At 38.7% G+C, this 72,089-nt stretch overlaps 4 protein-coding genes across 5 annotated transcripts in view; 1 reads left to right on the forward strand and 3 right to left on the reverse strand.

The window, feature by feature from the left end:
* LOC306852673 (ceramide synthase-like) overlaps positions 1–3,708 on the reverse strand; it is a 9,621-nt gene extending 5,913 nt beyond the window's left edge. Inside the window, exons 1-4 of one of the 2 annotated variants that reach the window (XM_079389698.1) lie at positions 3,476–3,708; positions 1,946–2,127; positions 1,783–1,866; positions 4–226 (exon numbers count right to left, since the gene is read on the reverse strand). In XM_079389698.1, the coding sequence (XP_079245824.1) occupies positions 4–226; positions 1,783–1,866; positions 1,946–2,070 (432 nt within the window). In that variant the 5' untranslated portion in view covers positions 2,071–2,127; positions 3,476–3,708. Of the gene's footprint in view, positions 1–3; positions 227–1,782; positions 1,867–1,945; positions 2,128–3,119; positions 3,201–3,475 lie in introns of those variants that run through there. The other variant, XM_079389697.1, reaches the window with a different exon arrangement.
* Positions 3,709–5,947: 2,239 nt separating this feature from the next.
* LOC306852674 (myc-associated zinc finger protein-like) lies at positions 5,948–21,860 on the reverse strand. Its single transcript, XM_079389699.1, has 7 exons — positions 21,168–21,860; positions 20,897–21,035; positions 17,067–17,368; positions 15,232–15,479; positions 13,522–13,585; positions 10,097–10,268; positions 5,948–9,455 (listed from the first exon to the last, which is right to left on the reverse strand). Exons 1-7 carry the CDS (start codon positions 21,198–21,200, stop codon positions 9,136–9,138), a joined length of 1,278 nt encoding a protein of 425 aa, XP_079245825.1. The 5' UTR covers positions 21,201–21,860; the 3' UTR covers positions 5,948–9,135.
* Positions 21,861–24,992: 3,132 nt separating this feature from the next.
* Positions 24,993–55,550, reverse strand: LOC306852562 (serine/threonine-protein kinase TAO2-like; the record flags this gene model as incomplete). Its single annotated transcript, XM_079389487.1, has 19 exons — positions 55,165–55,550; positions 52,014–52,154; positions 51,862–51,933; positions 50,199–50,300; positions 49,956–50,001; positions 49,737–49,833; positions 48,636–48,749; positions 48,407–48,498; positions 47,311–47,404; positions 46,480–46,561; positions 46,213–46,380; positions 41,835–42,041; positions 39,289–39,648; positions 36,398–36,526; positions 36,125–36,328; positions 34,443–34,682; positions 29,471–29,683; positions 29,215–29,397; positions 24,993–25,718 (listed from the first exon to the last, which is right to left on the reverse strand). Exons 2-19 carry the CDS (start codon positions 52,143–52,145, stop codon positions 24,993–24,995), a joined length of 3,261 nt encoding a protein of 1,086 aa, XP_079245613.1. The 5' UTR covers positions 52,146–52,154; positions 55,165–55,550.
* A 2,358-nt stretch (positions 55,551–57,908) lies between these two features.
* On the forward strand, positions 57,909–61,243 carry LOC306852049 (calcium-binding protein 5-like). Its single transcript, XM_079388646.1, has 7 exons — positions 57,909–58,138; positions 58,300–58,377; positions 59,487–59,517; positions 60,302–60,445; positions 60,529–60,638; positions 60,738–60,885; positions 60,978–61,243. The coding sequence occupies exons 2-7, from the start codon at positions 58,342–58,344 to the stop codon at positions 61,004–61,006; spliced, it is 498 nt and encodes a 165-aa protein (XP_079244772.1). The 5' UTR covers positions 57,909–58,138; positions 58,300–58,341; the 3' UTR covers positions 61,007–61,243.
* The last annotated feature ends 10,846 nt before the right edge of the window (positions 61,244–72,089 follow it).

Below are 72,089 nucleotides of genomic sequence, written 5' to 3' on the forward strand. Positions count from 1 at the left end.
CACCACAGACACGGGGAAGCAGACGGTCACCATCACCACGTGATGCAGGATCATGAGGAACTCTCGCCGCAGATATCCGCTCACAGCCACAGCCCTGCATCTGGAGCCGTTGTCCACCTCGTGACCTTTGACCTGGAGCTTGTACCAGTGACACAGGAACATGGCGTAGATGTCGTACACAAAGTACGGCACAGCGAACAAGATGTAGGAGCTGGTCAGCCAATGCCTGAGACACACACACACACACACACACACACACACACACACACACACACACACACAGAGTCAGTGCGGGAAGCAGGTCTATCGTTACTTCTGAAAAATAACTGCACTTTGGCATCATCTGTGTCCCTGCAGCACACAGAAGCAGTCATGAGTAACACAGGTATATCTGTAGCAATAGCCAACAATACATTGTATGGATCACAATTATACATTTCTCTTTTATGACAAAAATCATTAGGATATTAAGATCATGTTCCATGAAGATATTTTGTAAATGTCCTACTGTAAATATATCAAAACTTCATTATTGATTAGTAATATGCATTGCTAAGAACTTCATTTGAACAACTTTAAAGGAGATTTTCTCAATATTTAGATTTTTTTGCTCCCTCAGATTCCAGATTTTCAAATAGTTGTATCTCAGACAAATATTGTCCGATCATAACAAACCATACATCAATGGAAAGATGATTTAAAAATAATTGACCCTAATGACCGGTTTTGTGCTCCAGGGTCACATTTTAAAAAGAGTACTTATGATGGAAATAATAGACTTTAAAAGAATGCACCTAAGTGTGAACTTAGACTCTTAAGGGCATGCTGTCTGCAATTAAATGAAAATGCATTATAGTTTAAATGCATTGTATTATCTGCAAGTGCATTTTTAAAAATATACTTAAGAGTTTTCTTTTTCACAAGGACTAGTAAAGGGTGTTTCCAAACTTTGATCTTGTTTTTTTAAATAAAGGAAGATGTACATGTTCATATGCTGTATAAAGACTGAGAATATGATCTGAAAATAGTAAGTGTGATATTAAAAAGAAATGTTGTCTAAATGAAATAACTGGCTTTTAAAGTCTTGTGATGCTGAAGTCAAAACACATTCTTAAAATATTTATTATTTGGAAAACATGAATTTATATTCTTAATTTCACGCTACCATTCAAAAGTTTGGGGTTGGCAAGTCTCTTCTGATCAGCAAGACTGCATTTATGTGATCAATAATACATCACAAATACTGAAATATTATTAGTTTAAAACAGCTGTTTTCTATGTGAATATGTGTTAAACTGTAATGTATTTCTGTGATCTGCAGCTGTATTTTCAGCATCATTACTCCAGTCTTCAGTGTCACATGATCTTCAGAAATCATAATAATATACTGATTTACTGCTCAACAAACATCTCTGATTATTATCAATGTTGAAAACTTCATGTTTGTGGAAACCGTGATACCATTTTTTTTCAGGATTCACAGAGGAGCAGAAAGTTCAAAAGAACAGCATTTAATTAAAATGCATTGCATCCTTGCAGAATAAAAGTATTAATTTCTTTTATTAAAAAAAATATTACTGTCCACACACTTTGTAATAATTGGTGGTGTAATTAAATCTGCTTATTGTTCTAAAGGCTTTTAGTTGTATTATTACTGAATTAAGCCTGGTTCATATCTGACTGCACATATAAATACAAACACATCAACCAAGAAGCGCCAACACCAAATCTGTTCTGATTAAGATTAATTTCATCTCATAAAGTGATGAGGGCTGCACCTACTGGTCCTCGATGATGTCCTGACAGGAAGAGGAAATGATGTAACCGGCCGTAGACGCCATGATCGCTTGGATGGATGACACCAACCTTCCAAATATAACAAAAGAGAAACGTTACTATCTTTTGGCCGAAAGCAGCGCAGCTGAAGCCAGTGTGAGTGAGTTACCGGGCAGAAACAACGACAGCGTCGCCCTCCCTCCAGCGCAGCCCCGGGATGCATCGGAGACACTGCTTGGACAAGAGGAACAGTCCTGGGAAGAACACCGAGCCTGCCGCTAGGATGGACAGCATGGTTCCTCGCGGGTGAAGTCTGATAACACTGCGCTCGATCCAGTCCAGATCCCGCTCCTGCAGACAAACACACCTCTGACAGACCAGCAGGCAGGGAATGCATCCTCCGGTCTCAACTGTGTTGCATTAACCCAGAAATTATGTACGGCTCAGATGCTAGCACATGTGGCCAGTCACAAGCAACACAAGTCTAACACATGCAAACAGAGTCACATGCCACAGCCAGGGTCAATAATACCCTGCATCTCTGCCCTGAACCTCACGGCCTTTATTAATACAAGCAGCCTACTGTAAGCGCTTCCTGATGGCTGCTGCTGAACACACTGAACAACTGCTTTACAGGAGATGCATACCAACTAAAATACACTACTGTGATAACTGCCATGTTTTATGAATCTGAGGCGTAGTAAGAATACACATATATATCATGCAGTGTATTTTTAAATATATAGCTATTTATGAAATTAGTAAGCAGATTTTTTTATATTACTTTTTTATTATTACACTTAAAATATATATTTTTAAAAACGAAGGATATTTTTAATAATTTAAGCTAAATTACTAATATGATTTAATATTAATATTATTAGTGTGTGTGTGTGTGTGTGTGAGACAGAGTGTGTGTGTGTGCGTGCACATGAGTGTGTGTGTAAATATATTACTTCTTACTATACTAGAATAAATATTAAGCATAAAATAATTATATTAAGCATAAAATAATTATATTACCATAAACAGCAATAAAATATTACAATAAAGTTCTATTTTTTATAAATAATAATTGTAATCATTATACACAAATTGTACAACAGTGACATAATGCAATATTTATAGAATATATTAAGCATATTATTACAAATATAGTAATAATATAGACATTTCTGAAATACTAAAAGTTATTAAAATAATACTAATATAGACAGATAGAGTATGTCATAAACACTTTTTAAAAGGGATAACTGTGGGAAACGCCATAAATGCCCCAGAAATGAGAGGTGTTTTGAGCAAAACAAAGGATGGAGCCTGTATCCCTTCATCATCTTCATCACCTTCATCATGCTGCTCCTCGGGGCTCGGCAGTAAAGCAGCTGTAAGGGGATGATCCAGAGCAGTCTGTGTTCAGAAATGCGCAATGCGTTCAGCAGCAGAGGAAAGCGACGGGTTTAGAACACATCTACACACAAAATGGTCGACCATTCTTAAAACACGAAGCGTTACGACGCGACAAACCTGTATATCGGCGTCTATATGCCCTTCTCCACACGACACGTTATCGGCGCGTGCACGACAACGCTCGTGTGTTTGCATGACATAACGATAATAATCATAATCATAATAACCCAGGCCGTGCTGCCAAACTAACAATCATGTGAATGACGGAATGAAGAAGAGAAGATGAACATACGCGACGCTCAGCGGCCTGTCGACGCTCGCGTCCCCGCAGAACCTCGCGGCGAGGCGCCGGTGCGTGTTTTCTCGACGGACATCATGGCGTTTACCGTTCCGTTCCGTCGCGTGGATCTCTCGGTCTGATGGAGCTTCAGTATCGATCAGTCGCTCACAGAAGCGCTCGAACCTCCGGCTTCCAGCCCTGCGCCGGTGCTGTGGCGCAGCGGAGAGCTCGTCCCTCGGGAGAATAACGCCAGCTGCTAATTGTTTGTGAGAGGATTCGGGAAATCAATAAACAGGTCAGGAGCAACCAATCCCTGGAGTCCAGAAGTGCATCTAATATGGCTTGTTATTCATTAAACGCTGTCTAAAGCCCACATCACGGCTTCTTCCTCTGTGTTCAAGCATTAAATGCGGAATAAAGGTCTGTTTGAGGCACGTGTGATGATCCTAATCACAGCCAGTGCTTTCCTGGAGAAGATGTTGGGAAGCTTTCCATTTGATAACAAGGCAAGAAATGACTGATTCTGAAATCAGATTCTCATATTGTTTAAATAGGCTACATTGCTTGATGGAAAGATTTCTATAAAATGTTTGATAATAATATCTGATATCAGTATTGGGGACAGCAATGCGTAATTAAGATTTATTATTAGCCTATCATTATTATATTTACACAAATGCCAAATGACTTTTAGACTTCAAACTTCAAAAATAATATTTGCCAAATGTAAAATTTCAAGTCTTTTTTTTTTTCAAAAACTTTGCTATAAATCTGAATGCATGTAATAAAAATAAATGGTTGATTCTGAATGAAAATTCTCAAATACTATAAACTACACTGTAAAAAGAAGTTGAGCCAACTTAAAAAAATTAAGGCGACCAGCTTCAGCAGATTTTTGAGTTTTACAACAAAAAGTTGAGAGAACTCAAAAATCTGCTGAAGCTGGTCGCCTTAAAATTAAGTTGGATGCACGATATTATCGGACTGATATCGGAATCGGCCGATAACGGCTTTAAATGTAAATATAGGCATTGGCCCGATTATGCGGATATGTCTTGCTGATAAGAGGAATACTTCACTCACATGTGCTCCGGGTGTGCTAGTGATTAGATCACAGCAGTGTGGCTCATTCCTGAAGCAATGTTGTGTCTGAATGATGATTAGATTGACTGTTTTAGCTCTTAATCTGTGAAAGCACTACAGAATTACAGGTTCAGTGTGTGATAGAGTCAACAGTAATAGCCTCCCCCGGGTCCTAATGCCACTCAGTCACCTGTTTTAATCCCGCTGTTGGCCTACCTCTAATAAACTGAAAGTAATATACACAAATAACATTTGTTTCTGATTAAATAAAGCAGTAATTGATGTCATAAAATCATGAGTATGTTTTGATTTAAAGGTCAGAAGCTATAGCTTACATGAATAAAAAAATTACAAATATGACACTTATAAATTAAATAATTTGATATATACTGATTTATTCGTTAATTTGTAATATGCCATATTTTTTTTAAAAAAATTATGATCTCTAAAAGATTTTCAGAATTTGTACAACTCTTTTGCTTTAAACCATCTACAAATGTTAAATCTTAAAATAAAATGTTAAGGTTACTACGGCATCTTTCTGAAAAAAGAAGTGTATTTAGTTAGTTTCAAAGCTTCAATGTACTGTCATTATAAAAGAACTTCATTATTGTTTTAATTCTAACACATATGTTCTTGTTAAAAACTGACCAAAATTAAAAAATAATTTGCTTGTAATTTCCACACAGGAGAGATTTGGTGTTGTTTCCAAACAAAAGGAAATATATCGGTATCGGCAAAAATGAGTTGAAAAATATCAGATATCGGCAAAATCCAATATCATGCATCCATAACCCAAACAGACTTTTTAAAATGTGTTGCAATGACTATTGAGAACAGCCATTATGTCTTACAAAATAATAAAATACAAATTCTACACTTAAATACCAAATTAATTTTAAGGATTTTTCCTATGAAGCTTTTAGAAAAACTAAAATATAGAAATTACAGCAAATTCAACATGGATAGCTAAAAATGAAAAGGCAATGAGAAACAGTGGCTATAAATGCAGGGAAACCACAGTTTAGTATGAAACCCATGCAACCAGTTGCAACTCAGTATGCATATAGTAAAAAATCTCTTTTAATGCTCAATATTCAACATGAGTGTAAGATTTGAACCCATAATACAGCAGATTGAACAGCACAAGGTTATGGTTATCAGAGTAAAGCCTTCTTCAGGATATCTGCAGGATATCAATGCTTCCTCGTAACAATGGCTGTGATTTATGTGTTGAATCGCTGCAGGGATGAATCATAACGCCTCTGAATCTGATAGCACAGATATTGAGATCCGGATAGACATGTGATCACATTATTGATGCGCTGGATTCATCTTCAGGAGGATCAGAAGTGCTCCAGTCTCTGGATTATTATATCTCAGATCAAACACACACTCATTACTCCATTTCCTTTTAATAGTCAAAATTACAAAATGATAACATGATCTACATCATCTACAAAATAATAACATAATATCCATGATCATGGTAAGCATCAACATCTGTTTATAGACATGCATACTGCTAAGAAATATAAAAATATAAATATAAATACATCCCATTATTATTTTACTTTTGTTACTGGTTCATGGACTATAATTTAAAATAGTTGTAGTGTTTGACGAATTAAATGCGGTAGATACAGTAAGGCATTGAGATGCATTGCCAGAGCTGTAAGAGATCGGAGGTATTATTATTTCAGCTTAATGCTAAATTAAAAGAAAGAACCTAAACAGGATCTGAAGCTTAAAACAACTAGGTTTCTACACAGGAAGAACAAATCTGATATTAAAATGAAGCTCGTGATTAAGCAGATATACAGTACCAACACTAAACCGATCAAAGCCATCGCTCCTGAACAAAAGCTTGAGCTAGTAGAGATCGATTTGCTTGTGATTCAGCCCTTCTTTAAACACACCGTTCACACATTCACAGAAAATACTAAAGAAAACACAATCTTCTACAAAAGAGTCTTAGTGGAAGCAGTAACAACAGCTCAGAAACGTTCTTGCAGCCCTGTCTGAGATTCATCGTGCTCCTCTGAATGAACACAGCCTGATATCAGTCTCATCTCCCACAAGCCAACTCTTTGGGACGTCCTGTAAAGAAGCAAGCACCTCACAACTCAGATCTAGGTATATCTGATTAGAGCTCAACGATCAGGCCAGCTTCCAGGTTCACTCGTGTAATGCTTGGATAATCAGACAGATTCAGTTAAACCACTCAGACTCCAGAGTTTGATTATTTGGCCAGTACCACAGAGACATGACTGAATCTAAGATGTTTTCTGTAGTTTTAATCAGCATAAACTAAAGCACTGTACACCACCTTTCAGGAGTTTAGGGTCAGTAAGATGAAATCAATACTTTGATTCAGAAACAACATTAAATTGATCAAAAGTGACAGTAAAGCCATTTATAATGTTACAAAAGATTTATATTTCAACTAAATACTGTTCTTTTAAACTTTCTATTCATCAGAGAATCCTGGAAAATAAAATTTATCAGTTTCCACAAAAGTATGGTTTTCAACATTGATAATAATAATAATGTTTGTTGATCAGTAAATCAGTATATTATTATGATTTCTGAAGATCATGTGACACTGAAGACTGGAGTAATGATGCTGAAAATACAGCTGCAGATCACAGAAATACATTACAGTTTAACACATATTCACATAGAAAACTGTTAATTTACATTAGAATAATATTTCAGTTTTTACTGTGAAACATCTTACTAACCCCAAACCTTTGAACAGTAGTGTATAAATATTTAAACAATACATCATTTTTTCACATTTTGTAACTAAGAGTTATTTTTTGAGCGTGTGATGAGAATCGAGGGGCATAAATGTAATAAAACTGCGTCACGATGACAGAAGTCTTCATGGAGCTAAAGACCGGAGCTGTCTGTCCCTTCTCTTGGTTTTAGGGTGAAATATGAGCCGGACACATCAGCTTCACACCGCATCGGTCACATACTGTGTGTGTCTGCAGGTCCTGTTACTAAAGAACATTAGTTAATAAATCAGCATCTCTCCGTTCAGCTCCCTTAACTTCTCTCTTTCATTTCCCTTCTGCTTTTGTCTTTCGTCACCAGAGCTATTATGACTTATGAATGGATCTTAACGAACTGGAAATCATATTACAGGCAGAGGAAATACAGTAGCAAAACACAATCACAGTATCATCATCAGAGTCCCGCAGCCATGACAACAGAGCAGAAGAAGAAGAGAAACGGTGGATATGTTGTCCTAAAAGCGTTAAAGCAATAGTTCACCCTTCATTTACTCACTCATGAGATTGTCTTTGTTCTGTTGGACAATTTAGCAGAATGTCTGAGCTGCTCTCTTTCATGCATTAAAATGAACGAGAAACCAAAGAAAGTCAAACTCCAAAAAGGAAAAGAGCTCCATTTGTGACGATGATCTGAATGAAAGGCAGTGAATGTTTCTTTGAGTGAACCGCGCATTGAAACTAAAAAACACTGCCCTCTAAGTGTCTTTTGCAGCTTTATGCCCTGATCCTTCTGCTCGAGCCGAGGCTGCTTCAGAAGACCAAGCCGCAGGAAGCTGCACACATGAACTATCAGAGGGTCGATGTAAAGCGGCTTCATGTGCATCTGAGAGCTGTTCTTCCACACATATCATGCTACAGTAGTTGTCATCATTTATATGCGTGTGTGTGCATCAGTGTTGGGCTCGTTACTCAAAAAATGCAATATATTACTCATTACTAGTTACTCCTTTCAAAAGTAACTCTTATTTTCTGGCAGCAGTAATTAGTTACATCACTTTCTTTCCCGTCCCACAGAAGTTGCATATCTTCTCTGTAAAATTCAATATATTTCTGCCTCATTATTTGACCAAATCCACATTGGATCGCAGTCAGAAGTTATTATAAACACTCAGTGGTGATTCATAGTAACGTTTAAGTGTTGTATTAATCTCATTAATTGTCATGTGCAGCTTGAAGCTAATTGTAGCTATAATTTTTCTGTTATACCCATATATGATTATATACCATGATATCCATAAAATAACCATGAAAACACATAAGCTCATAAGAAAATGTTTCTTTCTCAAACAGATGTTATAGAGTCTATATCAGGATCAGAGGGATGAGGGCAAGCCGTGTGACGCCGGAGTAAAGTAATGCCACGACTACACTTCAGTGTCCAGATCATCTTTCCTCCTGACAAAATCAATGTAATAATGGCAATATGTCCATCCGCTGAATGGAAGCTTTTTCATATTCCATGTGCCTGCTGCACTGGTGATTTCACGTGCCTGAGCGAGGGGAATTATTGGATTGTTGGAGGTTAAATCAGTAGGGGTTGAGGCATTGAAAGTAACTAAATAACGAGCTGTTTTAAGGATAGTAACTGTAATATTATTACTGAAATCGTATTAGTAATCAGTTACTAGTTTCTGCACAAAGTAATATTTATTACTGCCCAACACTGGTGTGCATGTCATCAACTGAAGGACTTCCAGTCAGAATGCCTGCTTTCACAGTTTGTCCGTGGCGTGTTTAGTGTTGTATGATGGCTGTTTGTGTCATGCGTGTGAGTGTAGGCCTGCTCTGCTAGCTCTGCGGGATGATGCTGGAGCAGTCGGTCACCAGCAGGTCCACCACCGTGTTCCCGCTCATGAACACCGCGGGGGCCGACACCATGCTGCAGAGCGTGACGGTGCTGCTCTCGCTGCTGCTGGGGCCGCCGGGGCCCGGATCGCTGGTGGGGGGGTTGTGGGTCCCCATGTGGCCCTGCAGCTGCGTGGGGGTCTTGCAGTGAACGCCGCACAGCTGGCAGATGAGCACGGCCCCGGGGCCCGAGCCGCTCTCCTTCCACTCCTGCCCGTGGTGCTTCTGTGCGTGAACCCGCAGGTACGTCAGCGTGGTGAAACCTGCGGAGCATTTCATTGGCCGATCACTGACACCACCGCAGAATGACTCATTAATGATAATTACAGCAGACAAGCTGACTGTGTAAGTCATTTACATGAGCCTGTTTATGCAATTAAAGAAGTTTGTTGAAATACTACATCACAGAGACCACAACGACCTCAATCATCAACAGACAAATAGATACAGACAGATAAACAAAGAGAGAGAGAGAGAGAGAGAGAGAGAGATAACAGATGATAGACAGATAGATATACACACTAGTCAACATTTGAAGTGGATCAAAACCTTTCAAAGTTGTCCAACTTTGATGAACTGTTTTGATCCACTTCAAATGTTAACTAATGTATAAACACATACACACACATACATATATTGCATTTTAAATCACTTAAATTAATCATTTTAAATCATCCAAGACAACAGAACCAAACTAAACTGAAAACCGTGGGTAATGTATTGAACTGTGGGCTGCTGTATTGTTGCATCCCTAACACACAGACACACAGACACACAGACAGACAGACAGAGAGACAGATAGACAGACAGACACACAGACAGACAGAGAGACAGATAGACAGACAGACAGACACACAGACACACAGACAGACAGACAGACAGATGTGTGTGTTCTCAGACTCACTGCGGTTGCAGAGGTGGCAGGAGTGATGCTGTGATTGGTTGTGCACCCTCATGTGATCCGTGATGTAGGCCGCAGACAGCAGTTTGCCACAGATGTGACAGGGAACCTTCTCTTCGTGTCTGATCATGTGAGCGCGCAGACGGTCCCGCGTGGCGAAGCTCGATTCACACGTCTGCACCAAACAACACATGCATGAGCACATATAACAACCGCCTCACTGAGGTATATAACGCCTTTAACCTGCCATACGTTTACATCGCATTAAAAACATTCTCCACAAAAATAAATAAAACAACATACAGTGCCCTCCATAAGTATAGGAACAGTAAAGACAAGATTGCTCTGTTGGCTGTGGAGTCAAGACATTTACAAATATGATTAAAAGATGAATATGAGACAAAACTTGTCGAAACTTGTAGAATGTCACATTTTATTATTGAGTGATTCAACACACAGATGTTTTAGCAGCTAAGAAGTTCAGCACTTTTATAGTTTCATCCCTCTATCTGATGAGAGCATAAGTACTGGAGCAGTGCACCCTGAAGAGGTGGTCTCGGCACGCTTTCAGACGAACCCTGGAGCGGTTCGTTTGTGGTGAGAACACGATCGGACCTCAAACAGACCCAACCACAAAAAGAACTGCGCATTTTTGGACTAAACCTGCTGCCGTAGTCAGCTGTGCTGTGCATTATGGGATGAGGAAGTGTTTGATGACAGTTTGCGGTTTAGCATGGCAGGTCGCGGACAAACTTGGGGTTGTGAGGAGGTGCGGAGCCTCACAGAAATGTGTAATAATAATGAAATAGCAGTGTGCTGTCTGCTGCATTTTACTCCCGTCTTTGTTTACTTCCGGGCGCACCGTTGGAATTTCCCCGCACGCTCTTTCTGACCAATCAAAAATCAGTTTAGGGAACATGTTAAAAGACACATCTAGCAACAAGTGAAGCAGATGTTGTCACGTGACTGCATTTTGGTTTGTTTCAGCTGGTTCGGACCAGAGCAAACCGTGTGCTGTGAAAAGGAACCAAAACGGCTAAAAATAGCTACAATGTATATTTTTTGCCTTTGGTCCGGACTAAATGAACCGAACTACAGACGTGAAAGCACCCTAAGTGATCAGCTGTGTCCTGTTGCATTAATTCTTCAGATATTAAAAGCAGGGAATGTGTCGTATCAGTTATATCCATTACTTCTGTATTCTGAGTCTTGTATTCGATGATGACACACACAAACCAGGATGAAGACGGGGGAGCTGACTTTGAGAGAAAAGCAAGTGAGTCGGATGCTAAAAGAAAAGAGGAAGTCAATTAGAGCTCTAGCAAAAACAAAGGGCATGGAGAAATCAAGAGTTTGGAAACCACCAGCGACCAACAACGACCTGATCGGCTGAGAAAACAACAGTAGTTGATGACAGACAAATCATAAAAGCTGTGAAAATGAATCCTAAAAGACGTGTCTGTAAAATCAGCAACAACTTCCAGAAAGCTGGGGTGATGCTCTGACAATCTACTGTCCTCAGGAGGCTTTGACACAGAATTACAGATGCTACACAGCAAGATGCAAACCTCTGACCAGCACCAAACATAGAAAGACAAGATTAGAGTTTGCAAAAAAGCACAAAGGTGAGCCAGAAGAGTTTTGGAACTGTGTTTATGGACCGATGAGACAAAGATGAACCTTTATCTAAGTGATGGGAAAGAAAAAATGTGGAAAAAACAAGGGAACTGCAATGATCCCAAGCATACAGCCTCATCTGTAAAGCATGGTGGAGGTGGTGTCATGGCATGGGCATGCATGCTGTCTCTGGAACAGACCCTCTCAACTTTACTGATGACTTAATGTATGATGACAGTAGCAGAATGAATTTGGAAGGGTACAAAACCATCTTGCCTACCAATATTCAAGAAAATGCCACCAGATTCATTGGGAAGTGCTTCATATTGCATCAGGACAATGACCCAAAACACCCTGCCAGTTCAGTCAAGGAGTTTATAAGAGCAAAGAAATGGAAAGTCTCAGATTGCCCAAGTCTATCTCCAGATTTAAATCTGATTGAAGATGAATTTCACCAGCTGAAGAGGAGAGTAAAGGCAGAAACTCACCTAAACAAGCAACAATTGGAACAGGCTGCATTAAAGGCTGGGAAAAGTCTGGATGAGAGCAAGAGTCTGGTGATGTCTATGGGTCACAGACTCACTGCTGTGATTGATGAACTCTAAAAGTGCTGATCTTTTTATTTGGTAAAACATGTATGTGTTGAAATGGCTAATAATAAAATGTGACATTCTGTAGTTTTGTCTCATATTCATCTTTTAATCATATTTGTAAATGTCTTGACTCCACAGCCAACAGAGCAATTTTGTCTTCACTGTTCAATACTTATGGAGGGGACTGTAACAGATGGTTTGTATATTGCAACATTAATAGAAAGATGCAACAACAAGAAAATCAGAATCATTATATATTTAGCTCCCAGAACTGAAGATATTGAGTTTGTTCAACTAATTGTGACCTGTGCTGGCAAAATGAGTCACAATGAGCTAATTTTCTCCATTAAAAGAGTTGTTTGAATCTGAGCTACACCTGTTTGAAGTCGACGGAGTCAGTTTAGAGAAAAACTAGCTTCCTGAAGGGTCCACAGAAAAATCACAGAGCAACATTACATCTTTCCCCCACTTCTTTTCTTAATAATCATTACTAGATTAATAATCACAATATAGCTATTTTTGATTTCATCTTTGTTATAAGAACAGATGCAAAAAAATTACAAATAAGAAACAAGCTTATAGTGTATTACTTTTTTCATTTTACATCTACACAAGCATTCAAGAAATCAAATAATAAAAATGTAAAAATCCCTTTAGTGCATTCACTACAAATAAATTGATTATTAAAATTTCAAAAGCAGTTCAATCAAGTGCAACGAGTGATTCTCTCTTTTCTTTTATTGTTAGATGAACATTAATGTGACAGACGGCCTATATAAAGGCTTACTGTACTGCACAGATCTAATATAGCGTCACACATCCGTGTTTTTCCCCAGCAGTTCCCCAAACGTTCACTTAAGATGTAACAGATTATGTTTGCGTGAACACTTGGCCTGCTGTAATTCTGTGTATATATCGGGATCACACGCCGTCGGTGTCGTCTCCATGCAGGTGCTTCGGAAAACCTCTACTAATACTTTTAGATGTTTAATTACTATTTGGAGCATTGGGATCACTAGACGAGGGACAGATTTATGTGAAAACCTCAAACTTTTTTTTTTGCCTGCAGCTCAAAATTAACCTGTGCGCATTCACACTCATATTCCCAGCACGGGTCACTTATAAACCAGTAGTGCTCTTACCTCAAAAACACACTAAAATCAAGAAAAGACTCTTCTTTCGGTGTAAACTATACAAATGCAACACAAACTTCCATACCGGACATTTGAAGGGTCGTTCTGAAGAATGGACCTGTCGGACGTGACTGTTGAGATGATCAGGCCTGTGAGATCGAGCGAGAGACGCGTCAGTCTAGTGTTTTAGCAGTGTGTGATCACATTAGGGCTGTCAAAATATTATCAATATTCAAATTATATTCGAATTTAAAAGACAATTTCAGTTATGGGGGAAAAGCTTTTGGCTTCTCTCCTGAGACAACGAGAGGGTGCATCGAGCTAAATATTACTAATGCTCGTTTAAAGCAATAAAATAACACGACTATCTGTGAAAGTGTATAATGTTTATAAACCAAATATAATTAAATAAGCTGCTTTAACAATTATTACAAAACGGCATCATGTATGCATAGTTTAATACAAAGAAACGAAAGCCAATCACACAGAATACTTTTTCATTTAAAAACATGAGATGCAGACGGATGAAAAAAAAAGCCATAAAGTTGAGACGTTTTTTAAAAGTTGAACTTACATTAATTTTACATGCTTTCTAAACATGCGGCGAGACGCGAGTGCAACGCTGATAGATGTCCCTCTAGAAAATGAGATAAATATGCGTTCTGTGTGAACAGCTTGGTTTCAGTTCTGACGTAAACAACATCTTCTCTGCATTAATGTTCTCTTGTTCTGCAATATTTTGAATGAACAACGTAGCAGCACCGCATCTAGTGGGTTCAACTGGATCGGCTAACAAAACCAATAAAGGGGTCATCGGATGCCCATTTTCCACAAGTTGCTATGATTCTTTAGGGTCTAAATTAAAAGTCTATAACATACTTTGGTTACATTTCTCAATGGTAGTGTAAAACAACACCCTTTTTACCCCGTCAAAATCAGCTGTTCAGTGTGCTGTTTCGGTGCATGTCCCTTTAAATGCTAATGAGCTCTGCTGACCCCGCCCCTCTCTTCCGTGGGGGTGACGAGCCGTTCTTATGAGACTGTAAACTTTAGCCACAGAACTTGCTAACTAGCACATTATTAGGAAAAGAGATTTGCAAAGATTCATAAAAGAACCTTATACTCGCTTCTGAAGGTGAAGCTGAATCACAAATGATTCGCAGGAACAAACACATTTAGGGAGATCGGGGTCGCCTTCCCTTCAAAAACAAACATAATCCACTATGTCTTTAAAAGACAATTTCAGTTAGGGGGGAAAAAGCTGTCAGGAGTAAATGACGACTGCTATATTCATCATTACATCCAACAGAACGCCTCAATCACTTAATCAGAGACGTTCTTATCTACACCTGCTCCGGAGCCGACACAATGGAGGACTGATGACAGCTCAATCAGGGCGGGGCTAAGGTAAAACACAAGTGTCAATCAACAATCGGCCTCTGTGACGTCACACAGCCAAGAATCTGAGAATGGCTTGATTTGAGAAAGGAGATATTATTTAATCAGGATAAAAAATAAACACTGGGTGGATTTTTATGATTACAGGATGAATGTGTGCACACTGCCAACACACATTTCAGTTCAAACAACATTTAAAAGTGAATTTTGCATCCGATGACCCCTTTAAAAAGCATCGTTATCGCATTTCACACACCACTGGTAAGGCTGCCTGATGCACACCTAAAATTCAAATGCATTCGAATATGGATTTTTAATTTAAATTCGCCGATTATTCTTATTTGACAGCCCTAGATCACACTCCAGGCAGTATGTGTAGCTGTGAGGTGTGGCCCACCGTGAGAAGGCTTTAGCGCAGTGTGGACAGACGTAGGGCTTCTCCACGCCGCCCTGGTGCGAGCGCACGTGATGGCTCATGCGGTCCTTGCGCTTGAAGCGCTGCTGGCAGATGGGGCAGGAGAAGGGCTTCTCGTCCGAGTGCGAGAGCCGGTGGCGGTTTAGATGGTACACGTCCCTGAAGGCTTTGCCGCAGGTCTCGCAGGCGTGGTTCTTGCGCACAGGGTTGGGGTTCTGGTTTACTGGCCTCTGAGGGAAGCAAAGAAACCAGGAGACGGTCAACAGTCAAAATATAAGCACTGTATCTGTAAACCTGTGCCTACCTGCAGTTCAGAACCAGAGACACACAGTCAGTTTAAACACTGGTTTGTTTAGTGTTGTCCTGTATACAACCAGTAAACATGAACTAGTGATATTATACCCGACTGTGTCAGAAATCAGTCAGCATCTCCTGGATCTGATTTTCAGGGCCATTTGTACTGTTATACAGGGATGATTTTAGGTTTTACCTCTTGTACAAACGACAGCATGCTGCTCTTTTATGCAAAATACTACTGTAGTCAATTAAGCTAAATAAACTCGGAAACAACTTTATTTTGAGGTTTCCTTGTTACATGTACTATTATAATAACAATATATTATGCACAATTACATGCAAGTAACCCTAAGCCAAACCCTAACCATATAGTAAGTACATGTAGTTCATATTACTCAGAACTTAAATAATTACACTGTAACAAGGACACCTTACAATAAACTGCAATCATAAATTCTCTATTCAAATAATTAGGATATAATTAAATAGCAATTACAAGCAATTAAAAAAAAAACGAATCAATGCAGTTTAATGTGATAATATGCATTAAATAAGGCCTTAAATAAAATATCAAGAAATATATCAAGTGTTGCGAATAATGAAAGTGGTGTTCATTATGCCTCGTTTTATATTTCGCTGCTATTTTTGCAAACTAGCTGATATTTTCTCTGCATCCAAGAACTTCTATTATTATTTTCCAGTCATTTAAGATTACAGCATACACATTTTTAAAAATAATTTTACAGAGACTGCTGGCACTAGGGTTAGGAATCGACAATCAATTCTAATTCCAGAATCGGATACTTGTAAAATTAGAATTTCAATTCCACCTATCAATTACTGTGTTACATCTTTTTTTTTTTTTTAAGTTGGTTTGATTTTTAGTTTTTTTAGTTGACAAAAATGTATTTGTCTTTGAATCATTCACTTCAAAAACACTGATTCATCATGAAACAACTGAATCTTGAGTGAGTCAGTGAATCATTCCATTCAGAAATTACATGAGATTTTGTTTAGTTGTCTAATGATTCTTCTTCAGAATTGTGAGAGAACTACAACCTCCATTTGAGAAAAAAAAGGCTCAATTTATCCAGAATTGTGCGGCTCTATTTTGCACACAAACAGCTCTTAATCGAGTCCAGTGTTTATGCAGCCGGCTGATTTTTGTTCATGGTATTCAGCAGCAATTAAATGTTTTACAAAAAGAGACACAGAATAAATGTTTGATATCTAAATGTTTGACTTTGTTTTTCTTAACCACACTGGAATCGGAACTGAAATTGATCAAATTCAAAGGATACCTAACCCTAGCTGGCACATATTTCTATTTATACGTCAGCTACCGAGCTTTTGAATTTATGTATTCAATTGATTATACTTACAGGTGTGCAAATATCTCAAACTGAGAGACTAGTATAGCCAAGGCTTGCTTCTACTCATCAGCAATACATCACATGTACATTAATCTGGTCACAGCATCATGTGTGAGTGATCATGTCTGAAAACACACGGATGCCCACCTGTACCGGCTCCCCTGTTGCCATGACGATTGCGGCCGGAGGCGGGAGGGCAGTGACGGTCTCCATGGCAGCGTGGTTGCTGTCGGCACCGGGCAGCGTCTGGGGGATGGAGAGGTGCAGCAGAGAGAGCGGCGCTGGCTGATGCTCCACGCTCTCTTTGGCCTCGTGGCTCTGCGGCGCCCCCTTCATGCGGATCCCGGTGTGGACGGACTGATGCCGCCGCAGGTTGTAGCTGTTCTTGAACTGCTTGCTGCAGATGGAGCAGATGTGGGCGGCGCGGGCCGGTCTGGACACCGGCTTCACTGATGGGACGGACAGACCAAACAGAGTTATCAACAGCAGTGAGAGGGTTAAAGCGACAGCTCAGCCGAAAATGAAAATTCTGTCATTAATTACTCACCATCATTACAAACCCGTAAGACCTTCGTTCATCTTCGGAACACAAATTAAGATATTTCTGAAGCTTTCTGACCCTGCATAGACAGCAAGGGAACTACTACGATTATGTTTTCAGAAGAATTTATTGAATAAAGCTGTTATTTTTGTTTTCTTTGCACACAAAAATTATTCTCATAGCTTCATAACATTACGGTTGAATGACTGATGTCACATAGACTGTTTTAACGATGTCCTTACTGCGCTTCGATGCGAATAAATCGATGCATTGTGAATCGATAAATGATTCTGAGATTATGGGAATGCATCACGATTCTCTCCTGAATCGATTCTGAGCTTAGTTTAACAGCAGATGGTGTATTCTGCCAGCAAATTACAAGAATGTTCACAGTGGGCTGTTTACATTAATCTCACGTCATAAAAGCTGAGGTGTAAGTACATTTAACCACCTACATGACTCAACTGAATGCTCTTCGTGAAAAAACTAGCCAAGAGTGCCATCTGCTGTTAAAAACTAAGATCAGGATCGCAATGCATTCGGAAAATCTCAGAAATGATCCACGAATCGCGATGCATCGATTTATCGCCCTGGCCCTATTGATCGTTGGTAGGACTCTTGCTGTCTATGGAGGGTCAGAGAGCTCTCGGATTTAATCAAAAATACCTTAATTTGGAAGGTCTTGCGGGTTTAGAATGACTTGAGGGTGAGTAATTAATGACAGAACTTTCATTTTTGGGTGAACTATCCCTTTAAGGTACAGTCACATTAGCAAAATTATAGCGAAACTTCAGCGACCAACTTTAACCCTTTGTAAAAATTTGCCCAGGAATTCCTGAATCATGCCGACTGCGTGTTTTGCCATGAAAATTCACTGCAAAAATAGTAAATGTGAGCGCATCTTTACAAACGCACTTTTTGACCTAGGATTTTCCAAGAATTACTGCTAAATTTCACAGGCAAGAGAGGTTGATTGTCAGACGCAGCATTCACACAGAAGCCACGGTCAAGCCAAATTTAAAGAACGGCCAACGTGTGAAATCTTTCGCTCTTAGTCAACATTGTGCAGATTTCAGCTTCAACAGACTTATGATCATAATTAAAAACTTCTTATCGGGTAAGAAAATGCAGTGTTTCCCATACATGGATTTATTTGTGGCAGCCCACCACAATATCAAAGCTGACCGCCACAAATAGATTTTCCAAAAGGCTTGGACTGTTGAATAAATATGAGCACTGCACGTTTCAAAATCAAACCCCGGTGCGGGTGTTTTTATATCACTGTATTTCAGAAAGAAACCGACTGTCTTCATCTTGTATATAATGTCTGATGAAGCAGTGTTTGTGAGCGGAGCTCTGCTTTGTGTGCAGCGTTACCTCGCTCTCTCGCTCCAACAGCGCCTCCTGCTGGCAGACAATTCATTTGCATATACTGAAATAGGGCTGTCGTGATCTGTCGATTTTAGTCGACTATTCGATTTTTAAAAATCCTTTAATTAATTTTGCTCGAGTCGACTAACCGGCAAAATACCGGAAGTGGCGCATTTCACAGACGAGAATCCAGAAAACACATTATTAGACTGTTTTCCAAGGCTGCATGATCCATTAAACACATTTAAAAATCATAATTAAGCAGAATTGTGAATTTACAAACGCTATGATTTAAATAATTATATGATGCAGTTCACACAGTATATGGTCTTTAATTATGTCCATGCGTGTAGTTAAGCTCGTGCGTCTCACAGCAGCTCCTCAGAAACTGTGATTATTTACATGAGGAGCGTCTCAAACTCATCTCTGCTGTTCTGAGTTTATAACCTTCATCTGGGAACACATCAGATGTGTGAGGTAAATCATTTATAAATCTACACAAACACAGGAGAATACATCGAGATTTCACAATAAAAGCTCAACCCTCGCTCTGAGTTACACGGTTTGATCTCCACATATTCATTTAATTACAGCAGCTGGAGCATTTCTGTCCTAAAGAGATGGACAAATATTAAATATTAAGAGTACGTTTGAATTAAATGGAGCGTGGTCAATATTAAACCAGGATTAGATCGTGCAGTAATGTGTAAAAACAATCCTGCGGGCCTTAGTGATGCGTAATCTACATTAGCTCTATTGTTTATCATTCATTATGTATTTTAACAGTTTTGTTCAATAAAACCATATGATTTCTTGCTTTTGATGCTTTCCTTGAACTAATTATTATTGCCTCATTTCTATTATATATGTATTTTAAGTCATTTTAAAGGCTATTGTTCACTTACATCTATTTTTTTGTTTTACCACAAAAAAAAAAATTATAATGCCTTATGAAATCAGTTTTATTTCCAAATTCATTTTTTTCCATTTTCATTTTTCTATACTCTGTTTTAATGGTTAAATTAATTTTTATTAATCAAAAAGAAAGTCTAATTAGAGTTTTACAGTTGTATCTGTACTAAATTCTGTTTTCCATTATTTTCTGGATTCCATTTTAATAATCAAAAGCATCTCCAATTAATTGATTTTATTTATTTATTTATTTTTTCCCAGAAGTACGCACATTTACATTTTTCTCCTAAATAAATTCTGGTAAATGCTCCTTTAAACAGTGTTTTGTGATGATGATGAACACCTGGATATGATGTCATTCTTCACTATAATACTGAACTGATTTCAGGGATCTGGACCATAGAAATTTCATAGAAATAAGTAAAATTGTTGATTTTTGTGTGTGAAATTATTCTTTTAGATTAATCGATAAATTAGTCGATAGATTAATCTAAATAAAAATAGTCGTTAGTGCAGCTCTACGATCGTATGTTTATTGTCTTCAAGTTTCCTCAGTTAAAATGTCTCTATCTGCGTTTTATTCAGTGATAACTGGACAGCTTTGTTCATGTCAGGGCTTTGACGGAGCGTCGTCAGTGCTATTACTTCTGCGATGCATGTGGAGTTTCTGCTCAAGAGCGCCCTCTGGCTTCTGGTATGAATTAAACACTCATTACATTACGTCTGTACTCTGTAATGCTCACAACAAATACGAAGGAGAATACTTTTCTCTAAAGAACAGGATATTTTTTAAAGGTTTTGTCTCTTAGTGGATGCATAAGATTCCCTGAATTATCCTCATTGATATTATTATTGCAATAAATACCAGAAATCATGGTGGTATATTTTTCAGCCCATGTTCACCTTCATGCAAGATTTCAGATCGCATGGGTTTCCATCAGAAGCAGATTTTACAGCGTGACTGACTAAATTTCAGCTGTTTTTAGTGGATTTTTAAAACCTTTCTAGGTTTTTGTTGCCCGTGCCCCTGTTTCTACAGGTAGGGCCTTATTAAAACTCCTAACGAAGGCCATAACGAAGCACGGCTGAAGAAATAGGCCGATATCAAACGCAGCGCTGCTCTATATGCCCCCCCCCCCCCCCCCCCCCCCACCAGGTACAGGGTCCTCATTGAGAGCAGCAGTGTCCACTGTCGACGGGGGCGGGGCTATGTGATCGGTGGGCGGGGTCTGAGGAGAGGTTAGCAGCTCTGATTGGAGGCTCCCCTCCACGGGGGTCTGGGAGGGTGTGGTCTGGGAAAGAACAATCAGAAAGTACTAAGTTTGAATTCTTAACTTCAGTGCAGGTACAGCTGGGTTTAATGGCCTAACGCAGATGTTCCTTAACAACACACACACACACACACACACCTCGTGCAGTCTCACCTGGAAGAGAAAATTGCTCCAAGCGGCATCCATTTTGTTCCACTGCGATGAATATTATAATCAACAACACAGTCCTGAAGATTAATAGCGCAGCATCGACATCCTTTAGTCTGTTTTAACTATTCTCCCAATCTCTCGTTTAAAGCACGGCTCAGATTAGCAGGCAGTAATACACACTATCTAGTGTTCACTTTGCTGCTGTCCAGCTTTAACCCGAGACATCACAACACCGCGCTATTTATTCATCTGCAGTTAAAATGTCGAAAGCAATCGTCTTATTTCTACTCTCTTACATCATGCATTATAAAAGGCTTTTTAGCCGTTAAAATGACGGTTAGACGTGATGCGCTTGACGCACTCTAAAGAGCCAAAGTTACGGTTTCTGTGGATAAATCAGTGTTTTTTTCCTCGATCCCGCGATAGGCCTCTCGGGTGTTTGTCGAAGCCTCGCTGTAGATTTAAGCGGTGACCCCGGCGAGTGACGCTGGAGCCCGGCCGCAGCCCGCCGCTCCACCTCGGCGCTTCGATTCACAGGATGTCATCTTTCTTTTTTTATCTCGCTCTCTCTCTCTCCTCCTCCCTCCCTTCCCTGTCTCTTTCTTCCTTTTCTTTTTTAATTCCTCTTTCTTCTACCCCCTCCTCTCTCCGCTGTGTCCCGGTTCTTCTTAAAGGGATGCGCGCGCCGCTTCCTGCGCCGACACAAAACAGCGGGAACTGACGTCACGTGACCCATCTACTTCATTCATAAAGAAACATTAAACATATTTTCCCTGAATTGACAGAAGAAAGAGAAATAAATAAACATGTGAATTAAATGCTTAATAAATCAATAGAATGCATTATACTTTATTCATATTAAAACATTTCGGTATTTTGGAAAGACGCTATACGAATATTTATGCATTGGTTGAGTTTTTGTGTAAGGTGTTTTGTGAAGACAGTTGTTGTATTTTATAAGAATAAAAAAATAATAATAATTTGCTTAACACAAGCTTTTGAAATTTAATATTAAAAGTTTATAGAAGTTTAATAAGTTTTAAAGGCATTCCATGTTTCAAATTTTTTTAAAATTATGAAATTATTTTGCTATCTTTAAGTTCAATATTACAGTTTTGACTTTATTACTTGGTTATTATTGTTGCTGCCAGAATCTGACATTTAAAATATATATATATATTTTAAATCATTTAAGATTTCTGTGTTATATAATTGTTTTTAACATTCCATATATGAATATATGACCGCAAACACACTGTAAGCCTGCTAAATTAATTAAGCAAACATATGCACATTTAGCCATGAGTGTAAAGTGTACTTATAACCCGAAACATGTGTCCCAGATTCTATTTGGCACAAGGAGCACTGATATATGTGCCATTTCCCCTTTAATTACAACCTCTGAAAATTACTGGGATCGGGAACATCTTGGGGATTTCTGATATAATAGTTTGGCTTCATATGGAAATATGATGCACAATTCAAATTTTAAAAAGTGTCCCACATTAGCCTAATCCGGCCTATTTTTATGTTTTGCACAAGTCTTCGGAGGAAAGATGCTCGTTTTGATGCGGATCTGGGATCATAAGATACTCATATTCTGATTATTCCGTGTAAACAGCATATTTACAGCCTTAGTCTCGGTGAAAGAGAAACGTTAATGAGGCACAGTGCTTAAAGACCTGCTCAAATTCAGTGTTTGCGGCCACATGAAGCTGTTCTAGAAGCAAGGATAAAATAACTTTGTGTTCCCACCTAACCAAATGAGCTGAAATGCGGTACTTTATTCACTAAAATGAGTTTAACCTTACCACACTGCTGTTATTTAATACATTACATGCACTAGAATTGTACTGAATGGAAGGCCTATCAAGGATTTATTGACTTTTAATGCACCTTATTTAAAAATGAACAGAAATATGTGCTTTCATATGAAGGGAACCAGTCGTGGGCCACATGTTTAAAGAACATCAAAGACAACACGAGACCAATCCACGTTAATATCAATTTATTATCATTTAAATTGCTTCGCGCTTACTTTTCTTCCATGTGTTTTGATTTCAGTAATGAATATGTTTGGAGATGTACTGAAAATGTCCTCTCAGCAAAACCTCCACTTCTGACAGTCGACACAAACATCCAGCTGCACACCTCAGGAGAGCCTCCTTCACCACCGTGCATGGATCCAGACCAGCTGCAGTATTAGCTCTGACATTATAATGATCATGAAGCAACATCACAAACGAGTCAGTCCATCCAACGGCACAATCTCACCGGCCCTCCAAACACTGCACCACATCCCATACACTAGAAGATCTGCATGCACTGTTTACTTTAAACCAAGCATAAAGTAGAAGGTTATACAGAGAGAGAGAGATCAGAGCTGGTGTCATCAAGTTCCTCTTGTGTTCTTCTGGGATATCTCTGAATGAAGCCGCTGAAGCTCAGATGCTCTCTGTGAAGCGTCCCAGGATCAGAGCACAGATATACAGTATATATACACTCCTGTGCACTTCACTTCATCTGCACAGAAACACCGCTGTGTAGAGTTCATCTTCCATCGTGCCTGTCCTGGAGCTTCAGTAATGAGAAGATCCAGCTCTCCCCGAAAGAGCAGTGATTGTAACCCGTTGTAATTAAATCAAGTCTGTTTTTATATTGTCTAAAGTCTGAGTTAAAGGATGCTCATCCCAGCCAATAAGTCATATTTTTTGGTGTGTTTGTGTACAAAAGTGGCAACCAGAGCGCATCCCATTCAGACGACGCATACACACAAACAAACCCAGTATTAATACTCACGTATTAATAACCATAACGCACACTAGACCCGATTTCCTGATTTCTTTTAGAAACGATCACATGTTTAGCAACCAGAGAAATCTGAAAAACGTCTTTGTGATGACATCAAACGAACGCTGTGCATTCCAGATCCAATTCTACAATTAAATGTTAGGTCTATTCTGTTCACATGTTATTTTATCAAAATGTCGATAGTCATAATTACTATAGAAAACTGTGGACACAATGCTTCAACACTTTAGATACTATATATTTATATACACGCAATAAAAGATCCAATTGGTGGGAGATTGACTCTAAAAGCCTTTGGCTGCGTCCAAAATCGCTTATTCTGAGTAGGTGCTGAGTACTTGTGACCGTTAAAACAAGTATGTAGTATATCGTACAAATGTAATGAATGCAACTCTTCTCACATACTGTTTTCGCCTACTATGTAGTAGGGATATATGCAATTTCGGATGCAGCCAATAATTTTGTAAAGGTAGCTTTAAAGTCCGTTCACAATAAGAACGATAATTATAACGATAATTACAGCGATGATATTCTGTTTTGTCATCTGTCGCGTTAACTGCTTGAGCTCGTTAAAGCAGGATGGATTTTGATTGGCTGTTTTGAATTCAAAGATACCGTTCCTCTGTTATTGTTACAGCGATGTTGGACTCTTCATTTATCGTTATATTTATCGTTGTTTGCGTTAACAGGCTCAAACGTGACTGGATAACATATGAATACAAATGTATTTACTACATTAATCTCATGCATTGGAGCAACTCCCACAGACGTAAACGCACTCATAAAGTCTGACCGACATAAACATTCTGTGTTTGTACTGTCGCGCAAACACGAACGAATTCTCCCCGTCGCGCAGCATCCCTTTAAGACGGCTTAAAGGCAGTGGTGATGTTCCAAGCCAGTTTCACACTTTTTTTGTTTGTTTTTACCGAAAAAAACAACGACGAGCAAGGAAAAACCAAAGCAACAGATGAGAACGATGTCCTCTTGGAGGAATTCGGCTGGAAAGCGCGCTCCTTACGAGTACGAGAGGTGCGATCCGTTGGAGATGTGCGAGGTGACCGAGGTGCTCCGGCTGAGCACTCCGTCCGCGCCTCCTCCTGCTCCTCCGGACGCGGTTCTGCGCAGCGGCTGGGGGCTGTTCCTCAGGGCCAGAAGGCCGGGGCCCCTCACCACCAGCCCTCCTCCGTACACTCCCTGAGGAGCCGGCGGGCCGGAGGAGACGGAGGGAGGCGCGGGAGGAGGCACAGGAGGGAGCAGAGCCAGGGACTGGGAGGAGGAGCGGGAGGGAAGGTGGTGGGAGAAGAGGTGAGGGTGTGCCGCCGCTCCTCCCCACTCCTTCTCACGCTCCTTCTCTCGCTCCCGCTCCCGCTCGCGGTACAGCTGAGGAGTGCTCTGGTGATGGTAGTGCTGCGGCAGCTGGTGCCGGCTGTGATGGGAGGCTGAGGAGGATGAGGATGAGGAGCGGGACGAGTGGTGCAAGGGCCCCAGGCCGTGGGAGGAGGACGAGGACGAGGAGTCGGCTCTGCTGGGGCCCCTGCGGGAGAGCGGCGGCCCCCCGTGGCTCCAGTGGTAGCCCTGCTTGGGATGGGCCTCGGAGGGGATGCCGGTGAGGGCCAGGCTGCTGAAGCCCAGGCGGAGGCTCTCGGAGTCGAAGGCCTCGATCTCGGACGCCTGGCGCTCCAGGAGGGACCGGATGCGCTCCGAGCGCTCGTTCTGCAGGGCCAGCATCTCCTCCTCGATCTGGAGAAACAGAGCCATGACAACTGCTTCTGATCGGCGCAACTAATAATCGTGCAGATTCGGGATAAATTAAAGGGTTAGTTCACCGAAAAATGAAAACTAGTCCATGTTTTACTCACCCTCAAGGCATCCTAGGTGTATATGACTTTCTTCTTCCAGACGAATCCAATCAGTTATACTGAATATTGTCCTGGCTCTTTCAAGCTTTATAATGGCAGTGAATGGCTGTTTCTGTTCAGCAGTCCTAAAGTAGTCAAATAAAGTGCGCGCATCTGTAATAAAACGTGCCTCACGCAGCTCCAGGGGGTGAATAAAGGTCTCCTGTAACACATCCATATATTTTTGTAAGACGAATATCCATATTTCAAACATAATAAACACTTTTTTTGGATGGATAACGTAGGACTCAGCGCGGCATAAGCTCCAATGATTCATGGCGAACACAGAAGCGCAGAAGAAAGAGCACAAAACAAAACGCCGGTCATGAATTAGAAGCACAAAACGAGGATTTGAGGAGGATATTCGATATAAGCCAAGAGGAGACTGGTCTTCCTTTGGTAAAGTAAGGAAACTTTGCTTCCTTTGCTCCTGTAAACAAACGTTGGTTTTCCTGAGACTCACACGCAAGCGCTACGCCTATGTCCGTCAGTTAGCGGAAGTTACACAAAACTGTTTATATCGTTTTAAATATCTTTTAACATTTTTCTTACAAAAATGCATGGATTCGCTACAGAAGGACTTTATTCACCCCCCGGAGGCACATTTTAATATGGATGCGCACGCTTTATTTGACTACTTTAGGACTGTTGAACAGAAACACCCGCCCATGCCATTATAAAGCTTGAAAGAATTGGATTCGTCTGAAAGAAGAAAGTCATATACACCCAGGATGCCTCGAGGTAAAAACATGGTGTAATATTAATCTTTGGGTGAACTATCCCTTTAAATTAAAGAGCTTCAGGTGAAAAATAACAGACTTCTCCAATTGTTCAGTCATCTCAAAATCCAATCAACAGCTGATGCACTGAACCAAGCCTCAGCCCTAATCCTTTACACTCTGATGTTTATCACATCATGGAAGAAAAGATTTCTCTCTACTTCTGTATCAGCAGCTTTACATTCAAGTTCCTTTCAAATGTTGTGCAAGTTTTTACTGGCACAAATTCATCACTTGCATAACATCATTGGCAAAAACACAAAGCATGTTATGTTAAATATAGTTTAAACATGGTTTGTGCCATCCACAATGTGCTTCAAAACCATTAAAAACTAAGCATTTTTAGACAAGCCTGTTGAGTGTTTCAATACAAAGCAATGGGATTAAAAACATACCGACAAATGACCAAATCTAATGCAAATGCACCAATATTCAAATTCTAGACGATACCAATTAGCCAATAATTGTTTCACGGCAAAAAAACTGAAGCTTAAATATATCATTTTAAATGCTACAAATAAATACAGTCATCAAAATATGAGAATGAACAGTATAAAATAATGGCTATTTATCTCATTTACAAGGTATTCAATTTTAACAAGGTTAAAAAATACATTTTATGCAAGTGTTAAATGAAAGGAAAGTGTAATTTAAGTGTAAAAATTGGGGAAATATGCATGAACAATTAAACTGTTTTACTAGAATGAAAAAACAAATTAAACTAATTAACCGTTTTAAATGGCTAATACATTTTTAACGTTTTAAACGACTATATATTTCAATATTATAATGTACAGTATAAAATAACGGATGTTAATTTTGATTAATTATTTTGAAGCTCTAGATGCACAAACATGCTAATGAAAATACATGTTTTCAGGGAGTTTGTGTGTTATATATATATATATAGTGTATATCTAAACTAAATAAAATATGTTATCCAGCAGCTGCTATCCCTCGTGAGAAAAAACTAGCGCGCCTTTAAACTTAAAATCTGTTTGTGCCACCTTCAGCAGCAAGAACTGCAAACAAACTGTTCTGATAACTACACATCAGTCTTTTACAGCACAGCGGTGGATATATATTTGCTGTATACATGAATTATCCTGAACTACTGATCTTGCCTTTCATTTACATCTGGAAGAGAATTTCATTGCATTTTATATAAACTACATATTTGTTCCAACAATCATCGTACAACACTTAATAAGTTACAAGTGTTTTGATGCTTTTATTATTACTCTAAAGCAACTGTGATAGATGTGTAAACGATTAGGAAAACTGCATCTCCTGTGTTGAGTGTGATTAACTGAGTATATCATGTTCATCTGATAGAATGACAAATGACAGAGTTGTGTTTGTTGTGTTTGGACGAATGGAACATAAATGTTTGTGATTTGTGTAAAACCTTTTTTTCAGATATTTTAAAGTATTGGTTGGTTGTATTAACGATTGTGAAAACAGTTCTGTGCACATCGTTTGGTGAAGATTATGCATGATTTGTAATTGATCTGTTTTGAGAACAGTGGCCTGAGTTTGAAGAATCGATTGAGAAAAACTGTAATATCTCTAATATTATCTGGGGTATAGACCTGACATGGTTTATACAGCGGGTAAAATTAGTGTTGAACACGTCACCATTTTCTCAGTAAATATATTTCTAAAGGTGCTGTCGATTTGAAATTTTCACCAGATGTCGGTAACAACCCAAGCTATCCATACATACAAACAAAACAAAACAAATACTTACAGAAATGAAGTTATGTGTAATAAAATGGAATGACACAGAGAAAAGGTACTGAACACATGAAGAAAGGGAGCAGGAAAAAGGTATGGAAATCTATCAGTAATTAGAAAGCAATCCTGCCCCTCGTCAGTGGAAATTAATATTAGCTGCTTCAGTCCCAACACCTACAGTACCAGGATGATGAAGATGATCCCAAACACAGCCAAGGACACTCTCAACTGATTTCAGAGAAAGAGAATAAAGCTGCTAGAACGGCCAGACAATCACTTGGACTAGAATTCAATAGAAAATAAGAAGTAAAGGTCAGAGTTCATAGAAGAGACTCACAGGACCTTCAAGATTTGAAGACAAGATCAGAGCTGAGCAATGCGTGCCACTAGTTTCTCCTGCAGGAGGCGTCTTCAAGCTCTCATTACCAACAAACGCTTTTGCACAAAGAATTAAATGCATTTCAGTAGTTCAGTACCTTTTCTCTGTGTCATTCCATTTTATTACACATAACTTCATTTCTGTAAGTATTTGTTTTGTTTTGTTTGTATGTATGGATAGCTTGGGTTGTTACCGACATCTGGTGAAAATTTCAAATCAACAGCACCTTTAGAAATATATTTACTGAGAAACATAGTGACGTGTTCAATACTTTACCCGCAGTATACAGTAGTCAACATTTGAAGTGGATCAAAAAAGTTCAAAGTTGATGTAAGGTATTGATCCATTTCAAATGTTGACTACTATATACCATTGCAACCCAATAATGAATTGATAGGCATTTTGTGCACAGTGTGGAGCAGCGGCTCTGAAGCACTAGTTACCCGCTGCTCCAGCAGGGCTCTGCGGATGGACACTCTCTGCTCCAGCTCCTTCACCTCCCTCTCATGCTGTGTGTCCGTGTGCATCTTGATCTTGCTCTGGTAAGCGTTGAGAAGCTCCAGCTCCTGCTGCAGCTGCATCCTCAGCGCCTGATACTCGGCCTCCTGCGTCTCGTCCAGCCGCAGCTGCACACAAACACACAGAAGCGGGTCAGATCAGCCAGAGCGTGACTGACCGCTGCGCCCGCGCCTTACTCACAGCCTGTGTGGACAGCATGTCATTGATGGAGTGGTCGTACTGCTCGGCCAGAATGGCCAGCTTCCGGGTCTGCTCATCTTTCAGGCGCTTCAGTACGGCCTTGTGGTCCGACTTAGGTGTGTTCTCCAGCAGGTGGTTCCTCAGAGCTTTATACTGACGCGTTTGGATCTTACACGTGTCCTGGAACTGACGCTTAATCTGCAGCTCTTTGGACTACAGGAACAGGGAAGAGCGTGGAGACAAGATTGGACAACAGAGGGGAGGAAAGACTCTCACTGCTTAGAAAACACTATTTTAACATTGCATGTGAAAATCGGTTTGATGATTCAGAATTATTTTCATGTGAGAAGAAATAAAACTAGTCATTTTTACCTGACATTTTAGACTTGCAGGGTACAAATGAATTCCTCTTAGATCTAACATGTGACTCTGGAGCACAAAACCAGTCATACTTTTGTGAAGCTGAATAAATAATCTCTCCATTGATGTATGGTTTGTTATGATAGGTCAATATTTGTCTGAGATACAACTATTAGAAAATCTGGAATCTGAGGGAGCAAAAAAATCTAAATATTGAGAAAATCTCCTTTAAAGTTGTTCAAATGAAGTTCTTAGCAATGCATATTACTAATCAAAAATTAAGTTTTGATATATTTACGGTAGGAAATTTTCTAAATATCTTCATGGAACATGATCTTAATATCCTAATGATTTTTGTCATAAAAGAGAAATGTATAATTGTGATCCATACAATGTATTGTTGGCTATTGCTACAGATATACCTGTGTTACTCATGACTGCTTTTGTGGTAATCATAAGAATTCATAATAAACATGCTTGAAGCGAAAAAAAAATAAAGAAATTAAAGCAGCAGCAGGACCATATGAATGAAAAACAAAACTGAGATGAAGAATTCTAACAAAAAATGAAATGAACCAAAGGACAATGGATTATAATAAAGAAAATTTATTTCAGAAACATAACAGAAATCTGTAAAGTAAGCATCCATTCATGCACAAACACAAAACGAGGATGAAACGCACACAACGGCCTTGAAACAGACGGTGCAACGCAACAAAATTACAAACATTCCTCAAATAATAATTAAGACAAATGTTGTGATTTGGTTAAAAATACAAAGGGAGCACAGCATATGTAAACATTAAGAAGACAAAAAAATGACAAAGACAAACTTGAAACAGTTAATTTCCATTAACTGGAACAAATATGGCTAAAACTGAAATGCTTAGAAATTGAATTTTCTTCAAATAGACAACATTTCCTCATCCCTCATGTAGTAGAAAAATGGTCCCTTTGATAATCTTAAGATTTCTACGAAGCATTTCAAATAAAGATGATGTGCGCAGTGCAAGCTATTCTTCAACCTCTTCACTCCTTACGTCTGTGTAATCTTTGGTTGCTAATTTGCATACATCTTCTCCAACTGAACATTAAGATGATTGTCATAATGGCCTTTAATATGCAGTAAAAGGGTACTAATAAATATGAAATAACAGTGCCATGCAAACATTGAAAACTAGGGCTAACTTGTGTAAATGCTTCATCTAAACAGGCTAGACCTCTCTTCATAAGGACATGATCAAAACACTCGTTTACATGGTAAATATGATGAGATCATTGCCTCTAGTGCAATAACACTTATTAAACCAGTATATATATATCTATCCTCGAATCCACCCGTCTACAAACACATCTGCTCATAAACTGATCTGGTTTGAGATTTCCTCTAAATAAAACTGCACATCTCATACTGAATTTATATAATAGATCACCCATATTTCAGAGTAAATATTTCATCTAAAGTTATGAGATTGATGTTTAATTTAACAACATTTAATAAAGTTCACTGCTAAAGTGTCAGAACTGAATGAACAGCATCCGATGGTGGAAAACCCCAGATCACGTGACATGGAGAACTAACAGCAAACCATTCAATAGCCCTAATGTATGATATATAACGGCTGCGGTTCATTTGGGCAAGGACACGGATTTTAAATATTTCAAGCGTTTGTCATTTCTGAGGTCCTGCCTCCAAATCATCCAGTGAGAGGACTCTTCTGAGCACAGTTTCTGCTGCGGTTGAAACGATATCAAACACTGATTGTGCAACAATATTCAGCTAGTTTCTGTTTCTATTTCAATACACACATTCCTTCAAAAGTAGGAAAAAGCATTGGCGCTTCATCGAACGCACTTCTGCAAGAGTCAGCTCGTAGTGTTGTGTTTTTGGGAGATCTATAGTGTAAAGCACTGAATTGTAATCCCCTTTCACAGTCAATTAATTTAGCATTTAACATGCATGGCTTCATTGAAAGGCCTATGGTCATTTTCACACCATTTTGGTTTCGCAAAATAACTTCATTGTTGAAATTAAGACCCCCTTCAAAATAAAATAAAACCTAAATTAAGATTGCACAGACATGGCTTCAACAATCACCATAACACATATAGCTCTTGCTATTTGAGAATAAAATAAATCAAGAGTTAAAAAAAAAAAAAAAAAAAAAAAAACTTTTACAAAAAGCACAATAATGGACTGAAGCGGTCCATTCACGGCGACAGTGACTGAGGGAGCGGAAATAAAACAGTACATTAATCTTGAAGGAACAGTTCACCTAAAAAAGGAAATTGTGTCATCATTTCCTCAAGAGAATGCCGTTACAAACCCATAAGACTTTGGTTCATCTTCAAACACAATTTGACATTATAAGTGAAACCTGAAAGATTTCCGTCCCTCCAATGAAAGTCCAGGTCACCAAAACTACTTAGAAGAGTTTATAAAGGCACCATAAAACGAATCCATATGAACTGAGCTGAGTGCTGTTTATAAGGCGAAATATTGATGGACACACATGGCATATCAAATATGTGTACGCTCAATGTTTGTGTGAATAAAAGACTAAATTAAATCTGTATCTCTTCACCAGACAACGGTAGCGCTGTCAAACGATTAATCGCATCCAGTTATTGTTCACATACTATGTGTGTAATGTGTATATTTATCATGTATATATAAAAACACAAGTATATATTTTGAAAATATTTACGTTTTTACATTTATATATTCATATGCTTAGATTTTATATTACATATAAATATATTTAATAAATTTAAAAAATTCTTTAATCTATAAATGCATGTGTTTGTATTTATATACACATGATAAATATACAGTATATATTATGTAAACAAGTTTTATTTTGGATGCGATTAATTGTTTGACCGCACTAATTCATATGGATTTGTTTTGCCTTTTTGGCAGTTTTTGTTGCCCGTTACCTTCTTCATTTTAGACCGAGACAAATTTCTCAGGTTTTATGAATCTTCATCTGCGTTTCGAAGACTGACCAAAGTGAGTAAATGATGACAAAATGTTCAATACGTGCGAAGTCTCTTCAACTCGGTCCTTCTCTGTGAAAACAGGTGTGATTTGAGCAGACGGACTGCAGTAAATCACATACACCTCGATCTATCTCCAAGGCACTATCTTTCCTTTCAAACTCCTCCCTGACGGGGTTCTCCTCAACACGCTCTCCCACCTGCCTTCCTCCCTGTACATGCTCTCTCGCTCCTGCCTCCTCCTCCTGCTCCTCTCCCTCATCCTCCTCCTCTGCTCCCTGGCGGCTCGGGGCAGGAGGACTGGGAGCTTGCTGACTCTCTCTCTGCGCAGGATCCCGCAGGCCTGCAGGCGTCTCAGCTGATTCTGAGGCAGCTCCTTCAGCAAACGCTTGGCTAAACGCAGCACCACGGAGTTAGCGAGGTCCGTCAGAGTGCCGAGAGGCCGGCGGATGAACCGTCGGCCCAAAAGCACACACCGTGCAAACAAGACGGAGTATCTGCTTTTGGCCTGATACTCCACTCCGAGGCTTCTCAAAGGCACGGGGATTCTGGACTGCCGCCCCGCCCAGTTGCGTCCGGCTTTGGGGAACATGTCGTAAAGGCTTCGCTCGGTCAGGCCGCCGAGGAGCGACTGGCACACAGCGAACATTGGCTTGGGCAGACGGAACAGAACTCTCATCCAGAGGCGATTGAGTTTGCGCGGGGCACTCTGGAGGAAAACCCTGGCTGGACGCAGCACCAGAACCACCACCAGATAGAGGGTGAGGAAGAGCGACGGCGAGCTGAGAAAAGACGCCGAGATCAAGGCCACCGGGACGTAATAGAGCCCCAAGCTCAAAGATAAGCCCAGACTGAAGAGCCCGGAGCCCCAGGAGGCCAGCGAGAGGAACGTGGAAAACGAGAGCGAGCAGCAGGAGCGCAGAAATAGATAAGAAAAGACGAGCGCCAGGAAAGCCAGCTCGCCCGAGAGAAGCACGGACGCGAGCGAAGGCAGCGGAGGCGAGCGGCGCAGGGAAAGCAGGAAGACGGAGAGGAAGAGGAGGGTGAGGACTGACGGACGCACGGCGGCGGAGAGCGAAAGCGCGAGGCAGATGGCGTGAGAGAAGAGCGAGGGAAGCGACGCCTGGGAAGAGGAAGGGGAGGGAGGTGTATAGACCGGCGGAGGCTCCAGCTCTTCTAGCGTATCTGGGAAGTAGAACTCAGAGAGCTCGTCTGCGTCGCGCTCCAGAGAGCGGAGCTCAAAGGAAGGGGCGGGAAACAGCTCTGACGGACATCCGTCGGCCACGCCTCTATCCTCTTCCTCACACTCTGATTCGCTGCTGCAGTCGTCCCAAGGACAGCCTTCTACTCGTTTGGGATCAAGTTTGTCCTCAACCTGCTGCGGTTCATCTAACTTCTCTTTTGCACTTTCGCCTGCATCTTTTCCTTCTCCGTCTACCGTTTCACACAGCTCAGTAAAAGTCTCTTCGGTGCCTTCTATTTCTACAGCTGACTCCTCAAGCTGCATCTCATCCCCGCCTATCTTTTCTCCATCTCTACTCAGCTGTTCCTCTGGCCCCACCCATTCAGTTTCAAGCCCCTCCCCCTCCCCAGTACTCTGGCAGTCACTCACTCTCAGGCTCTTGGGCTGCTGGCGGACTTCGACGGCATGTTTTTGCCGCAGCTCCTGCTCGCGCCGCTTGTTGTACTCCATCTGATTGGTGAGCTCGGTCTGGTGCTGCGTGCGGATCAGATCGGCCCGTGTGTGCTGCACCAGACCCAGCTGCCTGAACTCCAGCTCCTGAGTCGACTCGTGATGCCGCAGCAGCATGGCACACTCCAGGTCCTTCAGAGTCTGTTTCTTGTTCAGGTCCTGCGGCGGGACAAACAGAGATGTGTTGTTAGAAACGCATTGGGAAACTGTGGTCAGGCATAAACGAGTGTGTGGCATTTAATTGGTGGTTTCCATCGGAATGGTGCTGTTCACGAGTTAGTTCCCTTTGGAAAGTGTTGGCGGTGTGGAAATCATTCATTCACAGTTACATCCGTGATCAACAAACTCGCTGGCCGTTTGTGCAGCGTTTCCTATTAATTACCTAGACTGTGGCAGCCTGGCAATAATTAACCAAAAATATTTTACACTGCTCACATTAACATTAAAGATCTCTAATATTAGTTTTGTTTGCTTTGATAAAGTGTGTCAATTGAACAGAAATCTAAACTGTGATACGGCTTTGTGTATACATCAAATCTCAAAGTGCTGTGATTGATTAAAGTATAGAGTCTAACGCACTGCATGTTTTACAGCGAAGCATGGTAGCGTGTTCATTTACAAGCGACAGGCTCATGAGCCGGTGTTCTCAGCGTCCTACGGCGGCACGCTTCATAGTAAATGCAGCAAACTCCATCTCTGCATGTGCTGAGAGTTTAAGGCGCGTTTGAGAACGCCAGTTATGCTTTTTCACATTTGCATAATTTCCAACAATACACAAAAACGTAAACTTTGTTTTGCAGTTTTCCGCCAAAATAAAAGCTGGATGGTTTAACTCCTACAAGTGAAGAAATGAAGACATGGGTTTTTGTAATTTTACTACTGTAAAGTATAGTAGTGAAGGATCTAAGGATCAAACATACATGTGTTGTGTTTTACTTGATTATAAGAGGAAGAATAAATGAATATAAAAATGTATTATTCAATGTAATCATACAATCATTCATAATTATTTATATAATTATTATCAAATAAATTATATAATTGTAATAATAGTTTTAAAACCATTTTATGTATTCATTTCATTGATTTATTAATTATTTGTTAACTAAACTGTTAATACAGTTTTGAGACCAGACAAGACTTGCTGTTAATGGGTTTTGGGTATCAGACCATTTCGCTGACCATACAAACGCATATTTTCTGAGAGGATCTGGAGTCCGAGGCTGGATCTGATATTTCTGGCGTGGAGGTATGATCTAACAGTAGTTTATGTTCTTATTAGAAAATATTCTTTTTTTTTATTTTACAATGCAATTGTATTACAATTAATAGAGATACTTTTTTAAAAAAAAGCTCAATTTGGTTTACTAATAAGGGGTTGACGCTCTTAATTTTGCTCTGAAAGTGCATTTAACAAAAATATGAAAAAATAAATAAATAAATCCACAAAATCTTGTGGGAAACTGAATACGTGAGAGGCAGGTTCACCAGTTTGTTCTTGCTCGTTCCTCTGCAAACACACTGTCATATGAAACATGTCAATTTTCTGAAAAGGAATCAAGCTAATGATCTGGACAGAGGATTGGCTCTTGGCTCTGTACCTCTCTGAGCAGGTCTTGCTCCAAGTTGTGGCGAGAGAGCAGCATCTTCCTCTTGTACTGGCGGCCCTGCAGCTCGTAGTACTGCCTCTGTCTGCGCAGTAACCCCGCCTCCTCCTCCGCCTGCAGCTGCTGCAGACACTCCTTCTGCTGCACCAGCCACTCCTGCTTCTCCCGCTTCGGCGTGGACTGGTTCTCACTGAGCTCCTGCACACAGGAGAAGCATTCATCAGCACACGAGAGAGAACCAGACGAGCGAAGCACTCTCCGCTGTACCTCTTTGAGCTGCTCCTTGCGCTGCCTGTACTGCCGCTTCTGAGACTCCAGCAGGCTGCTGAGCTCCTTTTTCTGCTGGCCCAATATGTGCTGCTGGAACTTCTTCTCTTCTGAGAGAGCGCCCTTAGACTGAGACAAGAGAGGAGGAGGAAGAGTGAAGAACAGAAGAGCAAGGAGGAGGAAGAGTGAAGAACAGAAGCGCGAGGAGGAGGAAGAGTGAAGAACAGAAGCGCGAGGAGGAGGAGTGAAGAACAAGAGCGAGGAGGAGGAGTGAATAACAGAAGAGAGAGGAGGAGGAGGAGTGAAGTGCAGAACGGAAAGGAGGAGGAGTGAAGAGCAGAACGGAAAGGAGGAGGAGTGAAGAGCAGAACGGAAAGGAGGAGGAGTGAAGAGCAGAACGGAGAGGAGGAGAAGAGCAAAACGGAGAGGAGGAGGAAGAGTGAAGAACAAAACGGAGAGGAGGAGGAAGAGTTAAGAACAAAACGGAGAGGAGGAGGAGGAGTGAAGAACAGAAGAGCGAGGAGGAGGAGGAGTGAAGAACAGAAGAGCGAGGAGGAGGAGGAGTGAAGAACAGAAGAGCGAGGAGGAGGAGTGAAGAACAGAACGGAGAGGAGGAGTGAAGAACAGAACGGAGAGGAGGAGGAGTGAAGAACAGAACGGAGAGGAGGAGGAGTGAAGAACAGAACGGAGAGGAGGAGGAGTGAAGAACAGAACGGAGGAGGAGTGAAGAGCAGAAAGGAAAGGAGGAGGAGGAAGAGTGAAGAACAGAACAGAGAGGAGGAGTGAAGAACAGAACGGAGAGGAGGAGGAGTGAAGAACAGAACAGAGGAGGAAGAGTGAAGAGCAGAACGGAGAGGAGGAGGAGTGAAGAGCAGAACGGAGAGGAGGAGGAGTGAAGAACAGAACAGAGGAAGAGTGAAGAACAGAACGGAGAGGAGGAGGAGTGAAGAGCAGAACGGAAAGGAGGGGGAGGAGTGAAGAACAGAACGGAGAGGAGTGAAGAACAGAAGAGAGAGGAGGAGTGAAGAGCAGAACGGAAAGGAGGAGAAGAACAGAACGGAGGAGGAGGAGTGAACAACAGAACGGAGAGGAGGAGGAGTGAAGAGCAGAACGGAAAGGAGGGGGAGGAGTGAAGAACAGAACGGAGAGGAGTGAAGAACAGAAGAGAGAGGAGGAGTGAAGAGCAGAACGGAAAGGAGGAAAAGAACAGAACGGAGGAGGAGGAGTGAACAACAGAACGGAGAGGAGGAGGAGTGAAGAGCAGAAGAGAGAGGAGGAGTGAAGAGCAGAACGGAAAGGAGGAGAAGAACAGAACGGAGGAGGAGGAGTGAACAACAGAACGGAGAGGAGGAGGAGTGAAGAGCAGAATAGAGGAGGAGGAGTGGAGAGCAGAACGGAAAGGAGGAGGAGGAAGAGTGAACAAGAGAACAGAACAGAACAGAGAGGAGGAGTGAAAAACAGAACAGAGGAGGAGGAGTGAAGATCAGAAGAGCGAGGAGGAGGAGTGAAGAGCAGAACAGAGAAGGAGTGAAGAGCAGAACGCAAAGGAGGAGAAGAGCAAAACGGAGGAGGAGGAGGAGGAGTGAAGAACAGAACGGAGAGGAGGAGGAGTGAAGAACAGAACGGAGATGAGGAGTGAAAAACAGAACAGAGAGGAGGAGTGAAGATCAGAAGAGCGAGGAGGAGGAGGAGGAGGAGTGAAGAGCAGAACAGAGAAGGAGTGAAGAGCAGAACGGAAAGGAGGAGAAGAGCAAAACGGAGGAGGAGGAGTGAAGAACAGAACGGAGATGAGGAGTGAAAAACAGAACAGAGAGGAGGAGTGAAGATCAGAAGAGCGAGGAGGAGGAGGAGGAGTGAAGAGCAGAACAGAGAAGGAGTGAAGAGCAGAACAGAGAAGGAGTGAAGAGCAGAACGGAAAGGAGGAGAAGAGCAAAACGGAGGAGGAGGAGTGAAGAACAGAACGGAGATGAGGAGTGAAAAACAGAACAGAGAGGAGGAGTGAAAAACAGAACAGGGGAGGAGGAGTGAAGATCAGAAGAGCGAGGAGGAGGAGGAGTGAAGAACAGAACGGAGAGGAGGAGGAGGAGTGAAGAGCAGAACGGAAAGGAGGAGAAGAGCAAAACGGAGGAGGAGGAGGAGTGAAGAACAGAACGGAGAGGAGGAGGAGTGAAGAGCAGAACAGAAAGGAGGAGGAGGAAGAGTGAAGAAGAGAACAGAACAGAGGAGGAGGAGTGAAGAACAGAACAGAGGAGGAGTTAAGAACAGAACAGAGAGGAGGAGTGAAAAACAGAACAGAGGAGGAGTTAAGAACAGAACAGAGAGGAGGAGTGAAAAACAGAACAGAGAGGAGGAGGAGTAATGAACAGAAGAGCGAGGAGGAAGAGTGAAGAACAGAACGGAGAGGAGGAGGAGTGAAGAACAGAACGGAGGAAGAGTGAAGAACAGAACAGAGAAGGAGGAGTGAAGAACAGAGGAGGCGGCGGCGTGAAGAACAGAACAGAGAGGAGTGAAGAACAGAACAGAGAGGAAGAACAGAACAGAGAGGAGGAGGGGTGAAGAACAGAACGGAGAGGAGGAGGGAAGAACAGAACGGAGAGGAGGAGGAGTGAAGAACAGAACGGAGGAGGAGGAGGGAAGAACAGAACGGAGGAGGAGGAGGGAAGAACAGAACGGAGAGGAGGAGGGAAGAACAGAACAGAGGAGGAGGGAAGAACAGAACGGAGGAGGAGGGAAGAACAGAACGGAGAGGAGGAGTGAAGAACAGAACTTCATTTCTGCTCATCATCGATAGCTCCATCCCCGTTTTTCTGTTCCGCTCTCATTCGCTTTTTTCTTTTTCTGTCATTCTTTCCATCCATCCATCTATCTAATCGTAGTGATGTGACACTCACCTCTTTCTCCAGGATGGCCTGGTGCTTCTTGCCAAGCTTGTCTGCTTCACTGCTGAAGCTGTTCCTCTGCGTCTCCAGCTCTTTGTCGAGCCTCAGCTGATGTTCGTCCATCTCGGCCTTCAGCTTGTTCTCCAGAGTCATCAGCTGCTTCTGGTGCTGCCTCCTCATGCGCTTGTATCTGGACATCTGCTCTCTGAGAGCCGAGCCCTGCTCGTGCTCCTGGATCTGACGGGTCACCAGCGAGGCCGTGCGGATGGTGGCGAAGTGGTCACGTCCCCTGCGCCGGCGGCCCCCAGAGGGGCCCTGCTGCTGGGAGTCCATCTCCGGCTGGTAGGGGTCATCATAGATGTTATCATGGGTCTGTGGGGGACGAATGTGCATTTAGACTTGGAATAAAGAATTTTTTACATTTTTTGAAGATTACTCTTCTGGCTCATCAAGGCTGCATTTATTTGACCAAAAACACATTAAAAACAGTAATATTGTGAAATATTATTACAATTACAAACAGCTGTTTTCAGTGTGAATATGTGTTAAACTGTAATGTATTTCTGTGATCTGCAGCTGTATTTTCAGCATCATTACTCCAGTCTTCAGTGTCACATGATCTTCAGAAATCATAATAATATACTGATTTACTGCTCAACAAACATTTCTGATTATTATCAATGTTGAACACAGTTGTGCTACACAATATTTTTGTGGAAACTGTAATACACTACCATTTAAAAGTTAAATTAAGACAATGTTAAAAGTAACAGTAAAGACATTAATAACGAAAAAGAAAATTCTATTTCAAGTAAATGCTGCTCTTTTGAACTTTAACAATTACAGAAAAGAATCATCATGGTTTCTTGAAAAATATTAGTCATTTTTTCAACATTTATATAAAACCTTTATTAACTCTTTCCCTGCCATTGACAGAATTTTCCGCTTTCCATGTTTTCACTGTTATACGGTAGGAGGAGCTCTTACACACAACGAGTACTGAACGACGGGATCAACACACGGCAAAGAAAAGCATAAACAAGTGATCGCATATGTACACCGATCCATCTGTAAAATAACACGATCAACAAACTTTAATCATTATATAAATCAAAACTGCCTAGTGTTACTGAATGAAATGCTGATCCAGGAGTAAGCTTTGGATGTGGTGATGGAAGCGACTCCATCTGTGTTTTGATCATTGCTCTAAATCTAAACCGGACAGGGTCTTCGACAAAACCATGGTTTTCTTGGCCTTTTGTTCTGAATGTTGCTTTTTAATGAAACTTACCCACATTCAAAGTGTTGATAAAAAGATTGCATGAAGTTAGAATTTTTTATTTTATGCTACACCTGCTCCTCTCTCCAGATCCCTCCAGATCCCTCCAGTCAGAGGAGCAACATGATGAGGCTGTTGGTGTATCTCTAGCACAGCCTTCACCATTTAACACACTTTAACAACACATTAGTGTGATACCCAGACTGAAAGATTGTTAAATGTTTTTAAATGGGTCAGATGGTATTTCTTTTGGTAGTATATGTTTGGTACATCTACATATATAGGCCCAGCGGACAACTTGTCTGTATGCTGTCATTATTGATTGTGTTATAGCAATGGCATCAAAAAGCGTTACTTATAGGTAATCATGACCTAAATAGAGTTCACTTGTAATTGAGAATCAAAATTATTCAGACTGTTTTAATATTAAAATCTTTAACAATGTATTTATACATGTATACAATAATTTAGCTTAGAGTAATAAATGATTTCTGCCCTAAAACATGTGTCTGCTGGCCTGGAGAGGTCTATGCTTTCCTTGCATTTCCCACACAAGCACCTATGAATCAAAAACGTGTTTATCTCTCTCTGCTGCGGTGATAAGAAACCACTATCACGTAACGTTAGTGTGGGATATTAACGAGTGTGACACGCCTGATCAACGCTTATTAGTTTCTATTACTGGTAGTATCAATACTAGCATTGCTATTGTCTGATTACATTACAGATATACACACGTTAGCTAATCTAACACTGATCTCTCACCAAACACCTGCCCTGTTCTCCTCACATCAACTCAATGTGTCTTCTCTGACCGTTGTTCTGTTTAATCCTGGCCTGTCCTGTTCTCTTGGCTGCATAGCAGGCTCATAATTGTATCTGTGGTACGTCATACGAGTGTAAATACACATTTAACATTTCCTCAGCGTTCGAACTGTCTGCGATCCATTGTTTTCCTGTGGTTTAAATGGACCGCTCTCCCTTTTGATGCGTCACTTCCGGTTTTGGCACGTTTCAGATGCGGAAGTAAAATTCTCTCACAAAAACAACTCCAGAAGCCTTAATAGCATATTTTAAAGAAAATCTAGTTCCTACAGTATTTTTCTATACATCGACTCACTGGAGTCTCTAACCTGCAATATGCCCTTTAATAACTGAGCATATTAGAATGATTTCTGAAAGATCACATGACACTGAAGACTGGAGTAATGATGCTGGAAACGTCATTTTAAGGCACTGAAGTGTAGTTTGAGCACACGGGGCTCAGTCGAAGCCGTACCAGAGGTTTGTGCAGCACTGAGCTGTTGGAGCTCACTGTATGCTCGCCCTCCTGCATCATGGCCATCTCTCCGCTGTCGTCCGAGCCGTCCGCGAGGCTGTTCACCGAAGAGCTCTGGGAGCTGGCGCTGATGGACATGGACGGCAGCGAGTGGGAGCTCTCCATGCTGTTCACCGTGCCCGTCCGCAGCATGTACTGCTCCACATCCTAGAGACACGAGAGGGCATTAAACACAAATGAGACTGAGTCCCCCGCTCCTGTGATCAGCTGGAAATGCCCTCTGCAACAGAACATGACGTCTGCTTTATAGACGTAACCAAGACTGATCCTATGTAGATCTGAGAACTCACATGACTGCCATGATGCTATTCATCAACAGTAAATATCTGCATCATGAACAGCTGGGAAAGAAACAGAGTGTCTGTGCAGTCGGGCCTCATAAACCTGCTGCAGTTGTTAATACTAATCAAACAACAAGACAAGGAAAATCACTCAATGCTCTTGACTGAATAACATTATTTGCTTTCATAAAATCCTATGTATATTTAATTAAAACAGTAGGTAGTGTTAAAACAGGTAGTGTTAAAAAAAACTAGGTAGTGTTTCATTTTTACATTTGATGAAATTTCTGTATTGTTTATTTTTGAGTAGCCCTGTTAAATAGACCTACTTTTTCACAATCGTGACATCTGTGGAGAGATGACTGGCGAATTTCACTGGATTTGTAGAAGAATTTGTAGACCTACTGTCACAGAAACATAAGGGCTTCCCTGCAGTTTTCCTCCAAAATACAGACATGGTTTAATTCTTGCAAGTAAAGAAACTGAAAAAGTCTTAAAGTAAAGTTTTATAATTTTACTACTGTAGTAATTTTAACACTTATGATATTTTTATTTTACAAAGCATTTATTACAACAGTAATATATATATTTCTGTCTAAGAGATAATATTAAAAATCAATTTGGTCACTGATAAGGGGTGGGTGCTCTTAAAATGTTCTTTAAGTGTATCAAATTAAACTTTATTTAATTGATATCTTATATTTGTTCTGTTGTTTGTTTAGTCTCACGTTTAATAACAAATATAAAATAATAAACAGGTTATGGTTGACACAGCTAGTAAAAATAAAAAGCTGAAAGAAAAAGTTTAAGTGTGTGTATTATTAATTATTAAAGTATTCGAGATGCATTGTGGTGCAGCAAATTGTATTCAAATTGTCAAGATTCCCAACTCTAGTGTGTTCATAACATCTTTAACAGATTACGGTGTAAAACACGGATAGTAAGCAGAACAGTTTTATCCAGCGATTGTCAGAATTGTGGTCTCATAAAGGATCAAGAGTAAAGATTGAAAAATATGCAAAGGAAAGAAAAGAAAAGCCATTTCAGAAGCAGAGCTACACTGATAGAAATGATTTTGTGGTGAAGTAAATACTACAGAAAAACAAATGTAATTTCTACATTAAATCATTTAGTTCAGCCAAGAATAATAATAATAATAATAATAATAAAAAAAGATCATATTGAGTAAATTCAATATTAGTACTTAATTTAAGCTCGTAGAATTTAAAGTTTGAACTTATAAGTATATTTTACTTGGACATGTTTGTTATTTTTACAAAGATTAAGTAAATATCAACACCATGATCCCGTTGTTCCCATCATGCACTTGGGCATGAATAATTAATAAGGTCTTTTTTTTGCTGTTTTCGAGATGCACTTACACAGTTTTATGGTTGCTTTTGTTGTTAGGTTAAATAACTTGCTGTTTTGTGACATCTGGAGTTCATTTCTTACTCAAAATGACCCATTCATACTCAACACTCTTCACTGATTGTCACTGTCATTGTGTATCATGTGCCAAGTATTCCGGTCTGTGTTCGTTCAGTTAATAACTATATCGAGTCAACATATTACCTTAAAAACAATAACGAACTGTCTACTTGCTTACATGCGTGATTGTAAATTAACCACATGCTTTAGAGGCATTTTTTTCAGTGCAAAGTTTACAAACCGTGACTGAGTGAAATGTACTTGTGTATTGCAGGATAAACTTCAAATAATTAAGTAGAAATTACTCAAACTCTACCTGGCCACGTTAAATTGACTTATTTCCTTTGCTAATTTTACATAACTTAAGTAAATTTTACTTAATTCCACATTTAAATATTACTTAAATATGCGTGCAAAAACTTGCAAAATAAAAATTAAGTAAATTTAAAAAAAATGTCAGTGTAGTTATTAAATATGGAAAAAACTCTAGAAAGGGTTGTGGCTAGAAGGGATACAGCTAAAACCGGAAGCTAACAAATTAAATTTTCTACCTGTTAGATTGTGTTTTATAAATGTCTACACCTACCCCAACCAATAAAAGATGTTTTGTTGTAGAGTGTGACAAAAGTTACGCTATACTGATGTGTGCATGTCTAGGCCTGTTGCAATGATCAATATATGGACTTATCGCACAATATATGTACATGACCTCATTCATTTTTGGTGATGCGATATATTGCCCATAATATTTACATAAAAATGAATGTCACTGTTTTTTGCATTCCACTTGCACTTGTGTCTTTAGCAGCTTCTCGTACATAACGTGGTGTAGTCATGAGTTGCTAGTTCAAGTTAAAAAATGTTAAAAAAAAAAAAAAAAAAAAAAAAAAAAGTTTAATCTGCAGATATGTTCTTGTTTAGGGATCTGACGGCTTAGTAGTGACTGTGTTTTTCAGCAATAGTGTGCACCCTTAATTTACAGAGAAAAGAAGGTCAGGGAAAAATCTCCAAACAAGTTCTTTGTGCATTTTTCTTTTTTGTACTTGTTACTTTGCTAGAAAATGTTTATTTACTATTTATTCAAGTTTTTAAAAAGGTATCTAATATATTGATACTTAATCTCCATAATATAAATATTCTTAAGAATTAAAAGGTTGTTGTCATTTGAAAGTGTAGGCCTTCTTGCATTATTATGCCGTTATATTATGATTATATATTGAGTGGCATAAAATGGTCTTAAAATGACAATTATTCTTGGGGCAATATATCACACAACATAAAGTTGTTATCGTGACAGGCCTAAGCATGCCCAGTAGTTTTAGCTGAATCCCTTCTAGCCTCAACCCCTACAAAGACAAAGCTCCTCACAATAGTGGGCCTTGAAAGCAAATAAGGTCATTCTGGAGTTCATATTGACTTTAAAGGGATAGGTCACCCAAAAAGGAAAATTCTGTCATCATTTACTCACCCTCAAGTAGTTCCAAACCTGTATGAATGTCTTTGTTCTGTTGAACACAAAGATATTTTAAAGAAAGTTTGTAACCAGGCTGTTTTGGGGGCACCATTGACTTTCATAGTAGGGAAAAAAATACAATGGAAGTCAATGGTGCCCCAGAACTGCTCTGTTTCCCACATTCTTCAGAATATCTTCCTTTGTGTTCAGCAGAACAAACACATTCATACAGGTTTGGAACTACTTAAGGGTGAGTAAATGACAGAATATTCATTTTTGGGTGACCTATCCCTTTAAGGTGAGCTACTGTAAATCAATGCGTCAATTTGCCATGATGTCACAAGCAAATCACTCAAGCACACTCAAGGTCAAAAGGGTGCAAAAGAACAAAGACTCAAACTCCAAACGTCTGAAACATGAGCTGACGAATGTCTGAAACCAAACCCTAAATCAGGTTTTGTCTGTTATTACTGGTGCTGCCACGTGACAATCATGTGAGAGGACAGCAGACTTATTTACTGTCCTGACCAACCAGCACATCTGATATTCCCAAATATAGCTGTTCTACTTCCAGAACGAACTGATCATTAGGGGTGGGAGAAAAAAAAAAAAAGATTCTCCGATGCATCGCGATTCTCTCTTCAACGATTCTGAATCGATTCTGAGCTTGTAGCCTGCTTATATAATAAAAAAATACAAAAAAAAAGTAAATTTTGCACAAAATAAATTTGATTTAAAATTGATATAAAAATGTAGCAATGTGCAGTAATATTGAAAACTGAGAATGTGAGGCATCGTGATATTGAGTTGATAATGAGAATCATAATACTGAATAGTGAAACCGAGATTCACAGCCTTATTTTTAAGATGGCAGTACTGACACACAAAGACTCCAACTATAAACAAAAAGCATAGAAACTGCAATTTTGGTTAAGATGTAAAGTTGTAAAGATGTATTTGGAAGCCGAAGAATTAATTGGGGAAAAAATGTAGATCAAGAATCGTTTTGGAATCAGATCATGACTCCCACAATCGAAATCGCATCGTGAAGTGCCTGAAGATTCCCACCCCTACATGATCATGCTGCGTGACCCTGGAAATCAACTTTCCTTTTTTTGATTTGACAACAAGACAAGTTGAAAGGTCATCCCACCTCTTCCTCTTCGGTCCCCTCGGTGGCGGGGCCATTGAGTGTCTCCTGGAAGAGGATCTTCTTCATCTTCCGGTACTGCAGGTTATCCAGCTCCCTCACAGCGTCTTTAGTGCGTGCGATCAGATCCATCACCGCCGTCACCGGACGCTCGCGGCACAAGAAGTGATGCTGGAGAAACAAAGCCCAGAGGATCATCTCAAAACCACAGTGTCTGGAACGCATCATGTTTAGAAAGTCTTACAAAATAGTCTTAAAAAAGATGTTTACTTTAAGCAGCACATCAGAGGTAGGTCTGTCCTGGGCGATCTTCTGCAGACAAGAGTCTACGAAGTTACGTAAATAATCCGACCTGAGAGGTTAGGAAACAAAACATGCAAATCAAAAGGCAGCGTCGTTAGGGCAGCTGTAATTAATTATAAACAATTCTATAAAACTATTACATATATGTGACCCTGGACCACAAAACCAGTCATAAGTGCACATTTTTGTCTGAGATACAACTATTTGAAAATCTGGAATCTGAGGGAGCAAAAAAATCTAAATATTGAGAAAATCTCCTTTAAAGTTGTTCAAATGAAGTTCTTAGCAATGCATATTACTAATCAAAAATGAAGTTATGATATATTTACAGTAGGACATTTACTAAATATCTTCATGGAACATGATCTTAATATCCTAATGATTTTTGTCATAAAAGAGAAATGTATAATTCTGACCCATGGGTATTGTTGGCTATTGCTACAGATATACCCCAGCGACTTAAGACTGGTTTTGTGCTGCAGGGTCACATATTGTTAGTATGAAACACAATCACTCATACCATGATATAATATCTTGGTTGTATCACCACCCCTAATTTTTTAGTAATAAACATAAATATTACTTAATCTAATTACTTAGTAATATTTACCAAATTGAGACACATTTGAAGGTTACATACACAATACTATATTATATACAATGCTTTTTATAAGTATTTTACAGCATAAAGAAAATGGTTTTAGGCTTTGAGGTTGAATTTTCTGCAATCTCTAATCAGAATGCTTGAGGAATATCAATGCAGCGCTGCTTTGGAAACAGTGTGGAGGAAGCCTCTACCAGTGATTGGACTGCAGGACCGGGCTCTCGTTCTGGGCGATGTGGTATAAGGCACTCATAGCATTCATATTAAACAAGGGAGGCTTTCTCTCCGCTACAACACAGGAAAAGGAAACAAGCAAGTGGTTAGCTGCAAGGCCTCCATTGTAAGCATAAGACTATAAACAATCATTTAATATTATGGTCTGTGGTGATCAACAGCAAGCCACCAATGTGCTGCACAGACTCTGAAAACAGGTACATTTCCCAGCAGAGATGCACCGTGTTCTCTTTCAGCAGGCCCTGGACTAGGGTTGGGTATCCAAAACTGGATCCATTTTAGAACCGCTTCCAAATTTCCAAGAACCAGGTGTTCGATAAGACACGTGCACTTCGATTCTGCTTAGATTGCTGCATTCACATTTTAATGTGATTTAAAACGTGTTCGTTCTCCAACCGTTCTGTGTATTTCCACAGAGCCGAAACTGACTTCTTTCATATTTATCGGCCAGTATGCAGAAAACTACCTCAGTATATCATCATAAACACAGATGGTTTTTTCTTACGTGAATGTAAACATGAGAGAGAAAGAAAACGCTTGTGTACAGTATTTTTAGATCTGCGTGCTTTCGGTGTTAAAGAGACAGCAGCCTAATAATAAACCAAAGAACAAAAGAAAATCATTCACTGATTCACTCATCTTTGATAACTTTAATAATCTATATTTTCTTTACGGAAAGAAAACTATGCAATGTTTTTAAACTTTTAATTACAGTTTCTGTACCTGAAACTTGGTTCAGTTGTATTTATTTATGCTATTGCTAATTGATTTGTTTGTTCCTATTTTATTACAGACTGTTTACTTGTCTTTAACACTAATATTTGAAATTTATATTGGGCTAGTTGTTTTTGCTGTGATATTTTTGTTAAAAACATAGGCAAAAGCTCCTCTTCTGTAGGCTGCTGATTCTTGTGTTATTCAGAATGCTTTGTAAAAATGACACAGAATAAATGTTTGATATCTAAATGTTTTTTTTATCTAATCGGAATGGGTAAGAATCGGAATCGATAATTCAAACGATACCCAACCCTACTGTGGACAGCAGAGATGCCTCACCAAGCTCTATGCAGGTGATGCCGAGTGACCACACATCAGCCTTCCCGTCATACTGGCCTTCATCCATGGCGAGGATGACCTCTGGAGCCATCCTGCAAACACAGCACAACTCACTCATACCTGTCCTCATTAGATCCCTCTAACGTCTGAGGAAACCACTTACTTCATTAAATTAAGAGTGTATTTCTGCCTAATGTGTTGTTGTAAGGAATGGGAAGTGTTTTTGTACCAGTAAGGTGTGCCCACAAAGGAGTTGGCAGGAGCAACGATGGAGGCGGAACCGAAGTCTCCCAGTTTGACCTGGCCAGGCTCTGTCAGTAAGATGTTCCCTGCTTTCACATCCCTGTAGAGGAAGAAACATCTCGATTATTGTTGTAACTGAAGGCGACAGCAGAGAGCTGATATTTCCCCAACATTTTCATATTAACATTCTATGCACTGGTTAGTTCACAGCAACATTTTCCACCTAAAACTGATTTCCAGGGGCATTTGTGCCATTATGAGCAACGTTCTCTAACCTTATTAGATTTATGAATCATCCTTAATTTCAAATTAATAATAACCGAATGCGATTCATCAGCGATAATGAATGTGATATTGCGTAGTTTGTCAGCGATCTACGGCTGTGTAGTAAACGCCGCTCCATCTGAAAGCAGGTGATGTAGATGTACTACTAATCACAGAACCGGCTTTACTGACCAGATGCACATGACAATCACATGCACCTGCAGCCCTAATTTGGATATATCTACACTGCAATTAAAACTGCATAAATAATGCTATGAGATGCAATATTTTGAATGTTGTAAAATGTAATGATTTTTAAAAAAGTTAAATATGAAACTAAACCACTCGCAGGTCACTGCCTTCATCAGTGAGTCACTGAATAATTAACTCAACCAATTCTTCAAACGGCGGATTCATTCAGAAAAGCAGCAAGTGACTGTCTTTATAACCAGCTCATTGAGTCACTGATTCGTTCATAAAGACAGATTCATACAGTAACAAAACATCCGTGTTTTATTCAGCTCTGTTGCAACTTTGTCTTTTGTGAGTAAGTTTGCAAATGTGAGTAAAAATAGACAATAGTGTGTCTAAAATGTAAATCGCACTGTTAACTTTTTGTTTTTAAGAACCAAAGTCAATATCACATTTAGAATCATGCTGATATTCAGGAAAAAGCGAGCTTGTATGATACATCGCTTGCTCCATAATGTCAGCATCCACATTGTTGATGCCATAGTTAGAATATTTCTGAACACAAGATGCATCTCACACACCTATTTCGCACCATGCTTTTGTTAAAACCAAGAATCGAGCGGCTCTGTACCTGTGAATCATGTTGTGCGAGTGGAGGTATACCAAACCCTGCAATGCACCATGGGTAATGGCTGCAATCTCCACTTCCTGTAATGGTTTCTTGTGCACTGAGGGAAAGAGGAAGATAACAAAGGGATCCTGTTTTTTGTTTCTGCAATCATCTGCATCATTTTACACTTCTGCATCCGATGAACGGCTCTGAAAGTGCTTCCAGAAACAATTCACTCACCTTCCAGCAGATCTGAGGCCGAGCCCAAACAGTACTCCATCACCAGCTGCAGGAGAATGAGTGGCAGACACAGAAAAGAGGAAGGTGGAGAGAAAGAAAAGGTATAATTGCTGTTAGCAAGTGACAAGTGGTGCGTTTGGGGCTGCTATTGTATTAAATGGAAACAGTGCTAGCGGGTCAGTACATTGTCTTCCCTGAGCGAGGCTTGTGAAGAGCCTTCCTCCCACACACAGAAGCACTCACCCATGCTGTGTGTTCACGCAGGTAGCAGCCTCTGTACTCCACTGTGTTGGGGTGCCGCAGCTTTTGAAGGAACTTCACCTCTTTGACGATATCCTGCCATTTCTGCAGCAGGAACGAGAGAACAATGGAACAATCAAGGGACTATTGAGCGTCAGCTTCTGCGCCCCTTCGGTTCAAACGCTGCATTTCTGGTCTATGCGAGTGTGGGAAACACAACCAAAAGTGTGTTCCTATCAAATGTGTTGTGGAGAGATTGCAAATGAGGCGTGAGCTGTTCAAGTGTTCTGCAGCACAGTGATGGGAGTCGTTTTCAGCGTTTAAATGGCACAACCGTCTATTTTAGCCAGAGAGACGCTGCATGATTTGCATAATTTGAATACAATGCTGGAGCTAGCAAACAACCGAACTTGGTAACATGCCGGTAAACACAAGAAACGGTATTCTATGACCGCATATGAACTCTGTTACAGAACACGCAGCGCTGCTTTCCTATCGCTAGCCTACATAGGCAGCATCCTAACTATAAACACGCTATATCGGCATCGGCTTGAGATGACTCAGAATGGTCTTGGTTGTGGAAGTGTTTTTCCATAGAAGTTTTAAAGTCTTTGTTTAAGAGTTATAAGTCATGAACCAAAAAACAGCATCGAAAATTTGCGCTACGTCTCTTTGTTCGGTACGCATGTGAACAGAACAAATCATTCAATTTTTTCAAAAAATTCTGACAATAAATGCCGTTTTGGTGCTTTGATGTGGCGAGACAGAGTGCTCTATAAACACAGCACATGATGAGCGTGATCATCCCTTCCTCTTTATTACTAGTTTTAACGCAAAAAACACACAAATGAACATCTCATGTAATCCCTAAATCGCAGGAAGATGCGTTATTAAAACAGCTTGTAAACAAAATGTGACCACAGCTCGTTATTTGCTAGACAAGTCTAAAGAAGAGCATTTCGCAAAATATTAGACCATACTTCATTATATTTTACTTTACCTGTTAGTGATGTCTTAAATATGTAATGTGTATTTAAATAAATCTTTATGAAACAAGTTATGACAGCCTCTGTGTAAATGATTATATTTAAACAACAAATAGAAATTGTAACATGAATGGGATCTTTACTTCAGGAACTCGCCTGATGCACTCTATTGATTTCAAACGAGCTCGACGTTAGCATGTAGCCAAGTTAACAATGCAACACTTTTTATTTTATAAATATTTAGTAAATCTATTACCAGACTGAACTATTTTGCTGATATTTCTTGGTTTTGGCCAAATTATGTAGCCCTACAAACAAGCACAACAAACCACTTTTCGCTTTTTAATTACATTTTAAAATTTAACCAGAAAAATCTCAATTGCATTTGTGCTTGTGTTCACTCAAACAGGGTATACTTTGAAACACGTTTGCATCCAAACTGTAAGCAGTATAATATTCTGCCAACATTTCCAAACATCCATGGTGTCAGAAGTCTGCCTATGATACCTAAAAAATGCTTTCCAGGTAGGCAGCTCAATCGGTTTGGAACAGAGCCATCATCTTGCTCTTACATAAAGCCACCTGCACGATGTTCAAGATATCTTGCAGCATGATTCTAGCAGAGTCACACTGCTTTAACTAAAGATGTAGGAACACTGTGTTGGTGTGTTTGTGTTCACCTCATTAGACTGCTTGCCACTGTAGGACATCTTCTTGATGGCCACCACCTCATTGGTGCGGATGTCATGGGCCTGTAAGAAGCGTGCAAACACACGTGAGGCACAGTCGCTTCATCTCTGCTCACTGATCTGTGCTGCAGCTCTGAACTCACAAAGTAGACGGCTCCGAAGCTGCCATGGCCGATCTCCCGCAGGTCTGTGAAGAGTTTCTCAGGATCCTCCTTGTAAAAAAGTTCCGCCACCTCTGGGTCCTTGAGACTCCCAGCCCGCGCACTCGACGGCATGGCCAGCGCCTTCACACACACACACACACGCACACACACACACGACAGGGAGTTTGCACATTACACATTAACATCTGAGGAAACAGGAATGGAATGACCATATGTGACACTGGAGCACAAAACCAGTCATAAGGGTCCATTTTTAGAAATTGAGATGGAATAAATATGTTTGCTGTGAAAAGTATGCAAACAACTAGGATTATCCTTTCACTAAAAGATGTATTTGAAGTCAGGTATTTATGGAAATGACAAATTTGCAGCCACGTTTAGCATCCCTGTCTAAATGAAAGATCCTGAACCCGAGTCTCCTCTATCCAGTCTGCTCCTGCAGTTCACGGATCTCTAAACACAAGTTCCTGGAAAAGTTGACAAAAATCCATGATTACATGAAAAAATTTGGAGTTCTTAATCTAAGGCGTGCACCAACGGAAGAAAATCAACAGCCCTGTTCTTCTAGAAGTCTTCAGACATCTAATCTTCCAGCAGGTCTTGTGTTGGTTAAGGACAGTGTTCCACAGCCTCACGGTTTATAAAAGTGCTCTAGTAAACTATTCTGACACGCTCAGATAAAAGTTCTCTGAAATAAAGACTGAAAGAGTTGTTGGAAGTTTAAAGGAGGGTAGGTGATTAGGTTCAGAACATTGTGTGTTATGTTGGTTGAAGTCTCTTCACATCCTGATAGCAGTCACTCAGTGAATTATTTATATGTATTTACATCATCTGTGGAGGCGTGGCTTTGGAGACGGATTATGCAGGGAGGGTGGGATGTTATGCATTCAAAGCTAGCTTGCTATTGCTAGCCTCTCCGAAAACTTTAATGGTGGCGAAGTTGAAATCATGTGTAGTCCTTTAACAATCTATGTTTGGCTTACCACTTCTGCTGATTATATTTGTGAAGATTATCATGATGAACAAAACATTTGAGAAACAAACTTCCTGAGTTTATTTTTTGCCCAAAAGCCAATGGAAAATCCTATTGAATTTGAATCGAGAGACTCCAGGTTGGCCTACAAAAATACACCATCACTGCAGCGCTCAGTGTCACCCGTCTAAAGTCTGCTGATAACCATGTAGATGAGCCAGAAGACTACTGGAAGAATGGCTCGTGGACAGATGAGACCAAAACAGAACGTTTAGTTTTAAATGAGAAGTGTTATAAGTGGCCTTTAGTAAAAGGAACCTCATCAATCTCTTTACCGATGTGACTGAACTGAAGCTGCACTGAACATGAGAACTGCAGGACAATGAACACACGTTAAAGCAGAAGAAATAGATTGAGTTTTGGAAGTTGTTCATCACAGAGATGAAGCCATGCTTTCTCCATGCTGATGTACAGGACTGGGTTCAGATCAAAGATGCAGTTCCAGTTCAAATATACAACATTTTTAAGCATTTAATTGGGTTTTATGCATCTAGTGAAACAGCTCAGAAGAAGGTCTGGTCTCAGCGAAGGTCAGATTTATGTGGAAAACGCTTAAGGGTTCACGAACAGTCAAGCGCCACTATATAAAGCAGAAGCAACAGAGAGCATTATATAAGAACTAAAATAGACCGACGATCTGAACCAGTCACAATTGAAATGATCGCATGAGAATAATTGTGCTTGAGTGCTCAAAAGCAGGACACTGGCCCAGACACCTGACTCACAATTCAGATTCACACCTCCCATGATGCTCTGAGTCATATTCATGTTAAGATCACGCCTGTGAACGCACACACGCTAAACGATTCACCTGGAAACAGCAGATGAAGTCTGAGAGCAGACAGTGTGTGTCGGAGGAAAAGGAACGGTCTTTCACATGCATAACGGTCTTGTGTGACTTCAGTGTTAACCCTATAAAGCCTCCTATCGCTTTTGATAAGGCCTCTAAATTATCAACAAAATAAAGAGTCTACCACATGCCTTCTGTCTGAGTCAGTTCAGACGGCAAAAGGCTGTTCAGTACGATTGTAAAAACGTCAGGTCCCGGTTCACGTGTGTTTTTGCTGTCAAATCATTCGATTTTTAATGTAAATGTAGTAACTTTCATAGTTATTAGCAAATTAATATTTACTGGACTGAAGCAACAGAGGTTTACTTGATTATGAATATATAATGAACACTCATGTTCAAATACGATCATCAGGCTTTTGAGGAGCGTTTATTTCTTTCTCTCTCAATCAACATTGTATTGCACTGCATTATGTTTGATCATTTAAATATGTGACCAAACCATGTAAATATGCACAAAAACAGTCAATTAAACAGATGATTTAAATCTTTCCATTGATGTATGGTTTGTTATGATAGGACAATATTTGTCTGAGATACAACTATCTGAAAATCTGGAATCTGAGGGAGCAAAAAAATCTAAATATTGAGAAAATCTCCTTTAAAGTTGTTCAAATGAAGTTCTTAGCAATGCATATTACTAATCAGAAATGAAGTTTTGATATATTTATGGTAGGAAATTTACTAAATATCTTCATGGAACATGATCTTAATATCCTAATGATTTTTGTCATAAAAGAGAAATGTATAATTTTGATCCATACAATGTATTGTTGGTTATTGCTACAGATATACCTGTGTTACTCATGACTGCTTTTGTGCTCCAGGGACAAAGATCATCTGACTATAAAAACATATTATTGGAAGATATATTGATGAATGACAATAAGCATTTAATGTCAGTAATGTGTTATAAGTTTCAGAATCTCATAGAAATATCAGCATCTGCAGCAAAGCGCATAGAGTCTCATATTCTGACTGTATATTACTGCATGAGCCACAAAAGACCGATGTAACATTATTAAATATGATACATAAAACACATTTGCACACGTCAAGATCTCCCTTTATATTTTGTATAAACTGTTCCATTTAAAAGAAAATAGATTTTCCAGTCAGGCTTGACAGGGTTCAATAACACAATCATCTGAAGGAGCAGCCCATCATAATAATAATAATAATAATAATAATAATGATGATGTGAATCAGTAGCGGAGCTCGGTACAGGGGTCACGGGCTCGGTCTTACCGTGGTGTGCGGGTCCACTGCGGCTAGCTCGAGAAAGCTAGCACCGGCCTGCTGAGGAAAATCCCGCCAATCCTTCCCGCCTCGCTTCACAAACACGACCGACTCAAACCGCGAGCCATAATAGAGTTCTAACGGCACGATCGCGGTCGGTCTGTCCGTTCATGTGTGTGTTAATGTGTCTAATACCGCCGTGATCCGTTAACGGACTCGATCAGCTGACTGTCAGCGAGCTCTTTAAACCACAGTCCGGTTTTCCGCTTCCGCCGCGAGTGTGGGCTTCATTTCTGCTCATGCCGTCGGTGTCAAGCGTGCAGTTCGTCTCTTTCTGTCCTCGGCAGCTCCATCCATGTTTTTCTTTTCCTCTCTCATTCGCTTTTTGTTCAGGACTTCATGATGGCGGCGCGGGGCGGGGCGGGGCGGGGCGGGAGCCGACCGGAAACCGGAAGTGCGGGTGAAGCGCAAATTAAGGGTTTGTAATCTTGTGTAAATACGCAGCTCAGACTCGACCGGAGCTCTTCTCTAGTGCTGTTCTGCAGGGAAAGCAGGCTTTAGACGATAGTATCTTCATCAATGCGTTGTATATAGCACAGCATGTTTATATAAGCGCTATTAAACTCGTGTCTCACTAACATTTTAAAATAATTAATAGTGAACTCCAGTAGGTTTCAATCATACAGTATCACACGTCTCAGCTGTTTTAATTCATATTATTCATCTTATATTAATATCTTCTGAAAGGGTGACGCCCCACATTTATTACTGAGTCAATAAACTAAAATTACTATACACCTATAATAATAATAATTATAATAATAAAAAGCATCAGTGGCACACAGCAGGCCTAAAAACTACCACTTTATCATAGAATATTTTCTCTGACTTTGAAGAATAATGATTACACCCCTGCATCATATTTGTTGAATGAAATCCAATAATTGTTTCTAAATAAGAGAAGAAATAAAGTGCTGTCAAAAGATTGATCGCATCCTAAATAAAAGCTTTTGTTTACATAATAAATGAGTGTGTTCTGTGTATATTTATTATGTATATATAAATACACACACATATAGAATATATTTGGAAAATATTTACATGTGTATATATTCACATAATTTATATTATAAATAAATATATTTAATGTATAAACATAACATATTTTTCTTAAACATACATGCATGTGTTTGTATTTATATATATATAATAAATATACACAGAACGCACTCATATATTATGTAAACAAAAGCTTTTATTTTGGATGCAATTAATCATTTGACAGCACTATATAATATATTTATTAATCACTGTATTATAGCCTTCTAAGAAAAGAAATGAAGTGGCATTGAACGGCTTTAAAGGAAGCAAACGTTATCATGAATCAAGCCATCTGTCTCTGATCTGTTCATGCGTTTATGAAATGTGATGCCCTTCATGCGTCTCTATCTCCTCTCCTCACCTTCTCTGGATCAGCATCTCCTTACATAACCCCCCAAAAACATACAGAGCAAAATAAATAAATCATCAAATCTGTATTAAGTTGCCCAAGTCCTAATCCCTTATGCAAACAGATTTGTGAAATTTGGCTATGATTTGTGGAATGAAGCCATACGTTTATGTAACAGCAATGAGGTAAAGTTAAAGGTCACGAGTCAGAAAACAATGACGGTACAGTCTTCTGACGTATTCATGTGTACTCCTTACATCAGCATCTCGTTCTGGATGAAGTCATGATGATTCAGAAGAGAGAGATGTCTGCAAACAGTGGATGGAAGGGGTATGTCCTGATGAAGACCTTGCATCCAGATTCATCTGCCAGAGATTATTAGTACGTTTATGATCTTAATGTGGAAGATGAAATAAAACTGATAAAACCTTTCTACACTTGTACAGTCATAACATTATGGTTATTATATTAAAATACCTCTCTGTGTGCTGCTGAAAAACACAAATTAGGCAAAAATAATCAAATGCAAGAGTAAAAAACATGTTATTTTATTATGCAAAGTTTATTAAAGTTCATAAAACAGAAATAACCTGTTCATTGTTTACAGTGAAAGATTCAACAGAAGATATTACTTAAGAAAAGCACCAAAAATGGTTATGATTATTTAAATAATGATGTTTTTTATGACTTCAGATGCACTCATTATGTTTTCATATCACATTTGTTTTTGTGTAGTTCATTCTTTTAGTGCGTTCTGCATAGCTGTAATATTTATTCATATTTAGTGTTATCTCTGATAATCAAGACTCTGATCCTGTTTAGTTCATTAAAACATTATATTTATTATTTCATAGTTTCTGATAAGCTTTCATTGTGTTGTTTAGCAGCAATTTTAAAAGCATTAGGTTTGGTCTGATATACTATTATAGTTCTTTTTATATATATCTTATAAATTAGGTTTTATATTTATATTTCCTGATTTCATTTTACTTTAAGTTGAAGTCAGTTTATTCTTTTTTAAAATATGTCTATATAGTTTTTATTAATACATTTTTAAAATGTTATTTATTTAGGTATAAAGTTAAACAAAGTGAAAGTGAGAAATGTTGCTGAAATAAAATTGGTTTATTTTTGTATATTGTATTTCAGTTGATGTTTTTTAAAGTAATGAAAAGGGTTTTAGTTTTTGGTGACAATAATAACCCTGGAATCATCTGTAAAACATGTGAAAGGCCATGGCATGTATTTCTTACAGTACATTTCTGGCAAATGTAGTTTTAGAGCTGGATGTGTGTTTGTCCAGAAGCATGCGGTGAAGAGCAGCTGTGATTGCTGATGCTCTGATGCTGTCCCGTGTCCAGATGGATGTGAGTCTGACCCCTCCCTCACACACACACACTCACACACACACACACACACACACACACACACTCACACACACACACACAGCGTACAAAAGCCCTCCGGAGCCGAGCCGGTCCAGCAGAGGCCACACACCGGGACCAGATCAGCTTCACTCCAGACTCCAGGACGGTGAGCATACTTTACTTAGAAATACTGCCGTTCACTACTTTATCTTGAATGCATTTAATGTGTAGCGAGCTGATGAACAAACTGAGAGTTTTGCTCCATAAATCTGTAATTCAAACACATCTGCTGTATGTACTTATGCATGAAACGCATGAAAGTTGCAGGGTGTTGTAACAGCATCCATCACAGACCCAACACTCACAGATATGACTGCATGCATCTTCTTACGAGGAGCGAAAATCGTAAGTCATTCGAACATATTTCACAGTTTGTTTTCTTACAGTATTTGCAACTTTAACATTGTCACATTTCATAAAGTCAAAAAAAATGATTTGTTTAGGCTAAAAAATGCTTTTAGAAAATTATCTTTTTAAATTAATTCATAGAATTGTTAATCATTTTATGCTTTGTAGCTTATTTTTATTAGTTTCATTTATTTTTAAACAAAAGTCTATTTATAAGAAAAACACAGAAATGATGTTTAATTAAAGAATGGATTTGTGTTGTGTTACTTTATAACATCGTCCCAGTTCATAAACACATATGTTTGTAGAAATGCATTTATTTATTTAGTTTAGTTTTATTATTAAACAAATGTCTAAATATAAGAAAAATCGAAATGCGCGGTTAGACAATTGTAATTAATGGATTTGTGTTTTATTACGTTTTCACATTATCCCACTTTATCAACAGTTTAGAAAATTAAGTTTTAAAACAAATTCATTCCTTTTTATTTTTAAATTATGTTTCTTATGTTTTCATTACTTTAGTTTTATAATAAAACAAAAAAAAAATTAAATGCTGTGCAATTAGAAAATCATCATTACTGGATCTGTGTTGTATTTATAACATTAATAATTTTATGAACAGTCAAGATAAATTATGTGTTTAAAATAATTTATTATAATTTATTGTTAAAATAATCATGTATTTTTAAAAATATATAATATTTACAACATGTTTTATTTAATTTTAGTTGTTTTATGTTTTACCATATGTTTTATGTTTCATCTCATCGTAGGTTTAGTTTGATAATAAATAAAAAAATGTAAATGTGTAAATATGAGAGAAACCGGAAACACTGCGCAATCACTAAATGGTCATTAATGGATTTGTGTTGTATTAGTTTATAGTCTGTGTTTGGCCTGATTCAGCAGACACATAAACATAATCAGCTGCATGAATCTAAACGAAACGCCACTGAGTGCTGTCTGCTTAACGGGATAAATCTCAACGCACTGCTTTAAAAGCATTCATGCCATTATCAAAATGGGGTAAAGCAGGCCTTTTAGGTTCATCTCAGACAGAGAAACACGTTTGAGAGGCTTAACCTGTGCTTTTGCTTCTGCAGGACAGAGAATTGGCAGATGATGAGATTGAAGGTAAACACACCTGTCATCTGTCTCATAATCTGCTCTATTCATCATCTGCACTAAAGACAACACTTAGACCACGCATGCAACAATTCAATAAAGAAAATAATCATTTTATTTCAACAAACGTGCATTGTTTTACACATAATCACATGCTCTGAAGAGCTGTATGACAATAAATATTAGTGGACATCACAAAAATGTTGTTATTATTATTATTTATTATCATTATTGAGAAGAAAATTATACTAAATGTTTTTAAGGTAAGTGGTTGCAAGCAATTTATTTTAGCCACATTTAAAAAAAAAATGTTGAAAGTTAGTCAACTAAATTTATTTAAATGTAGCTAAAATAAATAGTTTGCAACCACTTACCTTAAAAAAATGAATCATTTTTCTTCAGCATGTATAGCCATAACTATTGGTAGACATCACAGAGGTCTTATTTATTTATTTAAATAATTCTGATTAGTATTTCATGCATTACACTCTTAAAAATAAAGGAGCTTAACAGGTTCTTCACAGCGATGCCACAGAAGAAGCATTTTTGGTTCCAGAGAAGCGTTCAGTCAAAGAACCATCTTACCTTTTTATAATCTGAAGAACCTTCTTTCACCACACAGAAACTTTTGTGAAACAGAAAGGTTCTTCAGATATTAAAGGTTCTTTATGGAACCATTTAGATGAAAAGAAGGTTCTTCTAGCGTCGTGAAGCAGCTGTGTGTTTAAGATTGATTACTGTAATGTAAAATGTGCTGGTTATATGAACCCTGACGAATGCTTCTTGTTCTCAGAGCTGAGAGAGGCCTTTAATGAATTTGATAAAGATAAAGACGGTCTAATTAGCTGTAAGGACCTGGGGAACCTGATGAGGACGATGGGTTACATGCCGACCGAGATGGAGCTGATCGAGCTGGGCCAGAACATCAACATGAACCGTACGCACAGACGCATGATAATCATGATCGCTGTGAGCAAACACACGTGTTTAGAGCAGGTTTTCTGTTTCTCTGTCTCTCAGTGGGAGGAAGGGTGGACTTTGAAGACTTTGTGGAGTTAATGACGCCAAAGCTTTTGGCCGAGACGGCCGGCATGATCGGAGTGAAGGAACTGAGAGATGCTTTCAAAGAGGTGAGAGACAAACCAAAGCATTATGGGCTGGAGGATCACAGGGAAGCATGCAAAAACATAACAAGTAACAGACGTCTGGTTTCTTTGTCTGTTCTCCAGTTTGACATGGACGGCGACGGCTCGATCACCACCGAGGAGCTGAGGAGCGCCATGACTAAATTACTGGGAGAACACATGAACCACAGAGAGATCGACGCCGTGGTCCGAGAGGCAGACAATAACGGAGACGGCACGGTGGATTTCGAAGGTGAGAAATGACACACATTCAGCTCTTATAGATGCTCACACTTCCTACATATTCAGGTGTGAAACACTCCTCTGCTTCTGCTCTTCTTGCAGAATTTGTCAAGATGCTGTCAAGCTGCTGAGACATTCATCTTCTGGACGCTGCAGATATAAACAACACCACAGCGCATGCATACCCCTAAATATCAAAGTTCTTCTCCCCATAAACTATGCAAAAATCTCAGGCTTTCCATGCAATACAGAGCTACTGATCCGAGAGATGGATGTGCAATCTTTTTCTGAAATTAGTCTAATATTATAACGCTTATGTCTTTACATTATTTTTAATAGATATTTGCTCAATAAAATACAAAATTAGGAAATAAATGGCATGGAGTGATGTTTTTGTGTGTGTGTGTGTGTGTGTGTGAGTGTGTGTGTGTGTGTGTGTGTGTGTGTGTGAGTGTGTGTGTGTGTGTGTGAGTGTGTGTGTGTGTGTGTGTGAGTGTGTGTGAGTGTGTGTGTGTGTGTGTGTGTGTGTGTGTGTGTGTGTGTGAGTGTGTGTGTGTGTGTGTGTGTGTGTGAGTGTGTGTGTGTGTGTGTGTGTGAGTGTGTGTGTGTGAGTGTGTGTGTGTGTGTGTACCTGACAGGCCCGCTTCCAGAACTGAGGGGTTTTCTTAAATTATTAAAGGTGCTTTTCATCTATTCTGTCCTGTCTTTTGCTGTGCAATTTAAGAGTTATTCTGCAATCTCACATTAGACTCAGTTATGATGTCTGCATAATCAATCTCGTCATGTTTACACTTTGTTTGTTATAATAAGAAGATTTGTGAGTGTGAAGAACAAATGTAAATGCCTCTGATTGGCCAGTGTGTTCCAGAAATCAACAGATCTGTCTGTGATTGGCTACAAAGCTCCACGCTGTAAATCGAAACCATTGACTCTCTGCAGAACACAACTTTATTTTGCTGGTATCCTGTCGTTACAGCTGTAAGTGTGTTGTTTTGTCAGTCATTTGCGTATTTGTGTGGTCTCGCTGATCTGGGTTCAGTCTCCTAAACTCTTCAGATGAATTGAGCTCTTCAGCACACTCCACAACATCGTTTATGAATAATGCTAGATCCTGCAGACTTCCAGTAACTAAATATCTCCATTAATCTGGTGATTCTCAGAAAAAACTCAAATCTGAAGCTAACAGGCCTTGTAATCTGTGTGCTGGCCGCCGCAGAGAGCAGATGGTGAAGACAAGAGATCAGTTTTAAGAGAAACTTTCTTTGCCAGATTAAGAGATAATGGGAGGAGGATGCACTGAGAGGCACGGAAAGATTTTGAGAGCAAATTGATGTGGATATCCTGAAAACTATTGTACAGATACCAGACACATGTTTAAAAATGGCATAAACGAGCCGTCAGCGGATGCACTCACGGAAAATACTGATTTAAAGTCACATCATATAATGGTATCTAACACAAAAGTGCATTTCTTATTTTAATAAGAATCATATAAAAGGAGACAAATGTGTTTAAATGGCCAATACTGGTTTATTTCTTATTTTAATTGTATTAATTGCATTTATTTTTAAAAGTTAAATAGACTGACATAGAAATATATATAAAAAAATACAATAAAATAAAATAAAATAAAAAAATAAAATAGTGGTCCAATACTCTATAACATATTATATGATTTCAAATAATACAAATGTTAAATATAAAATAGCTCAAAAGTAAATAATCAGTTTTTAGAATAATATGAATAATAGTGATAATAATATGGAATTTTAAAAAAAGGTAATTGTGACATCATCTCATATTTCAGATTTGCTTCCTAGCAATTCTGAGTTTATGTTGATTGATTATTGTTATTTTTTTCTTATAAAGATAAATCGACTGGCATAGAAAATGTAAAATAAAATTAATAATAATAATAAAAGTGCATATTATCCATTGACAGAGCTGATATATTTGGTAACTGACTCTGCTGGGCACAGTTATCTGCCATTATAATCTCAAAATGCCTCAATTTAATTCTGATGAATCTGGCTGACGAGTCACTAATCGCTATATCACTCGTTCTTAGCAGAATAATACATCAAACTAAAACAACTTCAACAGAGACCTGGAGGAAAGGGGAAATAGATAAACTGCAGAATACCAGAGCTGATGAGAATCAGAGAACAAGAGAAGAGAGGAGGCTAACACATCCCGGATCGGCCTGTTCTAATGAGAGAGAGAGCAAAGACACAGACAGAGAAGAGCAGATCAATGCAAGGACACTGAAGGATCAAGCGATGTTGGAGTTTAAGAGATGAAAACCAAGCGGCTCACTCACAGATAGGACTACACTTTGTCTAAACTGCAGCTTTTTTGAATTTGCAGATATAAGGGTGAAGAAAATCCCGAATCTAGGAGAGCGAAGATAGTGTGCTTCAAATACAAACACAGAAGCACCTGATCTCAGGATATATACTGTACATCTACATTATTGTGTGCGCAGCACTGCCGTCTTCTGAGGGTCCTTAAAAAGAGATCTACATACAGCACAATATAGACACAAAAGTGTCTCCGCCCTGATCGTCAGCGGAGGCCGGGCACCTGGATGAGCCCCGGGGACATATCCCCAGTGAAGACCTCCACTACAAATACAACTAAATAACTACATAATACTATTAGTGTTAGAAATTGCAACAATATAAAAATAGAAATAAAATACATTTATACATTTAAAATTTTAATTAAACAATAATTAAACAATAATCTCCTGGTCAGAGGAGAACTCCCCGACTGAGTCTGGTTTCTCCCGAGGGTTTTCCTCCATTCTGTCTCAGAGGGAGTTTTGGGTCCTTGCCGCTGTCTCCTCTGGTTTGCTCAGTTAGGGACACTTGATTTCTAGCGATTATCATCAATTTGATTTCACAGATACTATTTAAACTAAACTGATCTAGACAATGACATCTCTGAATTTAATAATGAAATGCCTTTAACTGAAACTTGAGTGTTTAATCTTATTATTATACATTACTGACTCTATCCTCTAATCTGATACTGTTAAGTGCTTTGACACAATCTGTATTGTTAAGAGCGCTATATAAATAAAGCTGACTTGACTTGACTAAAGTGAACACAAAATCAACTTAAATACAAATTAACTGCAAAGTGCAGAACTTCTTACAGTTATTGACATGTTAGTCTGGAATGAGAAAATAAAGCACTGGACAGATGTGCTTGATATCAAAAAGAGTTATTAAACACAAATAAGCTGCAAAAATGCAGCCGAGAGCCGCTTGTTCAAATTCAAAGACACACAAAATTATGTCAAAGTGGGAAGCAATTATATATTCATGTTGATTATGAACTGTTTAAGTGAATGCAAACAATTGGCAGAATATTGGATCTGTATTATTATATTGGATCTGTGCATTAAGTCTTAAAGTGACAGCAGCCTAATATACCTGTCATTAATGTTAATCAAACAACTAAAGAAAACGAGAGAAATCACTCACTGCTGTTGATTGATTGATTAGACACTCAATTAAACAAGCTGTCTGCATTTAGTTCTTTTCCATCATGTATATATGACTATTCTGTTGCCATACAAAATATAGTAAATGTGGTATCCTAATTATAAAAAAAAATAATAATAATAATAATATATAGCAAATTTTACACAAAATTCTGGAAATTACTACCATAAAATCAGCCATTTTGATAGCAAACAAACAACAAATTAATAAACAAACTTACAAAATAAAATATAGCTGCGAGCAGCGATGACGGGCCCAAGCCGTCAGCATACGCCATCCCGGTGGCATCGATAAAACGGTGCCCAGCGAGCACACACATTACAGTAACCCTCTGGCAGTTTGGTTTTAAGGGATACGGCAATTAAAGGGTTATTCCAAACCATCAACTCTGTGAAACACACACACACAGAACAACATATAAAACTTTAAATTCTGTGAAAATATATTTTTCATTGGTAGTTGATGTTAGTTAATGCATTTACTAATGCTAACAAATGAGAAATTATTATAGTTACCAAAGGTTTTAATGATTTATAAGCATTTTTTAATGATTTATTTTTCCATTAACTAACATGAATAATTTATTCTAACACAAATGAATAAAGTAAAACATATATTGTTAATATTTAATGTTATTTGTGAATTAACCAATGTTAAAAACAACATTATTTAACTGTTGTTAATTTACATCATTAATAAATATATACCATTTAATGTTTATCAAAATCAATTCCAAAATGTGTTAATATATTATTACATTTTAAAGTTTTATCTTTTGAACATGACTATTTTTCTAATATTAAAAATATTTTGTTCATTGTAAGTTCATACTATCAATGAAGAATTAACATGCTGTAAAAAATATATTTTTCATTGTTAGTTCATGTTAATTAATGCATTCCCTACTGTTAACAAAAGAGACTTAATTATAAAGTGTTATCAAAACCTTTAATGCTTTATAAGCATTTTTTAAGGATTTTATTGAGAAGTTTAAACAGATCCTCTCTCTCTCTCTCTCTCTCTCTCTCTCTCTCTCTCTCTCTCTCCCCCTCCACACTCACTGAACTCACACAGTCAGTCACCCACCCAGTCACCCACCGCACACATTAGAAGCACAGAGACAGGAGAACTCTGATAGTTTTAATTTTCTGCTCTCCATAGTGTATTGTAAATTCATGAAATTAATCACATATCTCAGACTGTCTTGTTCTGTGTATGTAATTTTTTATGAAGTGTTTGGAAGCTGCTCTTTAAAGATAAAAAAAAAAAGTGTTCTTTTTTACTGTAACTTTAATAAATTGCCATTAAATCACCGTTCAAGATATCCTAAATCAGTCCGCAATGTAGCATCTTCAGTATCTTGGAAGCATGTGAAAAAATGTTTGGTGTGAATTTTTGGTTTCTGCTTGAAGGAGTATGAATTTGTTTACAGCCCGTTTAAAAAAAAAAAAAACACATAAAAAAAAAAAATAGCCGATTTCCTGTTGGTCGTAGCTAATGACTGTAAATTAGAAAGTTGTCCGGATTAATAAGAACAATTTATGTACCGAGTTTGGTGTCTGTAGCTATCATTATATATATATATATATATATATATATAATCATTAATAATTATATACCATTTAATGTTGATCAATATTAATTCCAAAATGTGTTTATATATTATTACATTTTAAAGTTTATCTTTTGAACATGACTAATTTTCTAACATTAAAAAGATTAATAAATGCTTTAAAAAAATTGTTCTTTGTTAGTTCATACTATCATGGAAGAATTAACATGCTGTAAAAATATATTTTTCATTGTTAGTTCACGTTAATTAATGCATTTCCTAATGTTAAGAATTGAGACCTTATTATAAAGTGTTATCAAAATCTTTAATGATTTATAAGCATTTTTTAAAGATTTAAAAAAACAGACCCTCTCTCTCTCTTTCTCTCTCTCACCCACTGGCTCAATCCACACAGTCACTCACACAGTCACTCACACCCCACCCCACCCCCACCCCTCACTCAGCTGCAGGCTGACAGGGATCTCTCACTCAGAAGCAGTCTAAGTCTAACTCTCTGATAGTTTTCAAATTTTCTCCTCTGCATAGTGTATTGTAAATTCATAAAATTAATCACATATCCTCAGACTGTATTGTTCTGTGTATGTAATTTTTTATGAAGTGTTTGGAAGCTGCTCTTAAAAGATAAAAAAAAAAAAGAAATGATCTTTTTTACTGTAACTTTAATAAATTGCCATTAAATCATCGTTCAAGATATCCTAAATCCGTCCGCAATTTAGCATCTTCAGTATTTTGGCATCATGATAAAAAATGTTTGGTGTGATTTCCGTGTTTCTGCTTGGAGGAGTATTAATTTGTTTACAGCCCGTTTTTAAAAAAAACCCACATTAAAATAAATATAGCCGACTTCCTGTTGGTCGTAGCTAATGACTGTAAATTAGAAAGTTGTCCGGATTAATTAGAACAATTTATGTACCGAGTTTGGGGTCTGTAGCTAAAACTAACCCCCTCATTTTTGACAAAAGGTGGCGCTATAGAGTGCCTCTTCCACGCCCGTATATGAGCTTTTTCCAGTGTCTAACTATCATTAATACTCATATGTGTGTTGAGTTTCATGACATTCTAAACATGTTATCTGCCTCAAAATCACCAGAAACGAATTTTCAACTTTGACACGTTGCCATGGCAACATAATTTTAGATATCAATCTTCCCTTCACAGTTTTACATCGGCCGTGTTTTGACATTATTCTGGTGAAGTTTGAAGCAAATCGAGTAAAAATAAGATGCTGAATTCAAAGCATTTTGAAAACGACACACTTCCTGCAGCCAGTTGGTGGCGCTATAACTTTCAGTCATAATAGTCACATCTATCCGATCGGCATCATACAAAGAACAAATCACTGAAGTTTGATCTACATCATACAATGTATGTGGACGTTATTAGGCATTTCCTGGGTCTCATTTTTCACCATAACTTCATCGCCTCGCCACGGGCAAACCGTTCGACATATCAAAAATATCTTCGCAATTTAGCGTCCCCAATGTCCTGAGATCATGTTCACCGAGTTTGGTGGCAATCGTATGGAAATCCTCAGAGGAGTATATCAAATTCCAGAGCATGCGCTTTTTAAACAGCCCTGAATAGCCGACTTCCTGTTGGGCGGAGCCTAAGACATGCTGCGTGAAAGTTGTTCAGCTCAATGAGTTCTATATGTGTACCGAGTTTCATATGAATACGTGCAAGTATGTGTGAGCTATACATCAAGTTTTCTGACAATTTTCCAGGGGGCGCCGTAGAGCCCCTGTGCCACGCCCGGGTCCCAGCCTCAGCGGCGTCCTAATGGCCGCAGGTTCCAATGTGCGTGCCAATTTTCGAGAGTTTTCGGGCACGTTAAGGCCCCCAAAAGTGCCCGGATGATTGAAATAAAAAATAAAAAAAAAAATAAAAAAAAAAATAAAAATAAATATAGCTGCGAGCAGCGATGACGGGCCCAAGCCGTCAGCATACGCCACCCCGGTGGCATCGATAAAACGGTGCCCAGCGAGCACAAGCATCACAGTAACCCTCTGGCAGTTTGGTTTTAAGGGATACGGCAATTAAAGGGTTAATCCAAACCATCAACTCTGTGAAACACACACAGAACAACATATAAATCTTTAAATTCTGTGAAAATATATTTTTCATTGGTAGTTCATGTTAGTTAATGCATTTACTAATGCTAACAAATGAGAAATTATTATAGTTACCAAAGGTTTTAATGATTTATAAGCATTTTTTAATGATTTATTTTTCCATTAACTAACATGAATAATTTTTTCTAACACAAATGAATAAAGTAAAAAATATATTGTTAATATTTAATGTTATTTGTGAATTAACCAATGTTAAAAACAACATTATTTAACTGTTGTTAATTTACATCATTAATAATTATATACCATTTAATGTTTATCAAAATCAATTCCAAAATGTGTTAATATATTATTAAATTTTAAAGTTTTATCTTTTGAACATGACTATTTTTCTAATATTAAAAATATTATGTTCATTGTTAGCTCATTGTAAGTTCATACTATCAATGAAGAATTAACATGCTGTAAAAAATATATTTTTCATTGTTAGTACATGTTAATTAATGCATTCCCTACTGTTAACAATTGAGACTTAATTATAAAGTGTTATCAAAACCTTTAATGCTTTATAAGCATTTTTTAAGGATTTTATTGAGAAGTTTAAACAGACCCCCTCTCTCTCTCTCTCTCTCCCCCTCCACACTCACTGAACTCACACAGTCAGTCACCCACCCAGTCACCTACCGCACACATTAGAAGCACAGTGACAGGAGAACTCTAAGTTTTAAATTTTTCTCCTCCGCATAGTGTATTGTAAATTCATGAAATTAAGCACATATCCTCACACTGTATTGTTCTGTGTATGTAATTTTTTATGAAGTGTTTGGAAGCTGCTCTTAAAAGATAAAAAAAAAAAAGTTTTCTCTTTTTTCTGTAACTTTAATAAATTGCCATTAAAACACCGTTCAAGATATCCTAAATCCGTCCGCAATTTAGCATCTTCAGTATTTTGGCGTCATGACAAAAAATGTTTGGTGTGATTTCCGTGTTTCTGTTTGGAGGAGTATGAATTAGTTTACAGCCCGTTTAAAAAAACAAAAAACCCACATTAAAATAAATATAGCCGACTTCCTGTTGGTCGTAGCTAATGACTGTAAATTAGATAGTTGTCCGGATTAATAAGAACAATTTATGTACCGAGTTTGGGGTCTGTAGCTATCATTATATATATATATAATCATTAATAATTATATACCATTTAATGTTGTTCAATATTAATTCCAAAATGTGTTAATATATTATTAAATTTTAAAGTTTATCTTTTAAACATGACTATTTTTCTAACATTAAAAAGATTAATAAATGCTTTTAAAAAAAATGTTCTTTGTTAGTTCATACTATCATGGAAGAATTAACATGCTGTAAAAATATATTTTTCATTGTTAGTTCACGTTAAATAATGCATTTCCTAATGTTAAGAAATGAGACCTTATTATAAAGTGTCATCAAAATCTTTAATGATTTATAAGCATTTTTTTAAGATTTTAAAAAACAGACCCTCTCTCTCTTTCTCTCTCTCGCCCACTGCCTCAATCCACACAGTCACTCACAGCCCACCCCACCCCCACCCCTCACTCAGATGCAGGCTGGCAGGGATCTCTCACTCAGAAGCAGTCTTAACAGCTCTCTGATAGTTTTTTAATTTTCTCCTAAGCATAGTGCATTGTAAATTCATGAAATTAATCACATATCCTCAGACTGTATTGTTCTGTGTATGTAATTTTTTATGAAGTGTTTGGAAGCTGCTCTTAAAAGAAAAAAAAATAATAATAATTCTCTTTTTTACTGTAACTTTAACAAATTGCCATTAAATCATCTTTCAAGATATCCTAAATCCGTCCACAATTTAGCATCTTCAGTATTTTGGCATCATGAGAAAAAATTTTGGTGTGATTTCCGTGTTTCTGCTTGGAGGAGTATTAATTTGTTTACAGCCTGTTTTTAAAAAAAAACCCACATTAAAATAAATATAGCCGACTTCCTGTTGGTCGTAGCTAATGACTGTAAATTAGAAAGTTGTCCGGATTAATAAGAACAATTTATGTACCGAGTTTGGTGTCTGTAGCTAAAACTAACCCCCCCATTTTTGACAAAAGGTGGCGCTATAGAGTGCCTCTTCCACGCCCGTTTATTAGCTTTTTCCAGTGTCTAACTATCATTAATACTGATATGTGTGTTGAGTTTCATGACATTCTAAACATGTTATCTGCCTCAAAATCACCAGAAACGAATTTTCAACTTTGACACGTTGCCATGGCAACATACTTTTAGATATCAATATTCCCTTCACAGTTTTACATCGGCCGTGTTTTGACATTATTCTGGTGAAGTTTGAAGCAAATCGAGTAAAAATAAGATGCTGAATTCAAAGCATTTTGAAAATGACACACTTCCTGCAGCCAGTTGGTGGCGCTATAACTTTCAGTCATAATAGTCACATCTATCCGATCGGCATCATACAACGAACAAACCACTGGAGTTTGATCTACATCATACAATGTATGTGGACGTTATTAGGCATTTCCTGGGTCTCATTTTTCGCCATAACTTCATCGCCTCGCCACGGGCAAACCGTTCGAGATATCAAAAATATCTTCGCAATTTAGCATCCCCAATGTCTTGAGATTATGTTCACCGAGTTTGGTGGCAATCGTATGGAAATCCTCAGAGGAGTATATCAAATTCCAGAGCATGCACTTTTTAAACAGCCCTGAATAGCCGACTTCCTGTTGGGCGGAGCCTAAGACATGAAGCGCGAAAGTTGTTCGGCTCAATGAGTTCTATATGTGTACCGAGTTTCATATGAATACGTGCAAGTATGTGTGAGCTATACATCAAGTTTTCTGACAATTTTCTAGGGGGCGCCGTAGAGCCCCTGTGCCACGCCCGAGTCCCAGCCTCAGCGGCGTCCTAATGGCCGGGGGTTCCAATGTGCGTGCCAATTTTCAAGAGTTTTCGGGCACGTTAAGGCCCCCAAAAGTGCCCGGATAGTCGAAATAAAAAATAAAAAAAATAAAAATAAATATAGCTGCAAGCAGCGATGACGGGCCCAAGCCGTCAGCATACGCCACCCCGGTGGCATCGATAAAACGGTGCCCAGCGAGCACACGCATCACAGTAACCCTCTGGCAGTTTGGTTTTAAGGGATACGGCAATTAAAGGGTTAATCCAAACCATCAACTCTGTGAAACACACACACACACAGAACAACATATAAAACTTTAAATTCTGTGAAAATATATTTTTCATTGGTAGTTCATGTTAGTTAATGCATTTACAAATGCTAACAAATGAGAAATTATTATAGTTACCAAAGGTTTTAATGATTTATAAGCATTTTTTAATGATTTATTTTTCCATTAACTAACATTAATAATTTTTTCTAACACAAATGAATAAAGTAAAAAATATATTGTTAATATTTAATGTTATTTGTGAATTAACCAATGTTAAAAAACAACATTATTTAACTGTTGTTAATTTACATCATTAATAAATATATACCATTTAATGTTGATCAAAATCAATTCCAAAATGTGTTAATATATTATTACATTTTAATGTTTTATCTTTTGAACATGACTATTTTTCTAATATTACAAATATTTTGTTCATTGTTAGTTCATTGTAAGTTCATACTATCAATGAAGAATTAACATGCTGTAAAAAATATATTTTTCATTGTTAGTTCATGTTAATTAATGCCTTCCCTACTGTTAACAAATGAGACTTAATTATAAAGTGTTATCAAAACCTTTAATGCTTTATAAGCATTTTTTAAGGATTTTATTGAGATGTTTAAACAGACCCCCTCTCTCTCTCTCTCCCCCTCCACACTCACTGAACTCACCCACCCAGTCACCCACCGCAAACATTAGAAGCACAGAGACAGGAGATCTCTGATAGTTTTAAAATGTTCTCCTCCGCATAGTGTATTGTAAATTCATGAATTAATCACATATCCTCAGACTGTCTTGTTCTGTGTATGTAATTTTTTATGAAGTGTTTGGAAGCTGCTCTTAAAAGAAAAAAAAAAAAAAAGTTTTCTCTTTTTTAC

Source organism: Barbus barbus, assembly GCF_936440315.1.
Source record: "Barbus barbus genome assembly, chromosome: 32".
In the NCBI taxonomy this organism is placed as follows: Eukaryota; Metazoa; Chordata; class Actinopteri; order Cypriniformes; family Cyprinidae; genus Barbus; species Barbus barbus.

What these genes read in the sequence shown, in the direction of transcription:
- LOC306852674 (XM_079389699.1), bottom strand. Translation starts at nt 21,200, where the DNA reads ATGGATGCCGCTTGGAGCAATTTTCTCTTCCAG. An exon ending in TGCGCTAAAGCCTTCTCACG is followed by an intron (nt 13,586 to 15,231) that starts GTGGGCCACACC and finishes TCGATCTCACAG; the next exon opens with GCCTGATCATCTCAACAGTC. An exon ending in CTGCCACCTCTGCAACCGCA is followed by an intron (nt 9,456 to 10,096) that starts GTGAGTCTGAGA and finishes AATGCTCCGCAG; the next exon opens with GTTTCACCACGCTGACGTAC.
- LOC306852049 (XM_079388646.1), top strand. Translation starts at nt 58,342, where the DNA reads ATGACTGCATGCATCTTCTTACGAGGAGCGAAAATC. An exon ending in TCTTACGAGGAGCGAAAATC is followed by an intron (nt 58,378 to 59,486) that starts GTAAGTCATTCG and finishes TTGCTTCTGCAG; the next exon opens with GACAGAGAATTGGCAGATGA. An exon ending in CGGCACGGTGGATTTCGAAG is followed by an intron (nt 60,886 to 60,977) that starts GTGAGAAATGAC and finishes CTCTTCTTGCAG; the next exon opens with AATTTGTCAAGATGCTGTCA.